Below are 63,169 nucleotides of genomic sequence, written 5' to 3'. Positions count from 1 at the left end.
GCCCCATCAGCACTGCCGTGCCGAGTCCCTTCATGGAACTGAATAGTGTAGGAATGAGATGATAGTAGCCACTCCTGTTGGAGGCCCAGTACAATCTGAGTTGCCTGACCACTGTCCTACAGGCCTAGCATAGCTTCACTTGCTTGCTTGGCTATTCTGACCCCTGTAGCATGACATCTTCCGCCTGGCAGAGATGAACAGGACTGCTGAGTAATCGCGCAGATGTCTCAGTTTCTGCACACCACAGTACATAACAAGACAAAATACACAACATGTGTGCTTGCAGCTGCACATAGATAACGGTGATGGGCACAAGTTATCCTTGAACGTCTGAGGGTACACTTTTTCATTGCCAAGGGGTACATTTTTACGCCGCCCCTCCTATCACCAGATGTTGTTTTGACGCCCCCAATTATCATGGTGAGAATAGAATGTAGTTAAGGGTGAAAACCCACTGTAGGTAATTAGCATATATGATAATGAGTAGAGAGGTAACTAGGTGAAAGCTGTTTATGGAAGGTATAAGAAGTCACTGCCCCCACTCCATGTGGTAAAGCATCACAAGCCAAATGCAATGGTATGTGGTGCTGTTGTAGCTGTATTAGTCCTTGGACATTCAAGAGACAAGGCGGGTGAGGTAATCTCTTTTATTGGACCAACTTCATCTGCCTCGTCTCTCTAATTGCAATGGTACCGAAGCATCAAAATGCAGAAGAACTTCAGCAGATGTCAACAGTTTCTTTGCTTATTTAAATGCACACTCACTCTTTAGACTATTTCCATTGTTTTCTTTACTTGTAACACTTCATGTAAAGGTGCCGATACTGTCGCCAGGTTAGGCAGAAATTTACTGCAGTAGTTAAGCAGTCCTAAGAATGAACTTAACCGTGACATGTTCTCTGGCAGTGGTGCTTCAAGAACTGCCTTGTCTTTCTCTGGTGATTTCCTTAAGCCCATGGCATTACATGTTCAAGATATTCAACTGAAGGTTTGAAAAACTCACATTTCTCTTGATGTACTCTCTGTCCACAGTCTTCCAACTCTTGCAAGACAGCGTCCGCATTTCGAAGATGATCCTTTCGATCCTTTCTTGTAACAAGGATGTCATCCAAATAGCACTGAACTCAATTCAGTCCCTTCAGAATCTAATCCATGGCTTTCTGGAGCAGGGTGGGTGCCGATTCAACAAGTTGCCTTTCAATATTGTAACACAATGAGCCTTTTTGTGTGTTGATTGTAAGATATTTGCAAGATGCCAGAGACAATTTAGGGTTTGGCTGCACCAAACTTCTAGCTGCCCTGGCTGAAGGAGCCTGGGACAGTTGCAGGATGCCACCCAAGATCCATGAGAGGGTGCCGCGGGAGGCAAGCCACCCCAGCAAATTGGACAATAAGGGCCATGCCCCAAACTGAAGGCACACTGATAGGAAGTAGTCCAGGGCAGTAGATTTAGAAACCCAGCATAGAGTGTCCCCTGTTCAAGGCTCAGCTCACACAGGGCCCTTGGCTGGGACATGGTGGAGTGGGAGGGCCCGGGTCCTCCTACCCCCATTTCTTGAAAGACCGGGGCACCTTGAGCAGGGAAACAAGGGGCCGGAAGTCAGGCACACCAAGCACGAGGCCCCCTGGCCCTCCAGCCCCCTCTTACATTTGCACTGAGCAAATCCAAATCACTGAAGCACTGTCCCACACTAAGAGTAACAAACAAATCTTCCGTACGAGGTTGTGGATACTGGTTGTACATCAAACTGGATTCAGTGTCACTTTGAAATCTCCACAAATTCAGACTCAATCATCCTTCTTGATCCCTGGTATGATGGGCGACAAGACTCCAGTGTTCACTAAACGGTCCAAATCAGCTTCCGCCAGAGGCTTCAAAGCATAAGGCACAAGTCTGGGCTGGCAATGTTCTGGCTGGCCGCCAGACTGAACAGTGAGCTTCCCAGATGAGTTGCTTGTCTGCCCAAGTCCTTTTTCAGAAATTTTGGAGTGTCTGTCTGGTTTTTCTTGAAGATTTTGATGTGCTTCTGTGATCACCTTGATCTTGGTCCAATTCACGTTCAGCTTTTCAAGCCAAGAGCTGCTAAATAATGGTGGGTACTTTCCTACAATCACATACAAGGGTAAAACGACTGATTTTCCATCCAGATGAACTTTCACCTGGAATATCCCTTTTGGGACCAACTCTTCTCTGGTATAAGTCTTCTAAACCATGGAGGTCTCTTCCAGGGAAACTTGTGACAAAGTCTGGTGGTCGGTAGCTGCAGAAATCAGTGAACCAGCAGCTCCAGTATCAAGCTCCATTCCTGCAGGAACTCCATGTTCAAGGAGATGCCATCTCTGACCCCAGCTTCTGATAACAGATGTAGTGGTAGGTCTTGGTCAGTGTCACTAGAGCTCTTATCTTTTCCCACATTATGAATTCCTGACTTTTATCCTTTCTTAGATTTAGTCTTCAAAGCTGTCTTCTCGGATCTATGGTTACTCTGTGCTGCTGGTCATTGAGCTGTGTGACAGGTCACGGTGATATCGGCTTTCTTCTGTCACTTTCAGCATATAACCAGATGTGCCCAGCAGTCCTTCTCAGAGTGCGTAGTTTGTACACAACGTTCACGTGGAATTTCCTCAGGTTTCCATGGCTCTCTGGCTCACCAATGCAGGCGGTGAACTACTTGGTTCACACTAAATTCCAGAGAATACTTCTTTGTGGTCTCCATTACAACTGCTAGTTCAACAGCCTTCGTCGATGTAAGCGCTGATACTGTCAGTAACTTCTTCCGGACCTGGTCATTGAGTAATCAAGACACTCGCTGGTCACACAGGGCATCACTTAATGTTTGTCCCAACTGACAATGATCTCGTAACTTCCTTAAAGCAGCAGCAGACTGTGCTAGCAACTCTCCTCTTCCCTGATATTGCTGATGAATCTGATATTGTTCTGCTATCATGGATGAGGGAGGTTAAGACTGTGTCATGGTTACATGTACTCAGAGCGGCCTGAAAGCCCTTAGCTTTAGGATCGCGGGTTTCCAGGAGCAGAGGAGTTGCCTCCACCGAGGGGTGGGGGTGACCAAACAAGAATACAAACAGGGCTTTAGCTGAAGCAATATGGCTCATTTATTTAGTCATTAATATTCAATAAAGTGCATAAACATAACTAATACAAACATAAAACCAGAGAAAAATACAAAGGCCTAATATCTTCTATGCATGCAATCATTTCTCATAGTATACAATTGTACTATTGATCGTTTCACGTTTACAGACAGATGGTCGCTTGTAAACTCTCACGTTTACAGACAGATGGTTGCTTGTAAACTCTCTCTTATAGTACACAATTCTATTACTTACTACCTCATGGTTACCGACAGATGGTCGTTTGTAAACTATGTTTACAGACAGATGGTCGTTTGTAAACTCCTTGTTACCTTTACAGACAGATAAACAGACAGATGGTCACTTGTTATCTTAAAGCAAGTGTACTCTCATACATTACCGAGAACGCGTTTTTTTCCAAGTCCCTTGGGCCGAGTCGACTCTGATAAGTGTTAGCCGTCCCTCAGACACTGCTGGTTCATAGAAGGGCTCGGTCCAGCTACCAAGGATCCCAGTGGGCTGCAGTCCAAAGTGCGACTGACTTCAGAGGGTATAAATACCCTCAAACTGATCACCAAACTGATCAGCTTGATCAGTGTGTATCCAACCAGTGAACAGTGTCACTTTTGTGGTCAGTGTGGTTACGTCATGTGACATGTTCACAGTGACCAGGTTGGCACTTCCTGTTTTTACCCAACCGGCTGTGGTCAGCTCAGTTGCTGGTCAGTTCAGTTGCGGTCAGCTCATCCTTTCTAATTTTTGCCCTCTATTTGTGCTGAGCTAGCGTCCGGACAGCCCTTTTCCCAAGCTATGTACTTTACTATTCTATCTTAAAGCACAAACCTGTTAACTATTCTTTCCATATTCTACAGGTTATTTTTATTAAAAGTCAGGGAGCGGTCATGGGCAATAAACAAAAATTCATGGAAGCCCGTGACCTGTCCCTGACTTTTATTACAAATAACAATGACAAAATGGGCCCGACAGGGGGGATCAGAGCAGCGGGGCAGGATCCAGCATGCTGCTGTGACTGACAGCTCAGGGCGCCCCCCCGCTGCTCACCATGGCTCGGAGCTGAGGGGCCAGGAGCCGGGAGCTCCAAATATGCGGGCCTCCCACCTCCCTGTGGGGCCCTGGCTTGAAGCCGTGGGGGGCCCTGTGGCAGCTCGGAGCTCCAGAGCTGTGGGGCCCTCTGCCACCCATGGCAGTAGGGAGCTCTGGGTCGCCTGCCACCCACGGCGGCTTGGAGCTCCGTGGCCAGTGGCAGGGAGCTGCCCAGTCCCCACGCTGCCCACGGCAGCTTGGAGCGCCAGCAGCCCCCCCCCCCCACAGCCCAGGGCAGCTTGGAGTTCCGAGTCCCTCCGTTGCCTGTGGAGCCTGAGAGCTGCAGAGGCCACCAGCCGTGGCTTGGAGCTCCAGGTCCCTGCACCACTCACATCAGCTTGGAGCTCTGGGGACAGCGGCTGGGAGCTGTGGGGGTCCCCCAGCTGACAGGACCAGCCCCGCTGCTGCAGGGCTGAAGCAGAAAACATCATGGAGGTCTCCAGAAGTCACGGATTCCATGACATAATCTTCTCCTTATGGATGAGGTAGAAGAAAAATGTCCCTGCACATCTGCATTACTTGAGGCATTTGTGGCAGTTCTGGGCACAGCTGGAGACAACAGGTCTCGCAGGACGCAGCTGTCCATGTGCCTCCGGACACATCACTGACAGCAAGGTGGAGACTCACTGCCTGCCTGGAATGGTGTTGTGAGTTACAAATTGCTCGTGATGTTGGCGGTGCATCGCCCACGATTCGCAGCAGTTGAATTCACCAACACTGCCTGCAAAAGGTGCCATTTCACTGCTCTCCAGCTGGACTTCACACTTCCTGGACACCTGTTCCACAGGGATATTTTTTTGGTTATGGCACTATCTGTGCTCGACCACACCCGGCTGGGAGCTGTGTTTACACCTTACACACTTCTTTGGTTGTTCTGGGGCTCCCTCTACTGCCTATAGACCCTCAGTGCAGGCTAAGCAGTTTCTCTACCTGCCTGCTTGCAAGAGGTCATGCAATCTGCATGCCTGTTACTCTGGTTTCTCTTCAGATCGTCTGTGCCTCTTGGTGAACTGAAACCCTTTTTTAGCACATTATTTGCTTACTTTTCCATCTTCTTGTTAGGCACTGGGAACACTGGACACGCCTGGGATAGGGTGGCCAGGTGTCGGTTTTCAACCGGAAATTCCAGTTGAAAAGGGGACCTGACAGTGTCTGGTCAGATCTACTGACCGGACACCCAAAGTCGCGTTACTGCGGTCGGGGGAAAGGCATGGAGGTGCCAGCTCATCACCCACACGAGCCCCTACTCAGTCGGAGCTGCCTCCCGCTTGCATCGGGTGGCTGCACTCCCAGCCCCAGCTCCACAGGTGAGAGCCCCTCCTGACCTGAGCAGGAGGGGGAAGAGCAGAAAGTGACTGGGGCAGAGGGGAAGAGGCGTGAACAGGGGGCAGAATCGTGGAGGGAAGAGGTGGGGCAGAGGTGGGGTCTTAGGGGAAGAGGCAGGATGGGGAGGTTCTGGCACTCCTGCTGAAATGTCTGGTTGGCAACCCTATATGGGGTATACATTTCTCAGTGTGGCACTCCGTACCTCAAAGCAACACCCCGGAACCCCCATATTCACCACTGTCATAGCATTCTGGTATGTTTTATACCACGTCTGCCTTGTGAGGTATCATACGAAACAGTCTCGCTCTGTTGAACATTAATATCCTGCTGGAATGTGTGTGCCATCACTGCATGTGAAGTTTTGCTATGTGTGTGCTACTGAAATACGTTGAGAGGTTAGGAACACCCACAACCAGCCTCTTAGGTATAACAATGGAGTAGCCAGTGTTGGAAAAAGATTTTAAGTAGTTCGTTGCCCTGCATAGATAAGAAACTTACACAGGAATTCAGACAGTTTTTGAAAGTTTTATTCTGCAGAAGGTCAGTCACATAGCCAAAAGTGGCCAGTGAACAAAAGACCCCGAAAACACACCTTACTATATATTTATACAAGCATATAAACAGCAAACACAGATGCGCAGTAGCTTAACTTACACAGGCATATTTGGCAACCATACAAGATTGCAGAAGAAGATAAGGCTATTTGGTCAAGGTGATTGGTCCCTGCACTAGTTTTTTGTTCTATGTTTTTGCTGATGCATTTTTTTGCCTGCTAACTGGAACTATCTGGATCTTGCAGGGATGTTCTGCTTTAGCTGATAACAGGGGCTTTTTGCAATCCTGAGGTTACTTGCAGACAGCTAGACAAAATGGAGTCACTTAGGCTAACTTAAAAATTTCATTTCTTACACCAGACAGCGTTAATGGCTTATCAACAACCATCAAGGAAGGTGATCAGGAACAGTCAACACAGATTCACCAAGGGCAAGTCATGCCTGACCAACCTGATTGCTTTCTATGAAGAGGTGACTGGCTCTGTGGATGTAGAGAAAGCAGTGGACGTGATATACATTGACTTTAGCAAAGCTTTTGATACGGTCTCTCACAGTATTCTTATCAGCAAGTTAAAGAAGTATGGGTTGGATGAATGGACTATAAAATGGATAGAGAGCTGGCTAGAGCATAGGGCTCAACGAATAGTGATCAATGGCTCCATGTCTAGCTGGCAACCGGTCACAAGCGGAGTGCTGCAGGGGTCGGTCCTGGGGCCAGTTTTGTTCAACATCTTCATTAATGATCTGGAAGATGGGGTGGATTGCACGTTTGCAGATGACACTAAGCTGGGGGAGTGGTAGATACCCTGAAAGGTAGGGATGGGATACAGCATGACCTAGACAAATTGGAGTATTGGACCAAAAGAAATCTGATGAAGTTCAGCAAGGACAAGTGCAGAGTCCTGCACTTAGGATGGAAGAATCCCATGCACAGCTACACACTGGGGACCGACGGGCTAGGCAGCAGTTCTGCAGAAAAGGACCTGGGAGTTACAGTGGATAAGAAGCTGGATATGAGTCAGCAGTGTGCCCTGGTTGCCAAGGCGGCTAATAGCATATTGGGCTGCGTCAGTAGGAGCATTGCGAGCAGATCGAGGGAAGTGACCAGTGCAAGACGGTACAGCTCTGGGATGCAAGGCTGGGAACTGGGGGGAATTGACTGGGGCCTCTCTCTTGTCGGTTCATGAGTGGCTGGGAGAAGCATTCATGGGTGTGTCCCTACCTGTGGATGTCTGTATAAGTGAAATACTGGCCAGAGGTTTATGGCTTGACACAGAATAACAGTGTGAGAAGGATAGGGTTGGTGGAACAAAAGGCTAAGTGGTCCCACAGTCCAGGATGTACCCCAGGAACCCCATCACATTCGTTGTCAAGTGTTATATTTCTGTACACAGACAGACAGACACAGATGGAGCTGATAGACACACAACAGTTTACGGTGCTAGCTTTTATTGCTCTGGCGGCAAAGCTGAAATTAACCTGACAGTGAGGCTTTGGAGAGGGTAAAGTGAAACCCCCCTGAACATGTCAAGGGACAGGACAGCACCAGAGCAGGGAGAAAAGTTTCCATTAAACATTTTCTTGATGAAACAGAAATTTTAGCAAATAAAGTCCATTTCATGGAACATTTTTGATTTTCATGAAAACATGGAAAAAAACCCAAAACTGGCTTTTTTGTTTTTGTTTTTAGCAACTAAGAAAATTTGCAGATTCTTACCTAAAAAAAAACCCCTGAAAATTTTTTTTTTAAATGCAGAAAAAAATCATTTCCTGAGCAGTTTTGATTGTTGTTGTCTCTTTTTATGAACATCACATTCTTTGCAGCATTACATGAATCCCCTCAATTTCGCTGTATTCATTCTGGAAGTCTGCAAAAAGAACAGCAGATTAAAACATGGTTAATGTCTTTCTTTTGAAAAACAAGTGTCCGTTTCCCTGTATTTTGTAGCAAGGAAAGTGTTCTAATCCTCCAGGCAAATGAAGGGAAACAAGGGTTGCCATTTTATGTATTTAAGTTCTTTGCTAGATCAGGGCCTTAATACCTCATAGACTCAGACTTCAAGACCAGACGGGATCATCATGATCATCTAGTCTGACTTCCTGCACATTGCAGGCTACAGAACCTCACTCACCTGCTGCTGTAGTAGGCCCAGAACCTCTGGCTGAGTTACTGAAGTCTTTAAATCTTGATCTAAAGCCTTCAAATTACAGCGAATCCACCAATTACTCTAGTTCAAACCAGCGAGTGACCTGTGCCCCACACTGCAGAGGAAGGCAAACACCTCCAGAGTTTCTGCCAATCTGACCTGGGGGAAAATTCCTACCCGCCCCAAATACAGCGATCAGTTAGACCCTGAGCATGTGGGCAAGACCCACCAGCCAGACGCATGGGAAAGAATTCTCTGTAGTGATTCAGAGCCCTCCCCATCTGGTGTCCCCTCTCCGGCTTTTGGAGACATTTTCCAGTTACAGTCGTGGATGAGCCATGTGTCTTTGTAGACAACCTTCGCTCTTATTAATCTGTTTACTCTTGAGTTAATCGTACTTAGCACTCACCTACAACTTTTCATCCATAGAGCTCAAAGTACTTTGGAAAGGTTGGTAAAGTGTCATTATTCCCATTTTACAGATGGGGAAACTGAGTCACAGAGCAATTAAGTGATTTATCCAAAGCCACACAAAAGTATGCAGCAGAGCCATCAATGGAACAGATGGCCTTGTGGTTAACACATTGCACTGGCACTCAGGAGATGTCGGTGTGATTCCCAGATCTGCTAGCATCCATCTGAGCCCTTGAGCAAGTCACTTATCCCAACCCCATAGCCAGTGAAGTCAACAGAAAGCTCCCTGAGTATTTCAGCTGTATGTGTGGAGGTAGGGTAGGCCCTCAGGGTGCAAGGTTGCTATGCAGCCCTCCCTGCTCCATCTACAGCCCCTCCGTGATGATTGTATGGGGCATGTAGTGGGGCTACTGAATCTGTATCAAATGGAGCCTCTGCCCTCACAGAGGGAGGGTGGAGTAGCGGTGTTCCAAAGTTCATTCCCCCAGCCCCACGGAGCCATCCAGCCCTTGGTGGGAGGACACACTGCGTCCCCACCTGCAGCTCCATGTACTAAGGTGATAGAATTCTCCCCATACACACAGCCCAAATGTCTGCCCCTGTAGAGAAGCCAGCACATGGGCCAATGAGCCCCTAGTCAGATCATTTCATACTATCGGGGGGCAGAGGGGTTCTGATTCCGACTATACCCAGGAGAAGATTTCAGAGTGTTACCTGGTAGCTTCTCGGTGGGTTCTTCCCGGTGAGATAAGGCGAGTTTCAGCATAGTGGAAATGTCCATCCGCAGCCTCGTCATGATCATGTTCTGCAGGAAACACATTGCCGAGCACATAAGCATGGAAGTGATCAACCAGCTTTGTGCTCCTGGGAGCTAGCTCAGAGAGGCGAGAGGGAGCCGGAGTCTGCGCCATCTGGAGCAGCACCAGCTGAACTCTCAGTGATGTTCTAATCACAATCAACTACACCTGTGCAATCCCACCACTGGGTCATGCAGGTACCACCGAGGCCATCATGTGAAGGCTGTGGGGCTCACAGGTGTAACGATGGGTCTTGGTCGCCTTGGAGAGCTTTTATTGCTGGTTATGACAGGCAGGAAGGAAATAGCCCAACCTGATCCTCAGATTCCAAAGGGAATTTACAGAGCTGGCAGGTGGCTTGTAAACAGAGCATGTTTCATCTGGAGCGACAGTACAAATGATGCTAAGAATGTCATTTTATAGTCACTTTTCAGAGAAGAACCATCTGTTAAAGTCTCATCCAAGAAAGCCAAATATAGTGAACTGCATGATACTGAATATATCTATACATATGTATAGTTAGATATGTATATCTACCTAAGAAAGGGGAAGTTGATAATAATGAATATAAATCAGAAGCTAGGAGTTGTAGAAAATGGATAAGGAAAGCAAAAGGACACAACGAAAAATCTATGGTCAGCAGGGATAAGGACAAGAAGAAGGAGTTTTAAAAATATATTAGGAACAAAAAAAAAAAAGAATCATATCATTCTTAGGATCTATTATTGAATGGAGATATGGTATTGGACCGTTGCTAGATGGAAATGATAAAACTATGGATATTAACGCAGAAAAGGCAGCAATATTTCTGTTGTATATTTGGTGGAAAACACACAACATAGCATACAATGATGAGAACACTCTTTCCAGTCCACTAGTATCTCAGTAGGATGTTAAACAGCAGCTTCTAAAGTCAGACATTTTTAAATCAGCAGGTCCAAATAACTTAAATCCAAGAATATTAAAAGAACTGGCTGAGGAGCTCACTGGACAATCAACATTGATTTTCAATAAGTCTTGGCAGACTGGGCAAGTTCCAGAAGACTGGAAGAAAGCTAATGTTGTGCCAATATTAAAAAAGAGCATGAAACAGCTTCATTCTCTGGGGCAGCGAACCTGGTAATGATAGGTCTGTCTGTCTGACATTGATCCTGTGCAAGACAATGGAGTGGCTGATACAATCAATCCATAAGTATCAAACAACTACAGCCCATATTTGGTGGGGACCACATCCTAAAAGAAATTTTTCCCAATTCTCTCTTTTGGCTTCCAAACAACCCCCAAACTTGCCAACCTCATAATCGGAAACAAATTCCCCACTCATCAGGGTGAAGCAATAAACCCCACCAGAACAACAGATGCAAAACCTGCAGACATGTCTCTACTGCTACAATGATCAGCACCCCCCACAATTCCCTTTTGAAGATCGATGGGTCCTACCCATGCCTATCACAACATGCGGTGTACCTGTTCCAGTGCATCAAATGCCCCAACAACAACCACATGGGTGACACCAGACAATCACTGCACCCTTGAATGAACTCACAGAGAAAAGTTGTAAAAGTCAAAATCACCCAATCACTCCACATCTGCTCTCTTAGTCCTCTTCCTCAAAGGAAACCTGCACAACACATTCAAAAGACGAGCCCGGAACCTTAAACACATAACTCTGCTAGACAGCAAAAATCACGGCTAAATTAGAGACACTGGATTTATGCCTTATTACCACAATCTGTAACCTACAAACCCTCCTCGGTTCTATGACCTACCCACTTCATTTAAAGTGGTCAACTGCCACATGTTAAACCCTTATGCTTAACCATCCTTCTCACTTCTATTTAGCTGTGACACACTGGTTACCTTTCCCAGCCCTGAAGAAGAGCTCTGTTAAGCTCGAAAGCTTGTCTTTTCCACCAACAGGAGCTGGTCCAATAGAAGATTATCTCAGCCACCTTGTCTATATCAGGGAATAACATTTACAGTGTCACCAGAACCGCTTGCATCTCACAGTTGCTTCTTGTAATATCTAGGCAGTAGCTAAGGTCAGTACAATCCACAGAGGCACCTAGAGCCGGTTCAACCAGCCTTTACACTCCCTGCAGACCCCCTCAGATTGCATGTGTACAAATAGAGAGCAGCATCAAAATGCTTGCTGGCATCTTCCAGCCTCCTGCCAAAAAATACTTGGATTCATCTACAGACAGATGTGCTCACAGGTACCAGGGGCACATAGTTTTAAGGAACTTGAGGAAAGTGTTGTTCATTACACTGTACCAGGTGTTAAAAAAATGCTTGTTGTTCTACACAAAGAAGGTACGAGTTGCTAGAACATTCGCCTGTTCTCAGGAAAATGGTGCAATCACTAGTGTTTCTTACGACAGCTTTTGGGTTCCAAGCAGCTCACTGCAGAGACACCATTTACGCCCTAATCACCTGTCGTCTCTTGTCTTGTACTTGGATCGTAAGCTCTCGGAGGCAGGGTCTGTCCTTTTGTTCTGTATTTATGCAGTGGCCGGTGGGGCCTGGCCCAGGACCAGGGCTCCGTAGCGTTAGGGTAACACAAATAATAAACATAATAACGATTCTGCAAATATGCATACACTGACCTTTAACCCATGTGTGGTTCCACTGGAGTCAATGGTCCTGTTCAGTTAGACAAATGTGTTTGCAAGATCAGAGACTTAAGGGACACCTTGAAATTCAAGGTCACGTTGTTTCTGTTCTAGGCGGAAATTAAACATCCCATGGAGCAGGGGGTCTGCTCCAATATCTTTGGCCTAAATTCTGGCTGGGTAGCTCGCTCTGGGGCACTCCCTCTTTGGATACTGTGCTGTTCTCAGATAGCACCATCCAAACCCATAAATACAGCCCTACAGAGCAGGGGGAAGCGTTCCTCACCTTCAGTTCCTGGAGCTGCATCTTCATCTTCTCCTTTGCACGCTCAAACATCCCCCCCTGCGTCTCTCTTTCAATGTTCTCCAAGAGAATATTTTGCATCTTTTGGCAGGATTGCCGCCCCTGGGTCTTAGCCGCCTCTGTTGAAAGATGGGAGCGGTCACAGTGCTGGACAAGACCAGGAAAGATTTGGCAGAGGAGATGCTGGGGGTGGGGTTTAGGTGAGAAAAATAATGGCAGCGAAGGGTAGTGTCAGCAGCACTCAAAGGCACGTTCGTCTGGCTCTTCCAGTGACAATGGCCGTCGTGCTGGAGGAAAGAGCCCATCTGGCTGCCCCAAAAAATAAAGCTCTCTCATATTCCAAAATGCAAATGACCCCCCCCACCCCATGCCCACACAAACCACAGCTCTGAGTGGGAGGGGCCCCAGTGCCGCAGGGCGCTGCAGAGATGCCAGTTAAACACTGAGCAGGAATTGATTTGTGCCAGATCCCGACCCCTGTTCCCAGACTTTTCCCCATCCCACTCCTCTGCCAAGGCGTAGCACCCTGGTCCCTTCTTCCACTCCTCTTTCATCCTCCCGGAACTCCTCCAACTATCCACAAGGATCCCAGTCTGATTCCCCACTGCCAGTCCTTCTAGCCAGAGACAAACATGATGCCCCAGTTCTTTGTGAAGTCTCTTCTCAATAATTCTTTCCAGACTTTTCATCATGTGACTCATTTACTGGATGGCTCAGTAATTGCTACATGCTTGCACATCCCCTTTATGCATGAAGACAGAGACAAATGTGTTCTTCCTTCGTCAGGCATTTTTCCAGTTTGGAGGATATGCTCTTTACCAAAAAGATTTCTCCTGACCCCAAAGAGTCAGCCGCAGCACCAGAGCAATATAAGTTTGGATCTTACCTAAAATACCACGCTGGCAGCCAGTCCTTTAGTAACTAAACTAAAGATTTATTGTAAAAAGAAAGAAACAAACCATGAGAGAAATGTTAAAGGGTCAAAGCAAATCAGATACATACAAATGATTGAAAGTCCATATACATCAGGTTTCTAGAAGAATTGTGGAGTTGCAGGCCTCTCTGTCTGGGGTGTGTCTTATACAGCACAGTTTGAAACACAGGTACATCAAATATGTCCATAACTTCCATTACAGATATAACACATGAACATAAGCATTGCCATCTTTCTCAGTGCATTACATCCTTCCTAACAGTACCTGACATGGCATATCTTACATGACTCGTTATGATATTGACATATTTGTCACACTGGTTAGATTGGGGAACTTATAGACATATTTGATGTAATCGTGTTTCAAACTGTGCTGTATAAGACACACCCAGACAGAGAGGTGGTAGGACAATAGATCGCTTACTGGCCCATCAAAACCTTTACAGAAGCAAAGGGCCCTGGAAGAAACTAAAGGCATACTTGAAGAGTGACCATGTGACTCTGGACTTCATTTTAACTCCTGTAAATTTCCAAGGGCCACATGGCCAGGGACAGAGGGTATATAAGATCAAACCACAGAAACCATTTTGTCTTCTATCCTGAGCTTCAGCCACCTAACTACCACTGGACAAGTCATCTGCAACTGAAGCTGTGTAACAAAGGACTGAGACCCATCCAAGTACTGGATGTGCACCAGAGGAGACTATACAAGCCTGCAACTCCACATTTCTTCTAGAAATCTGATGTATATGGAATTTCAATCATTTGTATGTATCTGATTTCCTTTAACCCTTTAACATTTCTCTCATGGTTTATTTCTTTCTTTTTACAATAAACCTTTAGTTTTAGTTACTGAAGGATTGGCTGGCAGCGTGGTCTTTTAGGTAAGATCCAAACTCGTATTGAACTGGTGCTGTGGCTGATGCCTTTGGGTCAGGAGGAACCTTTTTAGTAAAGAGCATAGAGTTTAAATAACTGGCCTCTTTACTGGACCTAGTGCTGATTTGGGATCCAGGAGTAGAAATGCAGTAAAGGGGGCTGTGTGTATTTCTATACTGGCTTCTGAGGGGATTCAGAAGTGCAGTTTGTGACTAGTTGGGAAATCTGGCTTCAGTGCCACCCACCAGTGCTAGGAGAATCTGCTCTCCGTTTGCAGCCGGCCCTGACCTTGGCATTATCAGTTGGCTACCCTGGGCATGGGACGGGTCACAGAATTAAATTTAAAAAGGTTTGTCATTCTCATCGCTCCTTCATGGCCTGATCCTGGAGAACAAGCCAACATCACAAAACGTAGGATCACCCAGTTGAAAGGTCCTACCTTCATAGTAAGGCTGTAAGTCTCTCTGGATGGACAGTGGAAGGGACTGGTAGATATCCAACTTCTTCATAAGGATCTCTCTTTCCAGCGTCCTCAGGATGATGTTTGTCTGCAAGAGTCAATTTAAAGCATTTGCCATGATTTTTCCAATCCCTTGTTTATAAAAAAACAATCTAAATAAATGGTTTGGAACACTGGAGCTGATCGGGGATCAGGGTGTGTGTGGACTGCTGATTGGTTTGATCCAGAATCAAGGTGGAATATGCAGAGTGGGATTTTTAAGGTCAGAGTTTAGATACAAATATGTGAATTCAAACAGTCTGTGAGCTCCACAAACCTTTTCCCAGCTTAAAGACTACATAGCGCCTGGTACTTCTAACTCATTCCTAGCTTCAGCACTCCTCGGCGTCGTGCACAGAGTCCGCAGGTTCTACGTGGTATCTAAAGATTCCCTGGTTGGGGGTGCAGACTTTGAGTCTCTGATGTCTTTTCGTCCTCTGCAACCTGGTCCAGTCAACATTTCCAATGGTATAATGCTTTTGGGGTTCTAGCCATGGTAATTCACAAGAGATCGGACCTTAAATATATCATCAGTCTAGCTACGATGCTATGTTGGAACTGGTGCTGAGCGGAGTGTAACTGTCCCAGGCCCTGGACCAGGATCATTTTCAATCCATCCTATTTATTTCAAGCCTAACCAGGCTTCTCTGGGGTGCACAGAGATTTGATGTCTGATTATCTTACAGACTGGAGGCTTGATCCTTGGCCCTCCCATGGAACTTCTCCAGCAGTGCAAGGATGCTGGGAATTTCCCTGGCACATGGGAATCCCCGGCTGACATTGCTGGCTGTACACACAGCACTGTCCTGGCCAGCCCAGCACAGGAGGCATGTTAGAATGGGAGGAGGGGTTGCTGGAGCACCTTGCCTTGTGCTTTGGCCATCCTTGGCAGTCAGAGTAGTCCCTAGGGGAGTCATTACTTCCAGTGTCCCTGAAGACCTTTAGGGTGCTCGAAGTTACACCAGAGCCAAACGAGCCCTGGAGTCAAGGCGGTTTCCCCACTTGCATCCTGTGCTGAATATAGCTCTGCTGCACCTGAGAGTCTGGCCCTGCATGGATGCCAGTTAATAAATGCAAAACACTGTGTGTGCTGCCTATAATGTACAGCTCTTCACGTCTCTTATCAGTGGGCCAGAAGGCAGAGTTCATCACAGAGCCAATCCTGCTCTCCCTGAGAGTCCCCTTCAGGCTTCACCCATTGTTATCCTTATTCCACAGCCCTCCTCGGCCCTGCCAGGCAGAGGGGCAGCATCGCCGGATGACTCTCACCCCAGACGCACTGGCTGGCAGGGCAGAGCACCCACTCTTAGCTTAATCTCAAATTACTTCCGCAATGAAGAACTTGAGCTTGCAGTTATCATTGGCCACTGTGATCTTCTTCCAAACATCATGGATTTTCTCCTGTACCGAAACTTTGAACATATTGAGGCAGGGTTTCAGCGAGGCTCTGGTGCCCTTTTGGATCCTAGTTGGATAATAAAACATGAATCATTAAAAAAACAAATAGGCTCAAGCCCCCCGTACTTGAAACAGCTGAGCGGGAGGTAGGAGGAGAGACAAAGGTGGCTTTAAGCCATCTGTATTTCCCTGTCCTCCCCCCCAAATCCCAGAGCTGGCCAGGTGCCACACTGACCCTGGCATAAGCTAGAGCAGTCACAGAGCTGCTTTAAAATATGCTATCTGGACTCATCCCTGAAGAACTGCTCTGTCAGCTGAGATCACATGACCCCAGTGCACATCAGTGCCTATAACCTCTCAGCAACAGGCAGCTTGGATGGTCAGGCAGCCTAGTACTTAGAGTGCCTGGCTCTCAGCCCCCTGCTGGGTTGCGTAGCCTCATTCTTTAAGGCTGGGTGGGTAGGGGGACGTGGGCCATGCAGATACAACCTCCTCACCTGTTTGAGCTACAAGTCCTAAGCTGAGTGCCCCAGGGGTTGGTACTGGGGCCGGTATTGTTCAACATCTTCATTAGAGCTCTGGAAGATGGGGTGGATGCACCCTCAGCTGGGGGGAGTGGTAAATACGCTGGAGGGTAGGGATAGGATACAGAGTGACCTAGACAAATTAGAGGATTGGTCCAAAAGAAATCTGATGAGGTTCAACATGGACAAGTGCAGAGTCCTGCATTTAGGACGGAAGAATCCCATGCATTGCTACAGACTGGGGACCAACTGATTAGGCTGCAGTTTGGCAGAAAAGAACCTGGGGGTTACAGTGGACAAGAAGCTGGATATGAGTCAGCATTGCACCCTTATTGCCAAGAAGGCTATTGGCACATTCAGCTGCATTAGTAGGAGCATAACCAGCAGATCAAGGGAAGTGATTATTCCCCTCTCTTCAGCACTGGTGAGACCGCGTTTGGAATATTGTGTCCAATTTTGGGCCTCCCACTACAGAAAGGATGTGGACAAATTGGAGAGAGTCCAGCGGAGGGCAAAAAAAATGATTTGGGGGCTGGAGCACATGACTTATGACGGGAGGTTGAGGGAACTAGGCTTGTTTAGTCTGAAGAAGAGAAGAATGAAGGGGGATTTGATAGCAGCCTTTAACTACCTGAAAGGGAGTTCCAGGGAGGATGGAACCAGGCTGTTCTCAGTGGTTGTAGATGACAGAACAAGGAGCAATGGTCTCAAGTTGCAGTGGGGGAGTTCTAGGTTGGATATTAGGAAAAACATTTTCCCTAGGAGGGTGATGAAGCACTGGAATGGGTTCCCTAGGGAGGTGGTGGAATCTCCATCCTTAGAGGTTTTTAAGGTGCAGCTTGACAAAGCCCTGGCTGGGATGATTTAGTTGGGATGGGTCCTGCTTTGAGCAGGGTGTTGGACTAGATGACCTCCTGAGGTCCTTTCCAACCTTAATCTTTTATGATTCTATGATACGTGGGAGAAAACGGCTCCTAGACCCACGTGCGATGCGTCCATCTATAGCAGGAACTCCTTGGTGAAGTCAAGGTCATAGAAATCGGGTTCTTGGCAGAGCTATGTCTTCAGGGCTTGAAAAGCCTCCCCACAATCTGTGGTCCATTGGAATTTTTGGGGGCTACCATTCTTGAGAAGATCAATGAGACGTGCCGCGATAGATGAGAAACTCAGAATAAATTGGCAGTAGTACCCGGCAAGTCCTAAAAACTGGTTTCTTGTGTCCTTCACAAAGGTGTGGGGCAAGTCTGCAGGTCCTAGACCTTATTAACCATGGGTCATACTGTGTCTTTTCCTAAAGTGTACCGAAGGTAGGTTGTTTCATCCTTGCCCAGGTGACATTTACCAAGATTTGGAGTCGGGCCACCTTCCTGGAGAGATTGTAACATAGCCATCACATGTCTTAGGTGGTTCTGTCAGTTTTGACTGTAGTTTACGACATCATCTAGGTACACGGTAGCATATTGTCTATGGGGTTGGAGGATATGGTCCATTAGCCGCTGAAACATGGGTGGGGCCCTATAAAACCCAAACGGCATTGTCCAGAATTGAAGAGCCAAAGGGAGTAGAGAAAGCTGTCTTGTCCCTGGATTCTAGTGTGAGGAGGATCTGCCAATATCTCTCCATTAGATCCAGGATGGTGATGTATTCTGCTTCCCCTAGCTGGTCAAGAAGTTCATCAACGTGAGGCATCAGGTACACATCTGATTTTGAGACGATGTTGACCTTTTGGAAGTCAACACAAACCGGGTAATCCCAACAGATGTGGGGACCAACACTATGGGGCTTTTCCAATTGCTGAATGATTCCTCATTTCCTCCTATTTCTAGCATTGATTGGAGTTCTCGCTTCATGGTTTCCTTCAAGTTCAGGGGAAGGAGTCAAGGATTTTCTCTGACTTTAAGCCCCGGTTCTGTCTAGATTTATTATTTGGCCTATGAAATCCAGTCAAGCCAATCCACAGCATTCTTATCAATGGAATTCAAGGCATGAAGACCTCTAGAAAGCTAAGCCATTCAACAAATATGCATCATCTGTCTGGATGTTATGGGTTATTAAATTGATCTGTCCAGGTTGAGTAGAAAACATGGAAGAGAAGATGATGATCATCGGTTGAGCCTGGGCTCTCTGGTCTGAGGTGAGGTTGTTTCCAATCTTGACCATCGCTGGCTCTGAGCCTCGGCAACCTGTGGGCCTAATTCAGGGTCAGGTAGGTTCACGATATATTAGGAGACTTCCCTGGGTTTTCCACAAGGCTTTAACAGGTTCACATGGTAGATTTGGTGTACCTTTTATTTGTCTGATTTCATAGTTTACTGGCCCTACTCATTGCACCACCTCATAGGGCCCTTGCCAGCGGGCTAGGAGTTTGATTCTGAGCTAGGTAATAACAGGAGAACCCAATCACCAGGTTGGAACTTCCGGAGGCGAGCACTTTTATTATAAGCTGTTTCCTGTGTGCTGCAGGCATGTCGGAGGTTCTCCCTGCTGATGGGTGTTTTGTTCAGCCATCCATTTTAGTAGCTGTTCCAGCTCTATTTAGCGTGTGGGGTTCAAGCACTAATTGCTTGAGAGTTTCTTCCTCTCTGTCTTTTTTTTTTTTTTTTGCATTCTCTTATGCAGGGACTATGGCATCTGCCCACCGTCTCCACCAATATGTAACAGGCAGCTTGGATGGCCAGGAAGCCTAGTGATTATAAAGTCTTGCTCTCAGCCCCCTGCTGGGTTGAGTAGACTCAGTCTTTAAGGCTGGGTGGGTAGGGGGACCTGGGCCCTCCCTCTCCACTGGGTCCCAGTCCAGGGTACTGGATATGTCAACCCCTGAACAGGGGGTTCCTCCCAGCAGGGAGCCAGCATCTGCTGGTCTGGGTTACTTCTTATCAGTCTGTTCAGTTTGGGCGTGACGCCTCTGGTCCAATTTGCTGGGCGGATTGCTTCCCGTAGGATGCCTTGTTAGGTCCTGGGTGGCACCTTGCTGTGGTCCCAGGCTCCGTCAGGCGGGGCAGCAGAAAAAGGGTGAGGGCGAACCCCACAATGTCTCTGGGATTTGCTCAGTCAGTTACCTCCAGTGCTAGAGATTCTTTCGCAGTTTCTCTTGGCTGGGGAGCCAGTGCTGACTTCCAGGTGGCTGCCCTGCCTGGCAGGCTAGTGCTCCTTCCTTTCAGGCAGGGAGACAGCTAGCTCCTGCCGCTTTGCGAGTCAGCCCTGAACTGAGCCATGCTCTCTTCATTTCCTTATGTGCCAGTATCCAAAGCCATTTAAACCCCAAAGGGGCACAAGGTGGCCTTTCTCTAAGTTACTTAGGCACAGTGCAATCAATGGAAGCTCAACGGGCCTGATCCTCCAGGTGAATGGCAGGTGGGAGCAGCCCCACTGAAAACAATTGGGGCTGCAAAATTCATCAAGGTGTTACCTTATTCTCTTTTTAATCCATCCTTAAACCCACCTCTGCTGGGGCCTGCACATCACCCCTCTGGCCTGGGCTAGGTTAGTGGTTCAGACTTCTGCTTTTTGCTCAGCCCTGTTCATTTTTTTACTCTTCTTCCTATCCATTCCCACCGTTTGTCTGATGCCCAGACTCTAGACAGGGCCTGTCTTCTTAACATGTCCACACAGTGCCTAGCACAGCGGGAGCCAGGGTACGTCACTGGACTTCCAAGGTTCTAATATAACAATGACAAGTGGTGTAAAATAGATGAGAATCAGGGCCAATATTCTTTTCTACAATCATAATAATGTGTGCCAGCTGGGGCTTGGGTGGTCAGGTCTAGCGGTCAGAGCAGTGGCAGTCAGAGGCCAGGATTCGGAACCAAGGGTCAGGAACCAGGAGTCAGAGCCAAGATCAGAGCCTGGGTCCGAGTCCAAGAGTGAGCCAAGAGGCAGGACTATCACTACAGCTGTGGAGCTCATCTTGTTGCACAGACACAGACACTTCCTGGCACAAATTCCCGGGCTTAAATAGAGCACCTGCACCAATCAGGGACCACAAGGGAAACTGTCGGTCTGGACTTGCAAGGTGGTACTTCCTGTGTTGTTTATCTCCCCAGGATCTCTGTAATAACGCATGCGGCCCTACCACTGCTGCCATGTAGCGTTCTAGTTCCCACAGAACTTCACATCATGCTCCAGCTGCAATCAAGCTAGGGGAGCTGGTGGGGGACTCTACCAGACTGGGTTACCCAGGAGTGCCAGTGAACAGCGTTCTACAGGAACGTGGGGCCGGTGGGGAACCCAGGCTGCCCTACCAAAGAAGGCTCAGCATCTCTGCAGCCTGCGTGGGGCAGGGCTCCTCTCACCTGAATATGTTTGCGAATATGGGGTCGATTTTGTCATAGATGGGCTGAGCGAGGGCACTGTTGAGGTCTATGCGGGCGAAGATCCGAGACGCATATACCCCATTCTTCTGGCATACAGCTTTCAGGGTCCTGTGGAAGCCTTGGTAGCCGGTGTCTTGCTGGATAATTGGAAACACAGTTGTAATGAAGTGGGTATGGGATACATCACTTACGATTTATATTACAGGAGAACCTATAGGCCTCAGCTGAGCCTAGGGCCCCATTGTGCTGTGATCTCTACAAACATGTCTACACTGGAGCTGGAAGGTGTAATTTCCACTCAAACAGACATATCCACACTAACTCTGACCTGTCCGAGACCCATGGTATGTACACTACAGGCAGCTAACTCCCCAACCCACCCATGCTGCCTGTGACTTTCCCCTTTGCAATCTGGACTGGTATATTGCTGTTACCCCAATACCCTCACTCCTGGGGCCCATCTTGCACTTGCCACGCTGTGTGAACCCCCCCACTCCTGTGGCAGCCCACACCCTTCCACCTGCAAGCAAGCGGTCTCTGACCTAATGAATGAGTGCTTCTGGTCAACCACTCATGGGATTATGCAGTGGTGTGACCCCCCCCCAGTCACTATCCCTAGTCCCAGATGCAACCCAAGGAAGTGCCGTCTTACAGAGTTCAGTGCTGCCCACTGGACTCTGCAAGCTCATTGGTTAGTCAGTTTATCAAAGAAATTGATATGCACCAGCTCTGTCACTCCAAACGAGCTCTTTACACACACTCAAACCACATGCACTGCTTTAGATAAAACAAACAAATAAACGTATTAAGTACAGGAAGTTTTTAAGTGATTATAAGCCAGAAGAATATAAATCAGATTTGATCTAGAAGAAGTAAAAGAAAATCACGTTCTAAACTAAACTTAACACTTCAGGAGCCTTAAAGTCTTAGATGGTAAGGACTTTCCCCCACAGATCTCAAAACACTTTTCAAAAGTTAATAAGCAACAGGGAAGCAAAGCTCGAGACAGTTGCTGGCCAAAGAGTGAAAGCTGCACATTAGGTCTAAATCGAGAGCTTGCTACTCACTGTAAGGAGCTGAAAGAACGCTTTCTGGTGAGATGATTTTGCTTTCTTCATGCCTTCATTAAGAGGTTGTTCCAGCTGGGCAAAACATTTCTCAATCTCCTCCTCCAGAGCCTTGATCTTCTCCTCCACAAAGGTCTCCAAGTCACTCTGCTGATAGTGATTCTGGAATGGCAGAAGAGCACAGGACACCTCACTGCACAGCTGATGCTGGAGGCAAAATATATATACACGCCAAGATTTCTTCTGGCTAGAAAATGCAGCACAGGCTTGGGTCAGGTCAGCACCTGGACAGGAGGCATCTAAAGAACACAATGTGCTGGAAGAGGTGGTGTCACCAGTCCAGCTGGTGGTGCTCTGAGTCAGTACTGAACCAAAGCCCTAGCGTGGCCTGATGCTGGAGGCTGCGGCAAGGAGGGGAGTAAGTGACAGCTGGGAAACAGGATCGGTTCCAGGGTGTGGCTTCCTTTGCAGGTAAAGCCAGTCATGCTTTTAATGTCAATTACAGATAAGGAGAAAAGAAGAGAATCTCTGTATTTTTTTCCTCCTTTCACAGCTTTAGCCCCCCACAGAACACAATGGGCACAGTGATATGTCTTATCCTCCAGTGCTACGGTCTAGCAGTGAGCAACTGGGAGGTAGCACATGGTGTGATCATATCAAAAAACCCAACCGGCCAATGAGAACATGGCCTTGGACAACATGGGCATGTCTACACTAGGGAACACTGCCAGTTTCAGCTCTGACACAGCTTCACTGGTGCTTCCCACAGAATAAGCTGTAGTTTAGAAAGGATGCAGGGATTTCTACCCCCTCGTCATCTAGTCCTGCTCTGGGGCTAGAACTCAGATTCTCCTGCATCACAAACTATAGTCCCTCTCCCTAGTTTGAGTACAGAACTAATCCCATTAGTGGTGAAGAGTATGGGGTCTATGACACACAGTTGAGAAGCTCCACGGGGCTATAATGTATTTACACTCTAACCAGCTCATTGCTAGATTTCTGGAGCAGATTTGCATTTGTTTCCTGCTAGGAACCATGGGGCATGTGGCCTGGTTCAAAGGACCAGGGATGGAATGGGGAGAAGGCAGCATGCAGAGAAACTGCTGCTGTGGGAAGAGAGGGAAATATTCACTGCACCATCACTATGCTAGCAGTGAGGCAGATCGTAGCACCCAAAGCTGTCCCAGCCGTACCACCATGTCTTGTGTGGAGTTGAAATTCTCAGCCAGCAGGACAATGCCGAGAGCCTCTGTCACATAATCCATTAGCAGCTTCTTCTTCTCTTTCAGATAAATATTCCTGACGTACTCTCTCAGCTTGGGGATCTCTGGAATAGCACAGATAGGCAGAGTTAGGCCTGGCTTATACCTAGGATGACCTAGATACGGCACTCAGGGCTGTGAACATTTTCACACCCTGTGTAATGTAGTAAGGTCAACCTAACCCTCACTGCAGACACAGCTAGGTTGACAGCCCTGGGTGGGGCACGTGAACTGCCCGTTCCAGGAGGCTAGCCCCCCCCGTTCCCCCTTCTGACAGGGGCCCTGCCCTGTTCCTGCCGAACCCTGCCCAGGCCCCTGCAGTGGCCAGAGAAGCCCCGCCCCAGATGGCCTGAGTCCCGGGCCCCACTCCTGCCCAGGCTGCCAGCCCAGGTCGGCCCACAGTGCTGGGCCAGATCAGGCAGCCTTGGAGTGCCAGGCCTGACCGCCCCAGCGCCGGCCGGAGTGCTGGCCCAATGCCCACCCCAGCTCCAGAGTGCCAGCCAGGGCCACCGGCTCAGCAGTATCGCTGGTCTCAGACACTGTGTATAAGGAGAAGCTAAAGCATCGCCCGCGTAAGCCGACAAAAAATTGTTCTGAAGACGTACACTGGAGAAGCTGTACCCATGTTGGGCACTACTGATGTTAAGGTGGAGCTCAATGGACAGACTGCAAAATTGCCACTATTTGTTACCCAGCCTTAATAGGAAGGTCATGGCTTAGGAAGAACCAGCTGAACTGGGCAGAAGTGCACTGGATAGATAAAGAAGAAACAGGTCTGACAGCTGTATTACAGAAACATGCTGCCGTTTTTGGAGAGGACCTGGGAAGTATGAAGGGAATCACTGTGAAATTGAACATTAAGCCTGACAGCCGACCAAAATGTCTGAAAGCCAGAACTGTGCCATATGCCATCAGGCCAAAAGTGGAAGTGGACCTGGAGTTCCTGGTCAAAAATGGAGTCCTAGTACCAGTTACCCACAGCCAATGGGCAACCCCAATCATTCCAGTATTGAAGAAAGATGGCTCCATTCGGATTTGTGGGGATTTTAAGGTCATTGTTAACCTGGTCTTGGGTGCAGAGCAATACCCTCTTCCCTGCATCGATGACCTCTTCGCTGGCTTGGCAGGTAGCCAAAAATTCAGCAAGATTGATCTGACTCAGGTATATTTACAGATGCACATCGATGAGAAGTCCCAAGAGCTGTTGATTATCGTGACACACAAAGGACTGTACCAATACTATCGCTTTCCCTTTGGAATAATGTCTGCTCCAGCTTTGTTCCAGAGGGCTATGGACCAGATCTTAGTGCCTTGCCAGAAGTCCAGTGCTATCTTGACAACATCCTGGTCACTGGTCACTGGCAAGAATGAGGAGGATCACCTTAAGAACTTGGAGGCTGCCCTACAAAGACTGGAAGAGTATGGCCTACGAATCCGCAAAGACAAATGTGAATTCTTCCAGCACTCTCTTGAATATTTGGGACATATTATAGATGCTACTGGCCTTAGTAAGGCTCCTGCAAAAGTCAAGGCTATTGTGGAAGCTCCACCTCCTCAAAACGTAAGCCAGCTTCGCTCTTTTTTAGGGCTATTGAACTATTATGGAAAGTTTATTCCACAATTAGCAACACTATTAAAACCTACATGAAAATCCTTGCCCAGAACAAGGTCTGGAAGTGGACTGAAGCCTGTGATGTTGCATTTAACAAGGCTAAATGCGCATAGCTAAATTCAGAGGTTCTGACGCATTTTGATCTGACCTTACCTCTACAGCTGGCCTGAGATGCCTCCCCTTTTGGAGTGGGAGTGGCCATGTCACACATTTTCCCTCATGAATCTTAAGCAAAGCAGAAACTGACTATGCCAAATTGAATGTGAAGCACTGGGAATCGTTTTCAGAATTCAGAAATTTCACCAGTACCTGTTTGGATGGAATTCACATTTCTCAATGACCATCGACCTCTAACATAAATGTTTGGACCATGCACAGGCATTCCACCATTGGCTGCTAGTCGTATGCAACGATGGGTATTGTTGCTTTCCACACACACATATGAGATCAAATATTGGAAATCCACTCTGCACTGCAATGCAGATGGTCTCTCAAGGATACCTTTACCAGTTAAACATCAAGATATTGGCTAGAAAGAAATCTACTTTGAAGAGGTAGAGAACACACCCATCACTGCTACTCAAGTAAAGAAGGCTATTCACATTGACCCAGTACCATCTCAAGCAATGGACCTACTGATGCATGGAACATCTCTACGGGACTCTCAGGTCTCACCCGACCTTCTTCCCTACATGTCCAGGAGGATGGAGTTATCAATCCATTCTGGTTGCTTGTTGTTGTGTGTCATTATTCTACCACTACTGAGATCACAGATATTAGAACAGCTACATTCAGGTCACTGTGCAATAGTGCGCATGAAAGAAATTGCACAAAGTTACTTTTGGTGGCCTGGCCTGGACAGTGCCATTGAAGAGAAGGCAAGAGCTTGTACTTCATGTCAGACTGTGAGGAACGTGCTTCAGTTGGCGCCCCTACACCCTTGTGACAGGCCTGAAAACCCATGGCAGTGTATTCATGTTGATTTTGCTGGCTCATTTGAAGGAAGCATGTTCCTGGTTGTAGTAGACACCCACTCCAAATGGCCAGAAGTCTCTGTAATGCCGTCCACTACTGCTGAAAGTACTATCCAGAAACTGTGTGTAGTCTTTAGTTGTTTCAGTCTGCCGGAACAACTTGTGAGCGACAATGGACCACAGTTCGTCTCTTAGGAGTTTGAAAATTTTATGAAAGCAAATGGGATACCTCACATCACTTCAGCACCGTATCATCCATCCAGCAGTGGATTAGCAGAAAGGTTTGTGCAGATCATGAAACAAGTTTTAAGATCTGCAAGGGGACGTTCATCCATTGAGAAGCATCTGGACACCTTCTTACAGAAACACACCTCATGCTACGACCAAAGCGTCCCCGGCCTTTTTAATGATGGGACGACAGCTGTGCACTTTCTTTGATCTGCTGAAACCCGCCAAAGCACGACAAATTTTTCAGTGACAACAGCAAAACCGTGTCATCAGAGGTGCACACAGAACAAAAGACCAAATCTTCTGTCCTGGACAGCCTGTCCTAGCTTGGAACTATGCTTCTGGAGCTCAATGGGTCTCTGCTACAGTCATGGCCAAAACAGGACCAGTTTCCTACATTGTCCAGACTGCAGATGATCTCACCTGGCAGCAGCATGTAGATCAGTTGTTGCCAGGTCATACATGCCCCAAAGACACATCTCCAGTTGAACTGCCTGATCTCACCATTACAGGTGAGATATCGAGCCGAGAGTAACCCATTCTCGATGCCCCTTCTCCATCCACCTCTGCAGCAGATTCAGCCCCACTCCCCTGTTCGAGCAGATACAACATCCTCACCTGTTCGAGCTACGAGTCCTGAGCCCATTGTTAGACCCGCACCAATAACACCTTACGGTTCAAGAACACCAGAAGTCTGCCGTAATCCACCAAGAGAGAGAAGGCCTCCTCAGTGGCTGGATTTTTAGCTAGGACAAACCCACATTATGGGGCAGAATAATCCCTGGGGTTTAACCAGGAAATGAGGCAGTTGACCCTCATTACCTTGGTTAGTGATTGTTCTGTTAAATGGACGTTTTCATTCGGGGAGGAGGAATATGTTGTGTATTTTGTGTCTCGCCTTATTGCCTAGGTTGCTGTAGCAACAGAGTTTAGCTTGTTGCCATAGCAATAGAGCTAGACTATTAGGGGATAGCTCAGCAAGTCCTGGCTGGTTTTAGTGTAGTTCAATAAAGACTTTTCATGGGTTTGCATCTCTCTGTGTTCTGTGCTGATTTCTCTCTGAATACTAATACTTTCCAAGGATTTAACATAACAGTAACCTATTCCAGTGCTTCACCACCCTCCTAGTGAAAAAGATTTTCCTAATATCCAACCTAGACCTCCCCCACTTCAACCTGAAACCAAAACCATTCCCAGCACCAACCCCTGAGGCACTGCGCTTGTTACCGGCTGCCAACTAGACATCGAGCCGTTGATCATCACCTGTTGAGCCCAATGATCTAGGCAGCTTTCTATCCATCTTATAGTCCATTCATCCAATCCATATTTCTTTAATTGCTGATAAGAATACTGTGGGAGACTGTATCAAAAGCTTTGCTAAAGTCAAGGAACATCACGTCCACCGCTTTCCCCACATCCACAGAGCCAATCATCTCATCATAGAAGGCAATCATGTTGGTCAGACATGACTTGTCCTTGGTGAATCCATGCTGACTGTTCCTGATCACCTTCCTCTCCTCCAAGTGCTTCAAAATGGATTCCTTGAGGACCTGCTCCATGATTTTTCCAGGGACTGAGGTGAGGCTAATTAGCCTGTAGTTCCCCAGATCTTCCTCCTTCCCTTTTTTGATGATGGACACTATATTTGCCTTTTTCCAATCATCAGGGACCTCCCTCAATTGCCACGAGCTTTCAAAGATAATAGCCAATGGCTCTGCAATCACATCAGCCAATTCCCTCAGCACCCTCAGATAGATTGCATCCGTCCCCATGGACTTGTGCATGTCCAGCCTTTCTAAATGGTCTTGATCCTGTTCTTTCAGCACTGAGAGCTGCTCACCTCTGCCCCATCTGTGCTGCCCAGTGCAGTAGTCTGGGAGCTGACCTTGTCTGCGAAGACGGAGGCGAAAAAGAATTGAATACTTCAGCTTTTTCAACATCATCTGTCACTAGGTTGCCTCCCCCATTCTGTAAGGGCAGGGACAATGTGGCAGGGACTGTCTCTTATGTGCATGTAGAGCAATTAGCAGCAGCAGAGAGCCCTGATTGTGGTTGTGGCTGTAGTAAGAAGTGAGCGCTTAAGGCCTGTAAAACAGGCTAAGGCCTAAATGGAAAAAGCCGAGTGAACAGAAGTATAAGGGGTCACTCAAGTTAACTGAGACTGGTATAGGAAAGTGCTGATTCTGCAAAGTTGTAAGACTGCCAAAATATTATTAAAATATGTAGTAGGTATAAGAGGTACCAAGATACTAACTCTCTGAAATGACACTTTTATGGGTAGAAATGATACATGAGGTGGCGGTGCCCGGGTCAGCCAGTCAACAGAGAGAGGTGGTGTTAGACTACGTCAGGAGGGTGGCAACTACCTACGTGAAAGGGGGCAGACCAAAAGTGTATGTAACAGTGTATAAAAGAGGATGTCAGAGGGAATACCGGTGTCCGGTCTAGGGGATAACGGAAAGTCCCGCCGTTGGGCCGAGACCATTGTAACGCCGCCAATATGAAACTGACCCAGAGATACTCTGTAAGTCATTTCTCATTGTGCCGCACGCAATAAACCTCGCTTGAGCGCCTTTGTTACTCAGCTAATCTGTGGTCGTGTCGACTCATTCGATCGTGAGAGCCGTCTCAGTTTCCTGCGCAGAGCTGGGACAGCATCTACACAGGGACACACGCACGCAGCCTACACTGATAAACATCGGTAACCAACACACCGAGTACAACAGTGGCCACCAGGTGCAATTGTAATACAAATAATAATAATAAATGTAATCCCCACAGTTTGGGGAAAAGCTTCTGCATGTTTAGATGCTGCTTGGAACCAAATTCCTGCACTTGTGAAGTTCACCTGTCACCAGTAAGAGATGCACATGGGAGATGCAGAGTAAGTGCCTTACACAATGAAATCTTAGCAATTCATGCTGAAAGAACGATTACATGTTACCTGTCTCTTCCTTAGTGAGAAACTTCTCCTGCCAGTATTCTGTGGCACTGACTGTGTAAACTAGATCAGGCTTCTGCAGAATTTCTGAATCACTCGGCAGTGTTCTCTAAAAAACCAGACAGAGACTATTTAAAAAGTGGGGTTATTGAAGCAGCTTTAGAAAAACCTTATTGTCGCTGCCTAATTGCACCCCAGTTAGCGCAATAAGTGATGCAATGAGTGTTAATTTAATCAGTTGTGCATCCTCAACCTACCCCATTCACATCAGGGTCCAGTTCAAAACTGCACTCCCTCACTCCCTTTAGCAGCATACTCCTCTGTCTCATCACACAATCTCACCATTGTTGGTGCAAGAACCTCTTCCTCTGCAGCTTCTGCTATTATGAACAGCTTCGTGAACCTCTCTGCCTCATCAATGTCCCAGCTCATCTCTCTTCCTTTCTGAGGCCTTGTTTCCTCTCTCCCTACGTTACCGGCTTTCTTTAAGGAATGCTTTGTGCTGCAGACAAACAGTGCATCTTCAATTCCTAATTCTGTATTACTATGGAGCGATTCGATGTGGGTTGTCAATTTTTCATTGAGCAAACACCAAATGGAGGCTCATCTTTGTCTATGCATTGACTTTAGCGCCTGGATCCCTTATTTATGACTCAGAATCAAATCAGAGAGGATGGTCAGTTCCAAACACACAGGTTTTTATCACTTGAGGTAAAGGAGAGCTCCCTAATGGAGTTTTCAGAAGTGCCTAACAAGGTTATGCAACTAAATCCCACTGAAAGTTTATGGGAATTAGGCGGTGAAGACAGAGATAGATCTGGCTCCAGAATTCATTAGGACTTGGAACTTTGTATGTTAATACTGAGGTTTTTATATTATAATTGAGACCATCTAGAAGTCATCACATCTCATGGGAAAACACTTGCTAATAAATATTAGTCCAAGGACCATCACATTTTCTATTGAAATATAATAGGAATAGGTTTCCAATAACTGGAAAACCCACTGTTATATATTTTACCTTGAGTTTTGCCTTCATTCCACGGTTTTTCTTCTCTTTCACAGTTGTGTTCCTCTCTAAAATGGCATCATGTTTGGTTTCTATAGGTATCTACATTTGGAAAGGTAACGAAAGTTACTATAGGTAGTACCCCAAAATGCTCCCACAGTTTTTGAAGCCAGCTGACCCCATCTAATCTGGTTTCCAACATAACACAGGGAAAACTTTACCCACGAATTTCTACCTCAAGCCCAGAACGTCTGTTTGAGCTAGAGCAGATCTTTTAGGGCTTGTCTACATGAAGCAGTAATGTCAACTAAAGGGATGTGAGTTCTACAGCCTACTAAGATGTTGCACATGAATTAATCCTTGTGGACCCTGCTGGCCTGGACTAGAAGTTCCCTAGTGTGCTTTTAACATAATGCTGTTTGAAACAGCACTACGTTAGTAAAAGTCAGCATGGATTTGTCAAACACAAGTCATGTCAGTGGAATTTAATAGCTTCTCTGACAGGGGAAGAAGCCTTGTGGATGGGGAGAAGTGGTAGATGTGGTTCATCTGGACTTTAGTAAGGTTTTGATACTGTCTCACATGACCTTCTCATAAACAAACTAGGAAAACAGCCTAGATGGTGCTAACATAAGGTGGGTGCATAACTGGTTGGAAAACTGTTCCCAGAGAATGGGTATCAGTGGTTCACAGCCAAGCTGGAAGGGCATAACGAGTGGGGTCCTGCAGGGTCCTTGGTCCTGTTCTGTTCAATATATTCATAAATGATTAAGATAATGGCATAGAGAGTACACTTAAAGTCTGCAGACGATACCAAGCTGGGAGGGGTTGCCAATGCTTTGAAGAATAGGATTAAAATTCAAAATGATCTGGACAAACTGGAGAAATGGTCTGAAGTAAATAGGATAAAATTCAATAAGGACAAATGCAAAGCACTCCACTTAGGAAGGAACAATCAATTGCACCCATACACAATGGGAAATGACTGAAGACAGGAGTACTGCGGAAAGGGATCTGGGGTTGTCGTGGATCACAAGCTAAATTTGAGTCAACAGTGTTGCAAAAAAAGCGAACATCATCCTAGGATGTATTAGCAGGAGTATTGTAAGCAAGACACGAGAAGTAATTCTGCTCTACTCAGCACTGATAAGGTCTCAACTTGAGTATTTCCAGGAAAGATGTGGACAAACTGGAGAAAGTCCAGAGAAAAGCAACAGAAATGATTCAAGGTCTAGAAAACATGACTTATGAGGAAAGAGTGAAAAAACTGGGTATGTTAAGTCTAGAAAATAGAAGACTGAGGAAGGACATAACAGTTCAAGTGCATAAAAGGTTGTTACAAGGAAGAAGGAGAAAAATTGTTCGGAAATCTCTTTCCCATGTAGGCATTTGTAGTTTGTGATCAAGTCACCTCTTAACCTGCTCTTGGCTAAATTACATTAATTGAGCTAACTGTGAACTATCAAAAGAATTAAACAGCATTATTGCTTTCAGTAACATTCATTTGGTTTTTGGTTCATGTAATTTAAAACTATCTTTTCTTAAGCTGCTTCTCCCAGGTTAGTTAGTGAGGCAGACATTGCTACATGAAACACGAAAACCAGCTCTAGTGGAGTTAATTTGCATTGTAATCTGAAGCATATCTTCAGCTCCTCATTTGGTCTTGTTCTGCCATTTTACATTGGGTAACATTCGATCAAGGCTTGTTTTGTCTGTGAAATGATTTTAGTTCTTTGAACCCTTGTTTATGATTCAGAAATAAACCATAGAAGGCTAGAAAAGATGGTCTAGTGGTTACGAAACTAGACTGGGACTAAGGACATCCAGACTGGATTTCCAGCTCTGCCACAGACTCCTTGTGTGACCTTGTACAAGAAACTGAGTCTCTCTGTGCCTTAGTTCCCCACCTGTAAAATGGGAATAATGGCCCTGCCTCACAGGGGTGAGGGGATAAATTGAATAATGTGTGTGACATGCTCAGATACTACTAGGATTATGGCCATAAATAAATTAACCCATATGGCTGAGTTCACTCAACTTTGTTTTTAACGCTGCCTAAATTCTAACGTTTTGCATTCCTCAGGGCTCCCATGTTTGGGGACAAACCTATTGTTCCCATTTTACAGATGGAGAAGCTAAGGCACAGAGAACTGCCAAGGTATACACTACGAATCTGTGAGATGGGATAAGAACAAGGGACTTCCTGGTTTTCACACCACTGGACCAGGCTGCTCTTAGGAGATTTATCTGATTCCAACTGATGATCTACTTCCTTTCTGAACTACAAATGCTGATAGCTCTTTTCATTTTATCCTGACTGTAGGCTAAACTGCATTTTTCTTAGCCACACAAGGGGAATGGGGGTGCTCACTTGTGGAGCGTGAGCAGATGATACCTAGACTGCACCCAGTGGATGCTATAAATGCCTAATTTAAAAAAAAAAATTAGCCCTGAAGCTCCTCTTACAGTAAGCAGGACTCTTGCTGGTACAGCCCTTTGTATTTAGGAGCCTAGGGGATAACACCGTCTTCAGAAGACAAATCAGTTACTTCTCAGTTTTGTTCATAGAGCACCTTCAATTTTAAGACTATAATTTTTTTTTTTAAGTCTACTAATACTCACGTTATTCTTTCTTCTTTCCCTGGAAAAAAATGAAAATGACACATTTAACCAGGTTTGACAAAAATCCAGTCATGCCCCTTGCACATAAATCTGTCTGGAAAGTGGGCTTTAGCGTGTTCATAGACATTGCCAGCCTGGATCAGACCCAAGGCCCACCTAGCCCAGCATCCTGTCCCTAGCAGTGACCAGCACCAGGTGCTTCAGTGGAAGGAGCAAGAATCCCTGTAGAGGACAATTACAGAATGACCTGTTTCTTCCTAATGCCTGTGGTACAGAGGTGAATTGGTGGTTCACAGCTTTTGTCAGGCCTGACATACTGGTCCCCCCATACACACTGATTCTCCTATAGCTCCAGTGTTACTTTTGGAAGACGAGGATCAGGGTTCTATCCCCGCTACTGCTGTGAAGTTCTGAATGGTTACTGCAGCTGGGCAGGTGACATTGGTGAAGTGTTGGGTGGTGAGCGATTGGATACAATGAAAAGACTGCTATGGCAGATTTCATGTAGTTTAATTGCAAAATAGAGGATGCTTTTAAATCCTCAGCTCTCACATTCAATTCCTGCTGACGATAAGCTTTAGGAAAAAAGAAACTTCCTGCACACATTTTACCCACAGTGATGAATAACTAGCAAAGCTGATTCCTCCAGACATATAAAGTCCTCAGATGGTGCTGTGCATCTGACTCTACATGGCGCTGTGCATTCTGATGGATTTCTGTTTAGCTTGCATAGTGTTACACAAAGTCGTTGCCATCTGCCCGTTAATCCATTTGCTGTGATGCAGTGTGCACATTTAATTGTAAGCATCCTCGCAGTTTTGCTTTTGCTCTTATTACAATGGATCGTTGGGTCTGGCTGAATCAATGCCTTACTGAATGTCATGTTTAGTGAGATTTGCATGTTGATTTATTTTTTCCCTGTACATGTACTAGTGTGGCAGAAGGGTGGGTGTAAACTGTTACTAGACGCAAAGAAGGGAGGCGTGATCAAATACGTTTGAGAACCACCGATCTAGACCAAGACTGTTGTTGGACACTGAAAATACCAGCCAGAACAAATGCCAGATGCTTCAGAAGCCGATGGGTGAACACGGACTAGCCGGTAGCTAGAAGGAGGGGCTGCAGGAGGAAGACGGGCAGACAGACTGTACATCTCTGAAGGAAGGACTTTCACACTTCCTGAAGCCTGGGGATAGACTATTCCACTACCTCAGGTATTCGTTCAGATGCAGATTATCAGACTTGGTGACCACCAGGGCGATGTCGCTGCACATCCCGCCTTGGTAAGCTTTGATGCTCTCAGTCAGCAGCACTTCATGCACTTTGTCCCCCACAACTCGTTCCATGTTGCTGACAACCCAGATGACTGAACATTTATTGATGGTCTTAAGGAGAACGAGAGAGAGAGAGAGAGAGACAGAGAATTATATCTGGAAGGGAAAAGGCAGCCAGGCTCCATCCTGCAACACGCGGAGCACCCTCGATTCCCTGCTGCCAGCATTGGCAATGTAGAGCGCTCAGTCTCTGCAGGATTGTGTTAGCAATTTGAGCCCCTCATTCAAGCCCCCCAGCTATGATGCATCTGTGCCATTCAGGACGGCACTAGCTGGAGGTTCGGAGTTGACCTCTAGGGATATGTCTACATAGCAGTTAGACACCTGTGGCTGGCCTGAGTCAGCTGGCTCGGGCTGTGGGGCTGTAAATTGCTGTATAGACATTTACATTTGGACTGAAGCCTGAGCTCTAGACCACACGGGAGGGGGGCGGGGTCCCGGGGTCTGGGCTGCAGTGAATGTCTACACGGCAATTTACAGCCCCATGTCCCGAGCTGGAGTCAGCTGACCTGGGCCAGCTGTGGGTGTTTAATTGCTGTGCAGACATTCAGTGGGATAGCCCTAGGGGAGAGAAGATAAAGGAGCATGTGATCTTTGCAGGGTCTGCACTTCAGAAGAAAACCATCAGTCTCCCAGTGACGTGCGGAGGTGCTATGGGCCTGTGATGCTATGGGAATCCAGCAGCAGCAATGATCCAAGCTGGGAAGCACCGTTAGCTAATAGCAGGGGTGCACCCTCAGGCGCTGATTCTGTCCATTCCACTAAAGCCTTCCCCAGGCCCCAGAGCATATTGCCCTCTCCAGAGCTTTGCTCCCTTTGTTACACTGGAATAGTGATGTTACAATCAGTGTTTAAAGACTCTCCAGCCAAATCATGTCTCAGCATTTCCCCCCACACAGCGCAGAGCTGGCAAGTCACCTCTTTCCACATTTCATCCCTTTTGCTGTTGTAATCTCCTGTCCCGGGAATATCCATAAACACGACATCTTCCGGAATCACATCTGACTTTGGAATCGTCACTTCCACGTATTTGATTAGTGGCCAGAGACACATCTTGGTTCCCACTTCATCCTGTGCTGGTTCCTCCACATCCTGGTCATTGTCACACCGGATATAAGGGTCCAGTTCGTCAGAGAGTTCCTCTGCCTGGGACACAATAAATAAATCAAACTCTGCCCCTCTATGGTGATAGGACCTTGAAGTCCTCTGTGAACAGTAATGAATTGAACAACCTTCCACTGGGGGTGTTGTGAGACCAAGTTTCATCCCGCACTATTCATCCCCCACTGCACAATCACCCATTTCCTATCACTGTCTTGAATCTCTCCCCTCCTACTTTTGTTTCTCTGATAAAAGAACGACTGGATGGTAAATAGTTTGAGAGCCACTGCCCTAATTCATGCAGCGTGATTCACACTCGCACGTAGAACTTGTAGAATTGTTCAGCATTGTTGACTTCATATAAGTGATTTAACAGGAAAAACAATGTGGAATTGATTTAGCCGATGACAAGAAGCAATATTCCCTTGCTTCTCCTCCCCGCATGTCCCTCACCCACCTTCACTGTCTGAGACTGGGCCGTACTCACTTAGCCCTGCTGCTCCAGGACCCCCCTTCTCACCCGTGCCTCCCCCTTCTCTAGCACCTCCCTCCCCATCCTACCCCTGTCTGGACCCCACCTATCTCCTCCCCTCCCTAGCCGCCTCCCGCTCTGGCCCCACCCTCCTCACGCATTCCCCCCACATAAGAACGGCCAAACTGGGTCAGAACAATGGTCTATCTAGCCCAGTATCTTGTCTTCTGACAGTGGCCAGGGCCAGGTGCTTCAGATTGAATGGAACAAGGCTCTTTATCTAGTGATTCATCCCCTGTCATCCATTCCCAATTTCTGGCAGTGAGAGGTTTAGGGAAGCCCAAAGCATGGGGTTTGTTCCTGATCACCTTGGCTAACAGCCATTGATTGACCTGTCCTCCGTGAATGTATCTAGTTCTTTTTTGAACCCACAATGGTCTTCTGGATTAGGAATTTATGAGCAGACACTCACTCACCTGCGCTGCTTTGAGTTGAATACATTTTGAGGCAGGGATATTTACTAGTAGCTTCGCACTCAACAGATCTCCGTAAGATCTGGATTCAGCATCTTTCCCATAGAGTGCTCGAAGCTTTCGGACAGCTTCACCTATATCACCCTTTTCCTCCCCTTCTTCCTTCTCCTCCCCTTCTTCCTTCTCCTCCTCAGGTTTCTTCACAAGCTCCACCAGATTCTTCAGTTCCTCCTTCCATTCCTGCCAGGGCAGAGCAGGGCAAACAGGCCATTATTATCTTGGGCATTTGGGCGCTGGGCTGGGAGCTGGGCCAGGTTGTTATTATGGGATAATGCAGGTGCTGGGGCTGGATTTGATTAGGGTTGTACAGGCAGCGGTCGTGGATGTCAGTAGCTATGGGGGTGCCTGGAGCTCGGGCTGGGTGGGAGTGGTGTAACAGCCGTCCAACTAAAGTGACTGAAGAGCTGTTTGAATGCTGAGCAGAGGGTGTGGTAGGGGAGCTGAGAAGTGGCTCAGTGCTGCAGGAGAAGGTGTGGGGAGCAATAGTGCAGAAGCAGCACAAGTGATTCTCTGAATTGTGCAGCAGACAAACCAGCTGTGGTTCCAGCAGTGGGAATCCCCTCTGGCCAACTGCAAGCAAAGCAGGGAGGGAAGTGCTGTTGCTTCCTCCTGTCCACTCTGGGCCTCCTAAGCAGCAGAGAACCAGCCCCAGCCCTGTCCTTAAAGCACATGACTTCCTTCCTGGAGCCCACAGCCATCATCAGGCAGGAATGAGCCTCAGTGTAAGAAGCAGCCAGCAGGGGCCATGTGGGCCAGGCAGCCAGCCGCCCTCTCCATAAGACAGAGATTCACTGTGGAGGGGGCAGGGCTACACACCGAGCAGCCAGGATACTGTCCTAAAGAACACATCCGTCCCATTCCCTGTGCATTGCAGAGGAATCAGCCTTGCCTGTAGTGAGAGAAGGTGAATTTTAGCCTCGTAGTTTTTGCCCCTGTTGTTGACTTGCACTATGCATGAGGTGCAGGCTTCACTCCCCGATGCTGGCAGGAAGAACTGCTGATCGACGATGGCATTCAACAGGGAGCTCTTCCCGGCCCCTGTACTGCCAAAGAGCCCAATGTAAATGGGGTCCAAGGAAGACTTGGTCTTCAAGGTGAAGAGACGCTTCCTGGGGAGGAGGGGAGAGGGAGGGAGGGTTAGACAGAATCATGTATTTGGTAAGCCCACAGTAGCCTGCGCAAAGGTCTTGCGCCATCACACCAGCTCTTTGCTCCTCCTTGGTTCCTGAGCAGCAAGAGTCTATAGAACTTGCACCATTTGGGATGTCCCCCCGGCTGCAATTTTTTCTTGGAGCCCTGCGCGGAGCCCTGTGTTGAGAAGATACCTGCAGTGGTGTTATCTTTTCCAGCAGCTGTACACAGCTGGGGGAATGAATGGGCCGTGCAGCAGGGATATCCCATAACTGCAGGGTCCTTATAATTTCCTCTGAAGCAGCTGGTGCTGCCTCTGTCAGAGACAGGACACTGAGCTAGCAGGACCATGATCCCATCTGTGTGTCATTTCCTATGGTGCTATCGAGAGACAGGTCTGCACCCAAACCCTTCGAATGCACGAGGAGTTCAGACCTAGATCTGCACATTGTGAGGTGGGTCTGTCCATAGAGCAGGTAAGCAGAGGCCTGTGTGAGCACAGGCTGTGGTGTCTAAATCATTAGACTTTAAGGGAGAAACTGGGCTGCAGACTCACGTGAGATATATAAGCTCGTCCGACATACTCTCCTGGGGCAGAGAGGCGGTCAGCTTCTCGTACATAATGTTCACAACTTTCCTGATCCTGGATTCCATAGATTCATCTGGAAGGAGGATACAATTACATGCTAGGGTTAGAGTCAGCTCTCACCAGCTCAGCTGCATTGTACCAACTCAGAGCAAGAAGGGGAGACCTCCCGGGAAAACCCAGGGTGAGATGGCAGTGGTGATTCAATAGATGGCCCTTCATCCCCCTGAGCCAATGTCCCAGCATGGTGCTAGCAGGTGCTGTTCTGCTAGTGCAGTAGTTCTCAACCTGCCGCCTGCGGGCTGCTTGAGGCCCAACCAGCACACAGCTGTGGCCCATACAAGATCCTCAGGGCCATACAGGCAGTATATATATTGTGTGGATCTGGCCCACATAACAAAGAGAGAGCTGCGTATGTGGCCCACAATGGTAAGTAGGTTGAGAACTAATGTGCTAGAGGCTATTTCAGGTGAGCTTTCAGAGTGAGGCCCACTGGGGCCAATTGGCAAAGGATTCGCTGTTCTTTACAAGTAACTCTTGTCTCAGACCTGACAACTCACTACATCTAATACCCCACTTTCATGGTATTTATCCACAAATGGTAACATGTGAGATCTCTACTGGACGTTTGTAACTTATCAATACTTATCATCATATTGAGATGATGTGTTCGAGTGATATTTAATGAATAATGTCAGTCTATTGAACATTGGTGCCCTTGGGTCTTGGAGTGAAAATGAACCATATGTCTCAGCGATGGCCCAGTCAAGCAGGAGGGAGCTGTCACCTTTCCCAGGCTAGCCAATTATGTAATGCATTGCTTAATTGTCTACCTTGCCCTAAACTCAGAAAAGTCAATGGAAAATCATCAAAGACAAACTATAAACCTTTACACCGCTTGGCAGTAAAAAGTAACAATAGGGCAGTGAGGGGATGGCCCGGCCTGTGAATAAAGACAAAGGACTGATTCCGTAGATCACAGGATGAGTGGGGTGGGTCATGGAAGACTTGGTCCTGGCTACCTGGGACTAGCAAGCACTGCGAAAGACTGAACTTTGGGGTGAGACTGTACTCTAGTAGCTAGGAAAGTGGCAGCTATTAATAAGTGCAGGCCCTGTCGTACAAAGAGAGCCTGAGACACGAGGCTTGGTATGAGCCCTAAGGCCTGAACTCAAGTCAAGCCCGGCTAATACAAAGAAGAGTTAGCAAAAGTCAGGCCCTGCCCTGTTACAAAGCAGATGTCTGCTGTCAGATTCACTACCCACTACATGAACTTGGCAAGAACAGAGGGACAATACATAATTTATTTGTATCAAAGTATAAAAGAGGAATCTCAAAGGGGATGTCTTTGTCCGGCCGAGGGGGGAATGGAAAGTCCTGTCATTCACTGAGCTGGTCCATTGTTACGGGCATACGTGTGTCAGTGGTCCTGTTGAGTCTACGGGATACTAGGATTCTGCTTTGTCGATAATTAACCTGCCAATGTGCCTTTGTTAATTAAACGGATCTGTCGTCTATTTGGGCAGTTCGAGCAAGGCTTGCTGGGCTGGCTATCTGTGCAGAGCCAATGTCGCACAAAGAACACACACACGCAGCCAACAACTGACTACAGGCCCTAGTTCGTGTCTTACGACTTTGTTTTATGTCACCATTTGTTTCCATCCCTCACACTTGTTAACAGTGGAATCTCGAGGATTTCTTAAACTAATTCCCTTTTGTTTTGCTAGGATTGAACTGAAGTGCTGTGTGAGGAGATGGAGAGCTGGGCTAAGGTAAAACTGGGCTGGGAACAGAGGATCTGGGATTTCTGTGGGGGTCCAGTGACCAGGGGCTGGATACCAGAGTGGGGACACTTTGAAGGCATTCGGGGGGCTGGCATGCGTATATGGTCAGTCCGCAGGGCAGGGCAGACTGGTGTAGCCCAGAGGGGGGTGCTTGAGCAGCTGACAGGCTGGTTGTATTCCAGGGCCAACGCCCAGCTCACAGTCCTGGGTGACCCGAGAAGCATCACACCTTTGATGGAATGCCGCGGCCCTGATGCCCCCTGCTGCAAGTGACATAGAGCAGCCACATGAATATGGGCTGTGCAGCCTCGCACCCGACCCCTGGGGAGGGAAAGTGGCTTCTGTGCCTCCACCACAGCCAGGGCTGGGTCCAGTTTTGCCCTCTCCCCAAAGCCCTGTGTATTGCAGGCACAGCTCCCCAGTGTCAGCAGGGGCTGGCAGTTTTTCATACTTACAGGTTTTCAGGGACTCTTGCTCCTCCAACTCGAATGCTCGATACTTGTCCAACTTCCTCTTCTTCTTGGCAGGTGCTAATGCATTTCTATCTTCCCCCTCGGCACCTTTTCAGATTAAAGAGGCGTCCTCGTTAGCACAATCACATTAGAGATGGACATAGGTTACAAGGCTCCCTGATAAATGACCTGAGGTTCAGTACAGATGGCATGAGAAGACATTGACCCATTCATGGGTATAAATCCATCACTGTTATTTTTATTACAGTCCTGGTAGAGACCGGGACTGTGCTAGGTGCTGTATAGACACTAAGACCTGGCCACAGTTATTCATAAGAACATAAGAACAGCCATACTGGGTCAGACAAATGGTCCATCTAGCCCAATATCCTGTCTTCCGACAGTGGCCAATGCCAGGTACTTCAGATGGAATGAACAGAACAGGTAATCATCAAATGATCCATCCCCTATCACCCATTCCCAGCTTCTGGCAAACAGGCTAGCGACACTTCAGAGCATGGCTTTGCATCCCTGCCCATCCTGGCTAATAGCCATTGATGGACCTATGTTCCATGAATTTATCTAGTTCTTTTTTGAACCCTCTTATAGTCTGGGCCTTCACAACATCCTCTGGCAAGGAGTTCACAGGTTGACAAAGAAGAAATACTTCTTTTTGCTTGTTTCAAACCTGCTGTCTATTAATTGCATTTGGTGACCCCTAGTTCTTGTGTTATGAGGAGGAAATAACACTTCCCTATTTAATTTCTCCACACCAGTCATTATTTTATAGATATCTATGATATCCCCCCTTAGTCATCTCTTTTCCAAGCTGAAAAGTCCCAGTCTCATTTATCTCTTCTTATATGGAAACTGTTCCATACCCCAGACATTTTTGTTGCCATTTCCTGTACCTTTTCCACTTATCTTTTTTGAGATGGGGCAACTACATCTGTTTGCAGTATTCAAGGGGTGTGTGTACCATGGATTTATATAGAGGCAATATGATATTTTCTGTCTTATTATCTATCCCTTTCCTCATGATTTCCAACATTTGGTTAGCTTTTTTGACTGCCGCTCCACATTGAGTGAATGTTTTCAGAGAACTATCTACAATGACTCCAAGATCTCTTTCTTGAGTGGTAACAGCTAATTTAGACCCCATCATTTTATATGTACAGTTGGGATTATGTTTTCCAATGTGCATTACTTTGCATTTATCAAGATTGAATTTCATCTGCTATTTTATTGCCCAGTCACCCAGTTTTGGGAGATCCCTTTGTAACTCTTCGCAGTCTGCTTTGGACTTACCTATATTGAGTAGTTTTGTATCATCTGCAAATTTTGTCACCTCACTGTTTACCTCTTTTTCCAGATCATTTATAAATATGTTGAACAGTACTGGTTCCAGTATAGACCCTGGGGGACACCATTATTTACCTCTCGCCCTGTGAACTGAGCCTTTGATGAGTGACGCTGTCAAAGGCTTTCTGAAAATCTAAGTACACTATATGCATTGGATCACCCTTGTCCACATGCTTGTTGACTCCCTTAAAGAATTCCAGTAGATTGGTGAGGCATGATTTCCCTTAATAAAAACCACGTTGACTCTTTCCAAAAAATTGTGTTAATCTCTGTGTCTGATAATTCTGTTCTTTACTGTAGTTTCAACCAATTGGCCCAGTTCTGAAATTAGGCTTACTGGCCTGTAATTACTGGGGTCGCCTCTGGAACCTTTTTAAAAAATTGGCATCACATCAGCTATTCTTCAGTCATCTGGTGCAGAAGCTGATTTAATGATAGGTTACATACCACAGTTAGTAGTTCTGCAATTTCACATTTGAGTTCCTTCAAAACTCTTGGGTGATACCATCTGTTCCTGGTGACTTATTACTGTTTAATTTAACAATTTGTTCCAAAAACTCCTCTAATGACTCCTTAATCTGGGACAGTTCCTCAGATTTGTCACCTAAAAGGAATGGCTCAGGTTTGGGAATCTCCCTCACATCCTCAGCCATGAAGACGGATGCAAAGAATTCATTTAATTTTTCTGCAGTGGTCTTATCGCCTTGAGTGCTCCTTTAGCTTCTCGATCTCCTAGTGGCCCCACTGATTCTTTAGCAGGCTTCCTGCTTCTGATATAATTTTAAAAATATTTTGCCGTTACTTTTTGTGTCTTTGGCTAGCTGTTCTTCAAATTCTTTTTTGGCCGTCCTAATTATGTTTTTACATTTCACTTGCCAGAATTTATGCTCCTTTCTATTTTCCTCAATAAGATTTAACTTCCACTTTTTAAAGGATGCCTTTTTGTCTCTAACTGCTTCTTTTATTTTGCTGTTTAGCAATGATGGCATTTTTTTGGTCCTCTCACAATGTTTTTAATTTGGGGTATACATTTAAATTGAGCGTCTATTATGGTGTCTTTAAAAAGTTTCCATGCAGCTTGCAGGGATTTCACTTTTGCACTGTACCTTTTACTTTCTAAAGAAACGAGAGTTCTGTAGCACTTTAAAGATTAACAAATTTAATTTCAGTAGGCATAAGTTTTCGTGGGCTTCACCCCACTTCCTCAGATGCAGTTGGTAGGAATAATATAGCAAATACAGGCAACATATATAGTAGGCAACATATACGTATCCAAAGGCATAGACAGCAATGGGGTAGGTGGATGAAAGCCGGGTACTTGAGGCCTAATGACAACCATTGAGTAGGAGGTGAGAATGGGTGATCAGAGCAAATTACCTCTTCTAGTGAGATAGCAATTCCAAATCTCTGTTTAAATCCAGTTTGAATGTGTCAAGTTTGCCGATAATTTCTATCTCAGCAGTTTCTCTTTGAAGTCTGTTTTTGGAGGGTTTTTTTGTGATAGGATAGCCATTCTTTTACTTTCTGTTCAACTAACTTCCTCATATTTATGTAGTTTCCCTTTCTGAAATTAAATGCTACCATGGTGGGCTGCTTTGGTGTCCGTCCCCGCTCCCCACCCCCCCGCAGGGATGTTAAATTTTTATTGTTTTGGTCACTATTACCAAGCAGTTCAGCTATATTCACCTCTTGGACCAGATCCTGTGCTCAACTTAGGACTGAATCAAGAATTGCCTCTCCTCTCATGGGATCCAGGAATAGCTGCTCCAAGAAACAGTCATTGAAGGTGTAAAGAAACTTTATCTCTGCATCCAGTCCTGATGTGACATGCACCCAGTCAATATGGGAAGAGTTGAAATCCCCCATTATCACTGAGTTTTTTATTTTTATAGCCTCTCTAATCTCCCTGAGCATTTCACAGTCACTATCACCAATCTGGTCAGGTGGTTGGTAGTATATCCCTACTGCTATATTCTTATTATTCAAGCATGGAATTACTATCCATAGAGATTCTATGGTACAGTTTGGTTCATTTAAGATTTTTACTTAATTTGACTCCATGCCTTCATCTCTTCTTGGCTGGACACAGGAATGCAATAAAGCAGGCCATGAAACCTTCAGCACTTCGGACACTCCAACTAGTACAAAATGCTGCAGCACATCATCACACCTGTCCTCTGTTCCCTACACTGTGTCTCCATAGAAGCTAGTGTCAGGTTTAAGGTCTCAGTCCTTATCTTCAAGGCACTCCATGACCTGGGTCCAGGATACCTAAAAGAGCATCTAAAGCTCTGTGACGAAGACCATGGTTGGTAACTTCGCTCCTCTGGCACAATGGAACGCTCGAAAACACAAGCAAAGCTGGTCTGTGCAGGAAACAGAACTTTCTCCAGGGGTGGTCCGAGGTTGTGGAATGAGCTCCCCCAAGAGAACGGAAAACCATTATTAATTCTAATGCTATCCTCCAGGTGCTAGCAAACCATCCCAGCTCTGCATCATCTGCAAATTTTATAAGCACACTCTCCACTCCATTATCCAAGTCACTGATGAAAATATTGACTAATAACTAACCGTTGTGGGACCTCACTCAAAACATCCTCTCAGTTTGACAGCTATTGGTAAACCATTGATAACTATTCTCTGAGTACGGTCCTTCAACCAGTGTTGCACTCACCTCATAGCAATTTCATCTAGACCACATTTCCCTAGTTTGCTTAAGAGAATGTCACATGGGACTGCACCAGTAGCCTTACTAAAATCAAGACATATCACGTGTATAGCTTCCCCTCATCCTCTAGGCCAATAACCCCATCAAAGAAGAAAATTTGATTGGTTTGGCATGACCACGTCTTAACAAATCCATGCTGGTTATTACTTATAACCCTATTGCGTACAAATTAATTGCTTAATAAGTGGTTCCAGCATCTCTCCAGGTATTGAAGGTAGGCTGACTGGTCTAGAATTCCTTGGGTCCTCATTCGGGATTGAAAAGTTGACTCCAGCTTCTGATTGGCCCATGTGACCAGCCTCCATCACCGACTTGTTACATTTCCAAATAAGCACCGTACTCCCGTGCAGCCCCTTGTGCTTGGGAAAAGTTCTAAGCATCCACAAAACTACCTCATAATGCACCTGTAACAGGTTTCACTCACAGGCTGGTAGGCCATGACCCAACAGTCCTTTCACCCCTTTAGTCCCGGGTGCATGTGTGGTCACTGGGCGACACACAATGTGTGTGTGGGAGAATGACTGTACTTGGAGTGCCACGGGGGAAACCTGCCTGGAAATCAGCAGGCCTAACAGTGAAACTGCAGCCCATCAATTCCTGGTGCAGTGGGGTTCTCCTGGACTGAGGTGGGGGGTAGGTAGTGGGTACCGGGCCCTCCCTCTCCACTGAGTCCCAGAATAGGGACCTAGAGGGAGAGCCATGGAATGTCTCGGTTGCTCTTCCTGGTGCATCTGGCCAACCGCCCCTGGACTGCTTCCTACTTCCCTCAGCTCTTTCAGTCTGGGGTGTGCTCATAGCCCCCTGTTCCCCAGCTGGGAGTTCTCACTCTCAACAGCTCAGTCAGCCAAATAAGCAAATGTCAGGGGCAAGGTCCTCAGCTATCTTGGCAGAGCTTTGCTGTCTTCAATGCAGCCACACCAATTTGTACCTGCTGAGGATCTAGCCCGGATCTTAAGTAGGTTTCAACCTTGATTTGACATTAACAGCTCAGCTCTTGCTCTCTGAAAAGCTTAACACAGTCGGAAACAGAACACTTCTTTGCTTTTCACTGCTGGGCTTAGAGGTTTCGTCCTGGCACCCATCACTGTGGTATCTCAGAGCCTCTCAGGCAGGGATGTCATTTAGTGAGGGCGGGGGGACTCCTGCCCCCTACGAGTTTCGTACCAGAGGTCTGCTTGTGGCCACGTCCCAGTCCTAGATGGAGCTCTTACCTGCAGCACCGTGAAGCAAGGTCCCCTCCTCTATGAGCCCTGGCTCCCGTGGTCAGTTTCCACCACTGCTTTACCTCACCTACACATCACCCACATCTGCCTCCACCAATCAGCAGCTGAGTTGATATGGAGTGACAATCCTCCTAACCAACCACAACATTCTACTGTCCTCCCTGTCCTGCCTCATCTCCATATAAGCACCGCCCATCAAGGCCAGAGGTTAGGGCCTCAGTCCACTGGGCCGTAACTTATGGGGTGTGCGGATATATGCAAATATACTCCCACCATGGGCCAATCAGGAGCAACAGAGGCAGGACCCCATGAGAACACTAGGAGGAGAGGGCTGGCTCCTCCAATCAGGAGCTGAGGGGGTGTGTCCTAGCCACTCTCAGAAGTGGATCTTGTCCCAATCCCTGCAATCAGGCACTAGGGGTGTTTCCATTCTCTTCCAATAGGAAGTGAGGAAGGGGACTCGCACAGCCGAGCCCATTGGGGTCTAACGGAAGCAGGCTGATGCAGGTGACTTAACCAGCCCGCAGCAAAGAGAAGGGGGTCATCCCCTTGGGGGGATGGGCAGTGAGCAGGGCCTCTGGGGGTGGGGCAGGCAAGGAATGGGTCAGTCAGGGTGGGAGAGGGGAGCACAGGGTCCTCAGTGGTGGTGGGAGGGAAGAAGCAGAGGGTTCTCCATGATGGTGGTGGGAAGGAGAGGGGAAGGGCTCCCAGTGGGGGGGGGGTGCTGGAGCTGGGCGGGGCAGTGGGATGGGAAAAGGGGAGTCAATCTCCAGGGGAAGGGATGGGTGAGGGCATAGGGTTGTGCCCTGAGGGAGGAGGCAGTGAGTGTGGGAGTGCACAAAACAGCAAACTTGTGTTTCTGATATCTGAGTTAAGGCTCCAAAACGGATACCTCAAGGCTTGGGATAGGGAACAACGTGCTGTATTATCTCCTGATTGCTCTAAACTTACGTATACACTTAAACTATGGCATGAATTGTTGTTAGTATATATTTTTCTTTCTTTACACAGGAATTAGATACTGGGCTCCTGTCAGCTAGTTTCTAACTTATCTGCAGAAAGACCGAGAGTTTTCAGGTGCCTAAATTGCCCCTGGAATCATGGTTAAAGTTGCCTCCCCCGCCTCCAACCTGAAATGGTGCCCGGCTCCCAGGTTAATTACATTAACATAGCACGGCCCCTAGTTGGCTCTTTAAGCCTCAAAAGGTACATCTACACAGCGATTAAATACGAGCGGCTGGCCCGGGTCTGCTGCTTCAGGCTGCAGGGCTGTGAATTTGCTCAGTCGACATTTAGGCTCAAGCAGCAGCCTGTGTTCTGGGCCTCTGTGAGGAGGGAGAGTCCCTGAGAGCAAGCTCATGCCTGAACATCTGCACGGCAATTTTTAGCCCCTCAGCCCGCGTCAGCTGACCTGGGTGAGGTCTTTTATTCCAGAATGGCTGAACAGATTGTCCTCACACTTCCAGCTTCCCCCCTGCGCTCTGACCAAGCAGGGAAAAGTCTCCCATTTCAGAAAGTTATGAGCAAGTGAGAGCAAGGGGTTAACACTGAGATCCTGGGCCAGATCTCCAGCGGCTGAAAATCAGTGTGTGCAGATCTACACCAACTGGGGATCTGTTCCTATACGCGTAACAATGTTCACGCTAAGAGTACGGTTGTAGACAGCATCATCTTACCTGGGAATTCAGGTCTGCTGCTCGCCATTCTAGTAGACCAGTTCCAAAGTTATGAGCTGACACTGGGTTGTTAGTGCTTTTATAACCAGGCTGTATTCAGATTTGAAGAAGATTGAGGATGACTTTGCAAGGCGTGGTTATCACAAGACCTGCCTTAGGCGGAGAAAAAATGAGTCACATTCTTAACTGATTTGCTTTGTTTTTAATCACCTGCACCATTAGCTTGTGGCATTTACACCCTCTCAGCATTTCCACAGCAATTCTCTTATTACATGGGATGCTTGGACCATGTTTACACTGGGAATTTGCACCAATTCCAGCCAGCAGTGTAACTGCACCAATGTCTTTCACAGCAACTACAGTTAGAGACAGACTTAACCCTACCCATAGCTACCCAAAGAGCATTGTCCAGACTGCTTGATGGCCCATCAAGGGCAATCAGCTATACTATAGCACATGGCGAAAAGCCATGAGTCAGCAGGACATGCCTGGGGACAGGGGACTCCAAGTACTTTTCCATGCTCATGCGCTGTGTGCTTGTGTTTGGGACAAGCCACATGGCAAAGGATATAAAAGGCAGCTTCACCATCTCCATTTTGTCTTCATTCCTGCTTCTTACCTCTGGATCAACTTCTCTACATCTGAAGCTTTGAACAAAGAATTGACAGACCCATCCAGGTACTGGATGTGCTCCAGAGGAAATTTACAAGCCAGAAAACTCACCAATGCTGCTAAGAACCTGATATATGGATTATAAAGTCATATGCATATATCTGATTGCTTTGATCATTTAACATTTCTCTTCTTGTGTGTTTCTTTTCTTTTATAATAAACCTTTAGTTATAGATACTGAAGGCTTGGCTGGCAGTGTGGTATTCTGGGTAAGATCTAAACGTATATTAATCTGGTCATGTGGATGATCCCTAGGGATCTGAAGAATATTGTGTAAAGAGGATAGAGTTTTCAATAATGTCTCTCTTTACTGGCCCTAATTGCTGATTGGAAGCCAGAGACTGAAATGCAATAAAGGGGGCTTTTGGGGCTTCTTGATAATCAGTGCAGGGAATCAGGAGCACTGTTGGTTACTATTTGGTGAATCTAACTTTAGTGTTAGCCACCAGTTTGAGAAAATCTGATCTCCTTTCACAGACTGCCCTGACCTTCATATTTTCAGGTGCACTACCCTAGGTACATCGGGTCACTTTACATGAAGGGGATTTTTGTATAGACGGGTATCAAGTATACCAGAATATGAACTGAACTAGCATTTGGATAGTTTAGGATAGGAACATCGACAGATGTCTGACCACAAGACAGCCATGGTAACTAATTGACATTTATGAAAGAAAGGGAGAAACCCTTACTGAATATTCATTAGACATAGTGGTGTCAGCATAATATATTATAATAAATTGTATCCCAGCCTGTGGCTTGGGGAGGGAGTGAGGTGGCCCTTGAGAGGTACCAGGATGACAGCCACTGGTGATGGTGATGAGGAAGGTGATGGTGATGAGGAAGATAATGATTAACATTTCAGCTTGTTCTGCAAGGGATGCACATTCTGTATTATCTGTCCACCGTGCTGGGTTGGAGGGTTGGTGGCTGCTGACTGTACTAATAAAACTATTACAAATTTTAGCTCTGCATCTGTTGCTGGTTGGCCACTCAAGCCAGCACACACAGTGACAATCTCCCTTGCCTTCTGATTGGCCAGGCTGCTTGCCACTCACTCACCCCACCCAGGCCCTGCAGGCCAACTGGCCAATCACGCTGCTGCTCAATTCCAAGACACACCTCTCATTGGCTCCCCTACTCATGATGACCCCAGTGTGCATCCCGCCTCTTCTGGATACTGCTTGGCTGCCTTTCCCGGTGTGCTGTACCTCTCTCCCCAAGTAGGGTAGAAAGTGAGGAGAGTGTGGGCCAATCAGGGATGAGGCAGGGAAAGGGTCTGAGAGTCCAGGTGGAAAATGAGGTACCAGCTAGACAGTGACCACAGTAAACAATCAAAATCATTTCAACCTCACCTCATGTGAGAGCTTTGCCATGCCCCTAATAATTCTCATCACCCTTCTCTGAACCCTGGCTAATTCTGCCATGTCCTTTTCCAGATGTGATCTATTTTGCATACTTTGAAAATTCCAAGCTCCACTTCGTCAGCTCTGAACCCCATGGCAGGAGCATTTAGGCCTGTTGCTGATGCACCCACATTGACAGCAGGACCAGGCTGGGACAATGAGCTTGTCTCCCAGAGCTTGGGACAGCACAACAGACCAGCGATGACATGGCTAGGCTGTCGGACATGGGGACACACAGGCGGGAAGTGTCCCTGAGGTCCTGGATCTGCCCGGACCGGAGCGAGAGATGCAGGGGCCTGTGCCTATAGTTGAGGGACCCTCCAAGGAACCCTCACCATCCCTACTCCAAAAAGAAGCTCCCCGGCCCCTGACAGACCCACGCTCAATTATAAGGCCAGTTAACAGGTTAACATAGGATGCACCTGGAGTGAATAGTGAAGAAGTAATGCACCTAGCTCACAGACTTGTGGCAGCCATCGTAGGTGTCCTTAGGCCCTTTGGGGAGAACTCATGTGGAAGGCATAATCTGGAGCATGATTTGCCGGGATGACAAATTCTCGGCTGGGGGGAGGATGAAAGCAAGGTCTGAGTGGCACTCTCCCTGCTCAGCAGCTGAAAGGGGAGCACGTTATTTGCATGGGCTTTGTATTTGCATGAGTACAATTAAGTCCTCAGCATATTGCATAAGCACACTAGGGTGGTAGACGGATATTTCAGCATTGCAAGGAGGGAGGGAGAGGTGAGAAGTGTCCTATTGAGACTGCACCAGCCCCACCTAAGGGCTACCCTCAGGCATGGGCTGAGGATCTCCTCCCACTGTTAAATGGTAGAACTAATGATTCCTCTTCGAGTCTTTTGTTTGTGAAAAGCAGGGACATTGCTTCTGTGTCAGCAGAAGGTTTTCCCATGAGCTGAAATTCACTAAGAGCTGAATCACTAGAGAGATTGGGAAACCTTGACTGACAACCACCAGAGAGGTGCCAGCAGTGGGCAGTACCTGCAATGGCAGGATCGGTCGGCACCAGTAGATGGCAGGAGCAACAGCGATCAATGCCAGCGGATGGTGGGATCGGTCGGTGCCAGCAGACAGCGGGAGCCAGGAGCGGTCGGCACCTGCAGATGCCAGGATCGGTGAGCATCTGTAGACAGAGGAGGCAACCAGATGCGGGAGCCAGGAGCAGTTGGCACCAGCAGACAGTGAGAGCCACAGCGGGGACTCAGTGAGGCCCGGAGGTGGAGGGAGCCAGCAGCGGAGGAGGCCTGGTTAAGCCTGTTTCCAGCAGGAGCCTGCAGAGGGGGACTGGCTGAGCGCCAACCGAGAGGTGGACATTGCAACTATGACTTTCTACACTCAGACTCTGTGCTTGTGACAGGGGAAGTATTGCCCTTTGGGACACCCAGGGGATAGTGGTGATTTCCCAAGTGACTGGGTCGGGGCTCGAGCCAGTTTGGTACTGTATCACTGACAGGGATCCCTAGATATAGAACCGGCCCTTGCTGCTGCCGACTCTGTCTGGCAGAAGGGTTACATTAGGAAAAAGGTTTTCACTAGGCGGGTGGTGAAGCACTGGAATGGGTTACCTAGGGAGGTGGTGGAATCTCCACCTTTACAGATTTTTAAGCTGCGGTTTGACAAAGCCCTGGCTGCGATGATTTAGCTGAGGATAGTCCTGCTTTGAGTAGCGAGTTGAACTAGATGGCCTCCTGACGTGCCTTCCAACTCTAATATTCTATGATTCAAGGTAATGAAATGGTAAAGGACCATACTCTACAAAATATTTGGCATACGCAGAACCCAAGCCAGTGCAGAGCGACCTCCAAGACATAGTCATAGAGTTTAAGGCCAGAAAGTATCACCAGATCATCAATCGGACCTCCTCTATACCACAGGCCATCAACGCCATCTGGCACCAAACACGAAACCCAACAATTAATATCAGTTCAAAGCCAATGGGGCTGGGGTTTGCCCATGCAAATTGTAGGATCGGGGTCTAAAAAATGGTTTCACCATTAAAATCTTAAACTAAGTTCTCCAGCCCAATAACTTGCTGCTGAATTAGAGCGCATCTAAAGGATTTCCCTTAAACCTCCTAGAAATTGAACATTCAGAGAATTTTCTGTTGTCAATGAATTCCATAGATTTCTGGCTTTTTTCAGTATATTTCAGTGTTTAATAATTAATGTGTACAGCTAAGTAAGGAGAAACGCCCCAGAAACAATCCAGTCAAATGCACTGAAAATTGAACATGTTTAGTTCAAAGCCCTGAAGTTCTAAACCTTTCCTGTGTGACTTACAGTCAGCTTTGAATTCTTTACAAGTGTTTGGAGCGAGGCACGGAATTTGTCTATGCGGCTCACAGCTCTGCTGGTCTCTGTGCCTCTGCCTCAACACTAGCACATCCGGCTCACGTCACAGGAGCTACTTGAGGATGGTCTATAACGAGCCCAGTCACACAAGGGTTGCATGCTGCACATACACTTGCTAGCTCCTCTGCCAGCCTGGGTCTGATCCAATGGATTTCATCAGAGTTGTAATTTAACTCTTTTTAGATCATTACAAAGACAAAATTTTCAGAAGTGCTCTGTGATTCTGGGGAGGCTAACCTGATGCACCTTCACGGGACCTGATTTTTAAAAACCCACTCCCTGACCATCAGGACCCTTTGCAGTGTTTCAAATTGAGACACCCAAAGTCACTAGTCAGGTTGAAGATTTAGGCCCAGAATTCGAGGTAACAGTGTCCCTTCAACAGAAAGATGGAGTGCAAAAAGCAGTGCGGAAACGGGAAAGGCCCTTTTTATACCAGTCATGACGGGAGAATTTGCAGCTACCTTGGTTTCAGTTTCTCTGCAACAGAAACACCCTTAAACAAGCCTCTTAAACCTCATCTTATCTTGGGCAATTTCATCTCTAGATAAATGATTGCAGGATCCTGCCCAGAATCATTGTTTAATTCCCAAATCTGCACTCCCCTTGCGGTCAGAATAACATAACTCGGTAGCAATACAAGTTAGGATTTTATGATTTTAGAGACAACCTTTTCATGTTTCTGGCCTCTAATTGACCAGGATCAGGAAAAATGTTCCCTGTGGACAGGTTATTCTACAATTATCCACTACAGAATCTGTTGCACCTTCTTCTGCAGCCAGGTCTGGATTTAGGGTCAGGCGACTGCCTGGGATCGGGGGTCGTTGGGCCCTTCGTGCTGTTTTTATACTTAGCGACAAAAAGGAAAATGGAATGTCTGAAGTAAAATGTGTCAGGTATTCTCTATGTGGATTCATTTTTCCCTGAACACCTAGAATGTTCTGGGCCTTTCTGAGAATTACATTTTCCTTGAACCTCCTACAATGTTGTCAGCCAAGCCCTCGCGTGTCTATTTGCTTATCTATGGCATGAATAACTACAGATTTACAGATTCTAGCATGCAAATTGATCATCTTATATGATATGGATAAATCATGCATGCAAATTGTGCTCCGAAGTCTTGAAACAGGTTACAAATGCAATAAAAATTATGTATTCAAAAGTGGAATAAATGAAGGGGGGGCACCGGAGATACTCCTCGCATTGGGCACCGTTTGGTCTAGGGCCGGCCCTGTCTGCAGGAGCTAGTGCTGGCCATTCTCAGAGATGAGAGAATGGCTATATGGACCCTGATCTGATCCAGGCTGTCAATTCCAATGTTCCTAAATTAGGTACCTAAATCCATATTAAGGTGCCTAAATTAAAGGGGCCAGAAGAGGTGTGGCGCTCCCACAGATTGAAAGGAACCAGGAATTTTTCGCAACTATTGAAATGACCAAACTTGCCCAAACAGAATTTCAATCAATGCCATGTAACATCTGCGTACATACAACTGGCTGCCGCCTACTCCTTAATTTCCTGGAACAGAAGAAATGAAACTTAACTTAGAAATGAAACTTAACTTAACCAGGCTCCGAGGAAGGCCACAGCATCTTATTTTAGGGGAATAACCAGTGCCCGTTTACACACGTCTTTAGCCCTGGCCCCAGTGGGGCGGGCTAGCAAGTGGTCTGGTGCACCCGGCCCTCAGGCAGGGCGGGGCAGACAAGCAGTTTGCAGTCCCTGGCCCACAAGCCAGGCAGGGCTGGTTGGGCAGTCAGCAGCCCCCGGCCTTCCCACAGGCGGGGCTAGTAAAATAGTCTGGGGCCCCCGGCCTGGCAGGCAGGCAGGGCCAGTAGAGCTGGGGATCCTCTGTCTGCCAAACGCAGAGCGTAGCGCTCCCTGCCGGGGTGGCTAGGGCAGGGGGCAGGGGGACGCAGGCCCACCGGACTCCCTGCGTCCCAGCCCAGACCCAGCAGTGACAAACCACATGCCAGTGAGTCAGCGGGGCTCCAGCCGCAACACGCTGACGGGGTTTAGCCCCTGACTCAGCTGCTGGCTATGGCTGTCCCTGGGCCACTTCCTCCCACCCTGTCCCCAGGTACCTGAAGGAAGCAGGCTGCCTCCGGGTCGCTGGGGTAGAAGGTGAGCGGCAGGCCCACAAGTCCCTCACCGGCAACCGGCGGCAGGTCCCAGAACTCCTCTGCGTAGTCAGCGGCGCGCAGCATCTCCAGGTCCCAGGATTCCAGGGGTTCCTCCGGTCCACAGGGTTCAGCCAACTCCTGGGCATCCCCGGTGTCAGGCAGCTCCTTCAGGTCAGGGCTGGTCTCAGGGGGTATTCCCCACCCAGGAATCTTGGGAGGCTCATTCCAGCAACGAGGGCCTGGTGCCCGACCCCCCATGACTAGGGCTCGGGGGCCCTGTCCAATCACTAGGGCCTGGCGGCCCTCTCCAGTCACTAGGGCTCGGCAATCTGGGCAGGGTTTGGATGCTCCGCTCGGTGGGGCAGTTGCTCCAAACAGCTGCTGGGTCTGGGTCAGGCCTAGGCTGCAGCCTCCAGGAAGACACGTCTGCCTCTGGCGACAGCTTCCCATCTACTGAGCTGCTAGGCTGGCCTTTTATAGTCCCTGTCCCTGCGCCTTTGCTCTGCCCCTCTGTTGCCGGGCAGTTTGGCCTTCAGGGCCCTGTTCTGCCTAATGGGGGCATTGCTATACACACCCCCCAAGTCCAGCTCCGAGGTCTCCGTGGATGGCCTGCTCCCCCCCTCCAATGCGGGACAAGGCATCAGCATTGGCGTGGTCCCTACCTGCATGGTGCTTGATGTTGAAAGGGAAGGGTTGCAGAGCGAGGTACCAACGCATCACCCGGGCGTTGGTGTCTTTCATTTGGTGGAGATAGCGGAGGGGTGCGTGGTCTGTAATCACAGTGAAGGGGCTGCCAATACCTCAGGGCCTCAAGTGCCCACTCACAGCCAACGCTTCTTTCTCAATAGTCGCATACCCTTTTTATCGGGGGAACAGCTTGCAACTAATATACAAGATGGGGTGTTCTTCCCCGTCAAAGTTCTGGGCAAGCCCGGACCCCAGTCCAACGGTGAAGGCATCGGACTGGACTACGAAGGGGAGGTTAAAATCGGAGTTATACAAAACCGGCTCATGGCACAACATGTCTTTTAGAGCAGTAAACGCCTGGTCACTCTCCAGGGTCCACCGGACACGGAGTGGCTGATTTTTTCTCAGGAGGTCTGTGAGTGGCGCAGCGAGAATGGCAAAATTGGGGACGAACCTTCGATAGTAGCCAGCCAAGCCCAGAAACTGCTGCACCTGCTTCTTTGTGGTCAGCTGGGGGTATTCTTGCAGGGCTTAGACCTTCCCAATCAGTGGTCGCAGGGTTTCCCGACCTAAGGTGTATCCAAGGTAGGTGGTTTCCTGCCACCCTTTGCGGCATTTCCGGTGGTTGGCTGTGAGACCCGTATCTCGCAGCGTCCTCAGAACCGCAGCCACTTGGTTCAGGTGGTCACTCCAGTCTCGGCTGTACACTATGATGTCATCCAAGTAGACTGCAGCATATTATAGATGTGGCCCTAGGAGCTGGTCCATCAGCCTCTGGAACGTCGCTGGTTCCTCGTGGAGTCAGACGGGCATCCGGACAAATTGGTACAGCCCACTGGGGGTCGCAAATGCCGTCTTTTCTTTGGAGCTGGAGTCAAGGGGGATCTGCCAGTACCCTTTGGTGAGATCAAGAGTGGTAAAATAGTGACCTTCCCCGAGTCGATCCAGCAACTCGTTGATGCATGGCATGAGATAGGAATCGAACTTTGAGATGAGGTTGACCTGCCGGAAGTCTATGCAAAAGCGGTGCAACCCGTTGGGTTTTCGCACCAGCACAATTGGGCTGCACCATTCGCTAGTTGAGGGCACTATCACCCCCAGACTCAACATGGCTTGGACCTCCTCTTCTACCGCCACCTGCAGATGGCAGGTAGGTGATCTTGTGCCAGTACCCACCACCTCGCCTGGGCAGGTCTCAATCATATGGTATATCCAAGTGGTCCTCCCAGGGTATCGGAGAAGGTCATGGTGAAGGCTTCCACCAAGGGTATTCCCTGTGACCTCTGGGTCTCAGTTAAGCTGCTGCCGAGCTGAGGTTCTCCAGGGTCCTCCTTTTCGGGGAACTGTGGGCCTAGGTCCGGATCCGGGGGGTGAGGGTTGATGAGTAAACCCTCCCGCTCATGCCAAGGCTTCAACAGGTTAAGATGGTAGATCTGCTTTTTCTTCTGCCGGTCTGCTTGACGGACCTCATAATTCACCTGGCCTACAAGCCAGTAGCTTGGACTCAGCAGAGGACAGCAAGACGAAGACCCGGTCACCTGGCTCAAAGGAACGGGTCCGCTCTCCTTGGTTTTACATCCGGGCCTGTGTGGTCTGGGCAGTTTGCAGCTTCTCCTGGGGAAGCGTCCCAGCCTGACGAAGATATTCCGGTAGGTCCATGACATATTAGAGCAGTCCTTTTGCCGGCGACCCGGCCTGTTCCCACTTCTCGCACATAAGATCCAGGATTCCCCTCAGATGTCGGCCGTATAGCAGTTCAAATGGTGTGAACTAAGTAGAGCCTGGGGGACTTCCTGGACGGTGAGGAGCAAGGATGGGATCAGCTGGTCCCAACGCCGCAAATCCTTCGAGGGGAACTTCCGGAGCATATGCTTCAGGGTCCGATTAAATCGCTCCACTAACCCATCAGTCTAGGATTGATATATTGAAGTTCAGAGCTTCTGGACCCTGAGGATGTTGCATACCTCCCAAAACAGTCAGGAGGTAAAATTAGTTCCTTGGTCTGTAAGAAGTTCCTGAGGTAGCCACACTCTTGCGAACACCTTGATCAGCTCACCTCCAACCGTCCAGGTGGTCGCATTATTTAGAGGGATGGCCTCCGGGAAGCTGGTGGCATAGTCCATCAGGTCAAGGAGGTACTGGTATCCTGCCACACTCCGTTCCAGGGGCCCAACCAGGTCTATGGGCACCCATTCGAATGGCGTTCCAATCAGGAGGAGAGGCACGAGGGGGGCCCGCGGAACTCCTGTCGGGGCCACCAGTTGGCATTCCGGGCAGGAGGCACAATCGTCCTGGACTTCCCGGTACACGCGAGGCCAAAAAAAACAGGTCAGTATCTGGGCCAAGGTCTTATAGAGGCCCAGGTGGCCTGTAGCCGGGATGTCATGATCCAGTTTCATCACGTCCGCGGCACTATGAGCTGGGTGTGGGGGGTCCGAGTCCAGGGGTCCTGCTCCAGGCGATAGAGCCGGTCTTGGCGCAATTCGAACCGCGGCCACAGGGCTGCCCTTTGGGGTCACTCACCACCCCGTCTACGGTGGCCAGTCGATCGTAGGCGCGGCTGAGGATGGGTCCTCTTGCTGGTCTAGGCAAAAGTCATCCACTGGTTCCCCTGAGTCAGGTTGATCCATTCCTGCCGGAGGGGACTCTCCTTCCTGGGTCTCCGTCTCTCCAAGTGGTTGCAAGGCAGTACCCACCTGGTCATCTTCAGGGGGCGACTCCTGGGGGTCTGGTGCTTCTGTCTCTGGAGGCCTCTTGCCACGGGCGTCTTGACTGCCTGACGGTTGGAGGACCTCCGCAAAACCTGGCCAGTCCCACCCTAGGATCACGGGGAACGGGAGATGAGGCACCAGCCCTACTGGCAGCAGCCAGGTGACCTGTACAATGCTAACGGGGACTAACAGGGTGGGATAAAACTTCAGACCCCCGTGGATGCAACGAACGCCGACCTGTCTGAGAACCCGCCATTCCTCAGGGACCAGCCCCCTCAGAATGAGGGTCTTGCCACACCCGGTGTCGACCAGGGCCTCCAAATGCCTTCCTGCTATGCCAACCATGATCATCGCTTTGGGGGCAGTCGGGCCCTGAGCATGCCCCTCCCCGGCATAGACCATGCCGTAGGTGCAGTCCATGGCCAGGCATTAGTGCTGCAGATGTCCCATCTGGCCACAGGAAAAACATGGGCCCAGGCTTCCGGAGGCCTCCTGGGATCTGCCTGTCGGGTCTGCGCTCAGCGCCCCCGGGCCTCCGGGGGTTCAAGGGCTGCCCGGGTCTGTGGCCAGCTGCAGCCTGGCTCCTGGATCCGGCGGGGCCAGATAGTCTGCACAAGCTGGTGCAGTGCAGTCCCCCCAGGGCTCGTCCAACTGGGTGGGTGCACCATGAATGCAGTGGGCTTCTCTTCCGTTAAAAAGTCTTCCATCAGAAGTACCGCCCCAGTCAGCGTGGTGGGGCAATGCCTCAGCACCCAGGTCCTCCCCTGGATAGGCAGGATATGTACAAATTGTTCCAGTACGACTTGCTCTGGCACCGCGGGCGCAGCAAGCTGCTCCGGCTGGAGCCAGCGCTAGCAGGCGTCCCTAAGCTCTTGGGCCACGGCCCAAGGATGGGTCCCGGGGGGTATGATTTCTCCTGGAACCTGTAGGCCTCAGCACTGTGATATAGGCCTGAACCAAACCGCACCATTCAGGTCATGCATGCAAGTGGAGACGTGATTAGGATAGCAAAATAAAAAATAAAAAAAAAATTAACAGCCTTTCATTGGTATGATATTTTTACAACCTGGTCCCCCACCTCAAAAGGAATATGGAATGTGTTTTATGTTTTGTTGGGTAAGTGAATGTATGTTAAATTGGAATCACGTATTCAAATTGCCTCACAATACTTGGCCCTCAGATGATAACACACAGAGGGAAATGACCCATCAATCCCCTGAATTGAAGGGTCAAAAGGTAGATAATATAGGCCCCAGCACTGTGATATAGGCCTGAACCAGAACAGGCCCGGACCATGGATATGTATTTGAAGCTCAAGGGTTAATCCTCACACTGAGAAAACTAGGCATTATAGGTAGAGATGTTCCGGACACATTGATTATTTGTTCATGCCACCCCAGGCTCCATTATGATAATTGACTGCTTGAACGTATGAGTGGGAACATCCTGCCTAAACATTTTGTGATTTAACATTTATGACACATTGGGACCCTGTCTGTGAAGATCTACGTATGAATGTTTGGGAACATCCTGAAATCTGCTTGTGAAAATTTAAAGTGAAGTAAAGTGCCCAATGTGTCTCAGGAATGTTGTTGATGCGTAAATCATGGGGCAATGAGAGGGCAAATAAGATTTCTTTTATATTCGTTTAATAAAATTGGTATTGATAGAATTGGTGTAGGTATAAGGACTTTATTATGTTAGTAAGTAAGTATAAGATAACGTACCAGTGTAATGGGATAAAAATGTCATGATTTTTAGTAAGTATGAATGAGGAGTGAATGCAGTCTGAGTCTGCTGAGATATGACAAAGAGGAAGTAATTGCTGAGGTAATAGTTCTCAGCTTCCAAGGGCAGGAGGGAGAGAAGATGCTTTTGTTTACAACCCCGAGGCCGAGAATCAAGGTAACCCCAGAAAACAGGGGAGTTAACACCCAAGGACAGGAACAAGACAAAATGTGAAACAGAAATGAAAGAAGAATGGGAAAGCTGTCACACTTGTGATATCAAACGTAATTGACGATTACATCAAACAAGGAGACTATCTGCCATGACAAAATCCATAGAGCCGAATGGGGATGGATAAGTATAAAAATGGGGAGAAGAAACCTGGACTTTGGGCTCGTTCTCCAAACCCCAAGGAGCATCGTGTCGTGACCGACAGAGCCTGGCTCCAGCCTCGTGTCTGAATCAGCTGGCCGTTGATTCAGCTCAAGCAACACAGAGGTTGGTAATTATATCCCTCCTGCAGAACTGTGTGTCTGTGTTTTAGGCAATTGTTTTTTCAAATATTTCTGTATTCATAATAAACGCTGCATACTGTCTTGTCCCCTGAATAAGATCCTGCTGTTTATTTTATAAGTGTAACAAACCGGCGCCGGAAGGCTTCGGGGTTTATGTCGAGGACATCCAGTATCATGGCCCTCACGGTCTAGTAGTCCTGCACCTCATTATCAGCCAGGACTCAGTTGGCCACCTGGGGAGCCCCCGTCAGATATGGGGCCAAGATGACGGCCCACTGGCCCGGGGCCCAACCTGCAGCGGTGGCCATACGCTCAACCTCATGAGAAACGCCTCCAGGTCGTTGTAATGCCCCAACTTCGTGAGGTGTAGCTGGGGCCAGGCCACTGGTGGGGGTCGTCCCTGGGATTCATCCGGGCCCGCTTGTTTAGATAACAGGTCATCCAGCTGCTGAACATATTGACGTTGAAGATCCTGCTGCTGGGCCTTTAGGTCCCGGATCAGCTGTTGCTGTTGAGTGCCCAAGGTCTGAGTGGCACTCTCCCTGCTCAGCAGCTGAAAATGGGGCAAGTTATTTGCATGGGCTTTGTATTTGCATGAGAACAATTAAGTACTCAGCATATTGCATAAACACACTAGGTGTTGAGCATGGTGGGAAATGGTCAATGTGTCTTGTATTGTGTTACAAGTCACTTTTGTGTTAACTGCAGGGGTAACGAAATGTTGTCCTTCGATTGTATGAACAAATGGCATCACATCTGTGTTTAGCTTGTTCTGATAAAGAATTCACTCTCACTCAAACAGAACCCAAAAAGGGTTGCACACAGATGTATCAACATTGCAAGGAGAGAGGGAGAGGTGAGAAGTGTCCTATTGAGACTGCACCAGCCCCACCTAAGGGCTACCCTCAGGCATGGGCTGAGGATCTCCTCCCACTGTTAAATGGTAGAACTAACGATTCCTCTTCGAGTCTTTTGTTTGTGAAAAGCAGGGACATTGCTTCTGTGTCAGCAGAAGGTTTTCCCATGAGCTGAAATTCACTAAGAGCTGAATCACTAGAGAGATTGGGAAACCTTGACTGACAACCACCAGAGAGGTGCCAGCAGTGGGCAGTACCTGCAATGGCAGGATCGGTCGGCACCAGTAGATGGCAGGAGCAACAGCGATCAATGCCAGCGGATGGTGGGATCGGTCGGTGCCAGCAGACAGCGGGAGCCAGGAGCGGTCGGCACCTGCAGATGCCAGGATTGGTGAGCATCTGTAGACAGAGGAGGCAACCAGATGAGGGAGCCAGGAGCAGTTGGCACCAGCAGACAGTGAGAGCCACAGCAGGGACTCAGTGAGGCCCGGAGGTGGAGGGAGCCAGCAGTGGAGGAGGCCTGGTTAAGCCTGTTTCCGGCAGGAACCTGCAGAGGGGGACTGGCTGAGCGCCAACCGAGAGGTGGACATTGCAACTATGACTTTCTACACTCAGACTCTGTGCTTGTGACAGGGGAAGTATTGCCCTTTGGGACACCCAGGGGATAGTGTGTGATTTCCCAAGTGACTGGGTCGGGGCTCGAGCCAGTTTGGTACTGTATCACTGACAGGGATCCCTAGATATAGAACCGGCCCTTGCTGCTGCCGACTCTGTCTGGCAGAAGGGTTACATTAGGAAAAAGGTTTTCACTAGGCGGGTGGTGAAGCACTGGAATGGGTTACCTAGGGAGGTGGTGGAATCTTCACCTTTACAGATTTTTAAGCTGCGGTTTGACAAAGCCCTGGCTGCGATGATTTAGCTGAGGATAGTCCTGCTTTGAGTAGCGAGTTGAACTAGATGGCCTCCTGACGTGCCTTCCAACTCTAATATTCTATGATTCAAGGTAATGAAATGGTAAAGGACCATACTCTACAAAATATTTGGCATACGCAGAACCCAAGCCAGTGCAGAGCGACCTCCAAGACATAGTCATAGAGTTTAAGCCACAAGTCCCGCACCATTGACTGGCAGCAGGTCCCGGAACTCCTCTCCGTAGTCAGCGGAGTGCAGCTCCTCCAGGTCACAGGGTTCCAGGGGTTCCTCCGGTCCACAGGGTTCAGCCAACTCCTGGGCGTCCCCGGTGTCTGGCAGCTCCTTCAGGTCAGGGCTGGTCTCAGGGGGTGTTCCCCACCCAGGAATCTTGGGAGGCTCATTCCAGCAACTAGGGCCTGGCGCCCGCCCCCCCATGACTAGGGCTCGGCAGCCCTGTCCAATCACTAGGGCCTGGTGGCCCTCTCCAGTCACTAGGGCTTGGCAATCTGGGCAGGGTTTGGATGCTCCGCTCGGTGGGGCAGTTGCTCCAAACAGCTGCTGGGTCTCGTCAGGGCCTAGCTGCAGCCTCCAGGAAGACACGTCTGCCTCCGGTGACAGCTTCCCATCTACTGAGCTGCTAGGCTGGCCTTTTATAGGCCCTGTCTCTGCCTTGGCTCTTCCCCTCTCTGTTGCCAGGCAGTTTGGCCTTTAGGCCCTGTTCTGCCTAATGGGGGCGTTGCTATACATGCCCACTCAAGTCCAGCTCCCGGTCTCCGGGGCTGGCCTGCTCCCCTTCTCCAATGCGGGACAAGGCATCAGCGTTGGCGTGGTCCCTACCTGCACGGTGCTTGATGTTGAAAGGGAAGGGTTGCAGAGCGAGGTACCAACGCATCACCCGGCGTTGGTGTCTTTCATTTGGTGGAGATAGCGGAGGGTGCGTGGTCTGTAATCACAGTGAAAGGGCTGCCAATACCTCAGGGCCTCAAGTGCCCACTTCACAGCCAACGCTTCTTTCTCAATAGTCGCATACCCTTTTTGTCGGGGGAACAGCTTGCAGCTAATATACAAGATGGGGTGTTCTTCCCCATCAAAGTTCTGGGCAAGCATGGCCCCCAGTCCAACGGTGGGTGGAGACATCAGACTGGACTACGAAGAGGAGGTTAAAATCGGGGTTATACAAAACCGGTTCATGGCACAACATGTCTTTTCAGCGGTAAATGCTCGGTTACTTTCCAGGGTCCCCAGGACTCGTAGTGGCTGATTCTTTCTCAGGAGGTCTGTGAGTGGCGCGGCGAGAGTGGTAAAGTTGGGGACGAACCTTTGATAGTAGCCAGCCAAGCCCAGAAAATGCCGCACCTGCTTCTTTGTGGTCCGCTGGGGGGTATTCTTGCAGGGCTTGGACCTTCCCAATCAGTGGTCGCAGGGTTCCCCGACCTAAGGTGTATCCCAGATAGGTGGTTTCCTTCCACCCTATGCAGCATTCGGGGTTGACTGTGAGCCCCGCATCTTGCAGCGTCATCAGAACTGCAGCCACTTGGTTCAGGTGGTCACTCCAGTCTCGGCTGTACACCATGATGTCAACCAAGTAGCGTGCAGCATAATTTAGACGTGGCCCTAGGAGCTGGTCCATCAGCCTCTGGAACGTCACTGGTGCCCCATGGAGTCCAAAGGGCACCCGGACAAACTGAGCAGCCCACTGGGGGTCGCAAATGCCATCTTTTCTTTGGAGCTGGCATCAAGGGGGATCTGCCAGTACCTTTTGGCAGATCATGGGTGGTAAAATAGCGACCTCTCCCAAGTTGATTCAGCAACTCGTCAATGCGTGGCATGGGACTGGCATCGAACTTTGAGATGAGGTTGACCTGCCGAAAGTCCTATGCTAAACCAGCGTAATCCTTTCGGTTTTCGCACCAGCACAATGGGGCTGCACCATTCCCTAGTCAAGGGCAGTATCACCCCCAGACTCCACATGGCTTGGACCGCCTCCTCTACCACCATCTGTAGATGGCGGGGGTAGGTGATCTCGTGCTGTGCGCACCACCTCACCCGGTAGGCCTCAATCATATGGTATATCCAGGGTCCTCCCAGGGGTATCGGAGAAGGTCGTGATGAAGACTTCCACCAAGTGTATTACCTGTTGCCTCTGGATCTCAATTAAGCCGCTGCCGAGCTGAGGTTCTCCAGGGTCCTCCT

The 63,169-nt window shown here is 48.2% G+C and overlaps 1 protein-coding gene across 1 annotated transcript; it reads right to left on the bottom strand.

Moving 5' to 3' along the window:
* Positions 1–7,889: 7,889 nt before the first annotated feature.
* LOC137167598 (nuclear GTPase SLIP-GC-like) lies at positions 7,890–37,849 on the bottom strand. The gene is made up of 16 exons (XM_067569805.1): positions 37,744–37,849; positions 36,946–37,165; positions 36,000–36,236; positions 34,869–35,096; positions 33,826–34,001; positions 32,617–32,635; positions 30,007–30,096; positions 28,989–29,094; positions 23,162–23,295; positions 21,969–22,130; positions 20,881–21,038; positions 15,993–16,131; positions 14,607–14,715; positions 12,337–12,473; positions 9,356–9,446; positions 7,890–7,948 (listed from the first exon to the last, which is right to left on the bottom strand). The coding sequence occupies exons 1-16, from the start codon at positions 37,839–37,841 to the stop codon at positions 7,890–7,892; spliced, it is 2,163 nt and encodes a 720-aa protein (XP_067425906.1). The 5' UTR covers positions 37,842–37,849.
* Between the last annotated feature and the right edge of the window lie 25,320 nt (positions 37,850–63,169).

Source organism: Emydura macquarii, unplaced genomic scaffold (genome assembly GCF_026122565.2).
Source record: "Emydura macquarii macquarii isolate MOO-44397 ecotype Brisbane River unplaced genomic scaffold, CSIRO-AGI_Emac_v2 contig_2944, whole genome shotgun sequence".
Taxonomy (NCBI): Eukaryota; Metazoa; Chordata; order Testudines; family Chelidae; genus Emydura; species Emydura macquarii.
The sequence above is the reverse complement of the archived record's forward strand: the minus strand, read 5'-3'. Positions and strand labels throughout refer to the sequence as shown.

What these genes read in the sequence shown, in the direction of transcription:
- LOC137167598 (XM_067569805.1), bottom strand. Translation starts at nt 37,841, where the DNA reads ATGGAATCCAGGATCAGGAAAGTTGTGAACATTATGTACGAGAAGCTG. An exon ending in GAATGAAGGCAAAACTCAAG is followed by an intron (nt 29,095 to 30,006) that starts GTAAAATATATA and finishes CTGGTTTTTTAG; the next exon opens with AGAACACTGCCGAGTGATTC. An exon ending in TCAAGTTCTTCATTGCGGAA is followed by an intron (nt 14,716 to 15,992) that starts GTAATTTGAGAT and finishes TGACTCTTGCAG; the next exon opens with ACAAACATCATCCTGAGGAC.